The 72,089-nt window shown below is 32.3% G+C and overlaps 4 protein-coding genes across 8 annotated transcripts; 2 read left to right on the forward strand and 2 right to left on the reverse strand.

The window, feature by feature from the left end:
- Positions 1 to 30,834: 30,834 nt before the first annotated feature.
- Positions 30,835 to 33,613, forward strand: LOC131621501 (uncharacterized). 5 transcript variants are annotated; one of them, XR_009289609.1, is made up of 5 exons: positions 30,835 to 31,121; positions 32,801 to 32,879; positions 33,109 to 33,211; positions 33,297 to 33,382; positions 33,493 to 33,552. XR_009289609.1 is itself a non-coding variant. In XM_058892549.1 (3 exons), the coding sequence occupies exons 1-3, from the start codon at positions 32,766 to 32,768 to the stop codon at positions 33,380 to 33,382; spliced, it is 303 nt and encodes a 100-aa protein (XP_058748532.1). In that variant the 5' UTR covers positions 32,729 to 32,765; the 3' UTR covers positions 33,383 to 33,613. The 5 variants fall into 5 exon arrangements, 1 of the variants encoding a protein (XP_058748532.1); XR_009289610.1 differs by having other exon boundaries at positions 33,115 to 33,211; XR_009289608.1 differs by having other exon boundaries at positions 32,801 to 33,211.
- Positions 33,614 to 34,773: 1,160 nt separating this feature from the next.
- On the forward strand, positions 34,774 to 35,157 carry LOC131621500 (uncharacterized). The gene has a single exon (XM_058892548.1). It carries the CDS (start codon positions 34,774 to 34,776, stop codon positions 35,155 to 35,157), a length of 384 nt encoding a protein of 127 aa, XP_058748531.1.
- An 8,003-nt stretch (positions 35,158 to 43,160) lies between these two features.
- LOC131621506 (ethylene-responsive transcription factor RAP2-7-like) lies at positions 43,161 to 47,106 on the reverse strand. Its single transcript, XM_058892555.1, has 10 exons — positions 46,120 to 47,106; positions 45,922 to 45,947; positions 45,796 to 45,826; positions 45,630 to 45,717; positions 45,404 to 45,549; positions 45,124 to 45,168; positions 44,908 to 45,011; positions 44,696 to 44,805; positions 44,333 to 44,443; positions 43,161 to 43,704 (listed from the first exon to the last, which is right to left on the reverse strand). Exons 1-10 carry the CDS (start codon positions 46,632 to 46,634, stop codon positions 43,465 to 43,467), a joined length of 1,416 nt encoding a protein of 471 aa, XP_058748538.1. The 5' UTR covers positions 46,635 to 47,106; the 3' UTR covers positions 43,161 to 43,464.
- An 18,178-nt stretch (positions 47,107 to 65,284) lies between these two features.
- On the reverse strand, positions 65,285 to 66,933 carry LOC131621502 (peroxidase A2-like). Its single transcript, XM_058892550.1, has 4 exons — positions 66,714 to 66,933; positions 66,409 to 66,603; positions 66,117 to 66,282; positions 65,285 to 65,908 (listed from the first exon to the last, which is right to left on the reverse strand). Exons 1-4 carry the CDS (start codon positions 66,915 to 66,917, stop codon positions 65,490 to 65,492), a joined length of 984 nt encoding a protein of 327 aa, XP_058748533.1. The 5' UTR covers positions 66,918 to 66,933; the 3' UTR covers positions 65,285 to 65,489.
- Positions 66,934 to 72,089: the final 5,156 nt, after the last annotated feature.

Below are 72,089 nucleotides of genomic sequence, written 5' to 3' on the forward strand. Positions count from 1 at the left end.
GATTTATCAGTTTGCAAAAGTTACATGTGGATGCTATTATTCTGTATCAGGAGCAGATGCCATAACATTTGTCTAGACATCATGTTCTGATGTTGAAACATCAGTATTAACATGTTTAGACCATGTATCGGATAATTTCAATTAGAATCAAAACTATTATTGTTACTACAAAACATCCTTATTTCAATAAGGTTGTAATCAACCCTCCCAGACGACTGCCTCGCGTTTCTAACATAGTGGTCCCACATCTCTACATACTCCACATAAGTAGTAGGTTGTATCGCATTGTTATTCTTGTCAAAATCCCAAATAGTAGCCATTCTAAAAAAAGAGAGCATGAGGGAAATTGAGAGATTTAATACCCGTCTTAAGGACGATGATGATTATACATGACATAATTGAACTTGAAAAGGAATAACCAAAGGAGAAGGTTTTCTCAAATTTAAAAAAAATGTGAAAAGAATAGCGATCAAGGTTAAGTTATTTATAAATCCAAATTCCTAGGTCGTGTAGGCTGTCATTGCATCAAAATGGGTTCACGCATACTAGTAATGGATAGAGCATCTATGACCCAAGATCGACACATGTAGTATGATCAGGGGCTCACTACATTTGCGTTTTTCCAATACAGACTCATCAGGGAAGAGCATTTAATGTTTCACATATGTTTCGCTCTTGAGGAACTCCCCCTCCAAAACTCTCTTGAGAGACTCGCCATACTAGCCCCATTTGAGGGACTCTCCTACCGATCCCCGCTTGAGAGACTCGACATACAAGCCCTACTTAAGGTACTCACCATAAAAGCCCCGCTAGAGAGACTCACCGTAACACCCCGAATTTTATTCGAATTTTACTTAAATTGATGTGATTTTTGTGTGCTTTTATGATTTAATTTTTGGTAGGATTATTATTATTATTATTATTATTATTAATATTGTAACAATTAAAAAGAAAATATATAGGTTGAATTTAGCATTAAGGGGAATCTTATTATTATTTAAAATATGAAGTGATATAATTAATTAATTAAGAAATTTAATGGAATTATTAGAATTAAGTGGAAGAAAGGAAATTAGGAAGGATGGTTTAAAATAATGAAAATAAAAATAAAGTATGAATTTTAATATTTGAAGAATAAAATAAATAAAAGGGAAAATTAGAGAATAAAAAATGGGAGAAGAGAAGAAGTTGAAAACACGTATCATTTAGAAAAATGAGATTAAAGGCCAAGAAACCCTAGTAGAGGCCGTGCAAGGAGAAGGTTCTCCCATCATCAAGAACTCAAGAAATTTCTATATAATCGAGGTAAGGGGGAGATTGTTCTATAATAAGTGTTTTGACAATGGGATAGTGGGGTTTCCCTTAACCCTTGTTAGGTTTATGTTAATTATATTTGTGATAACTTTGTTTGATGCTTATGGGTTTATAGTTAGTACTGGGAATTAGGTTCTTAGTCGAGGATTTTAACATGTGAGGTTTAGGGTTGAGTGATCTATGAATATACAAAAATCGTATTTTTATGTTTGTCTATTGTTTATTATGCCTTTATGCCATAAAGTGGTTGTTTCAAATATGCATGTTGTGTAAATGTTGATATATGTATGTTTTGGTTTATCTTGGTTTGGAAAATTGGATGAATTTGGGGTTGTTGTAGAGAAAAAAAATGAAGAATTCGCGTTTCTGGTGCGTGACGGCCAACACCCCTTGTGACGGGTTAGTCATCATTGTCCAGAAGTCAAAAATAGGAAATTTTCCATGGTGACAGTCGTCATAACTAGCGACGGGAAGCCCTTCATGCCCCATGACACCCGTCACTCTCCCCTTTGCTTTAGAATTTTGGTCCAAACAAAAACCGACATAATTTGAGTTCCATAACTTTATTTGAGACGCGGTCAGATGCATTAGAAAGGTAATGCATAGACTTATCCCATGTTAAATGTTTTAAGATTCTTATGTTTATTAATAATGATGTGAATAACAAATAATTATGTAATGTTGTGTAATGTCTTGGGACACGGGTTCAATATTTTGATAATATGTTGTTGTGAACCAAGTTGTGTATGATGAGTGACTATGTGAATACCATCAGATCGTAACTCTAGTGTTGATAAACTACTTTTGAATCCCTAATATGACAATTATGTTAAAGGTTCGATAAGAATTGGTGTTGATGTTGTTTAGGTTCAGAAGAACTAGAGTTTTATACTAATTGGCGATGTTATTAGGTTTGAAAGAACTAGTGTTAGCCTTAACCGGCAGTGTCAAATTTTCGTGTTGGAGGTTCGAATGGAACATTTAATTGTTTGAAGCATCATGAATCATATATTTCAGAGTTAGGTTAGTACTTTGGTCAGGTGTTAGGACTTCGGTCTGGTATTTTAGGACTTTGGTCCGATGTTTTAAGATTTCAGTAAAACACCTCTGAACCTAGTGATGGTACCACATGAATGGGAGTAAAAGAGATGAGCATTGCATATTTATTCTTGTATATGTTTCGTGATATTGTACGATTATGATTAGTTGTGAATGATGTGTCATATGACTAAATTCTATCCTTGGTATTATTATACCACGTAGTTTTATAGAATGTATTCTTACCCCTTTTGTGTTCTATGTTCCTCTATGTGAATCCTTGTGCAGATTATTCCAAGGTTGAGATTGAGGGTTGATCGTTTATGTTGTTCATGGAAGATGGTGTAGATGGCCACTTCAACTACTTGCCTTACTTTTATGTTTCACCGGACCTTAAGTCCGCTATTAGTTTATTTTGGGATAATAGCTCTGATATTGTAACATCAGGGTTGGGATTGTTATGATATGTTATCTACTTTGGCTCAAACCGAATAATCATACCTTATTTTATGTTTTGAATTTCAATTTCAATTTGAAGTAAACATTTGAGTATATTGTTGGTGTGAAACCCTTGTCTTATATTCTTATATTCCGTAATGTTTTTATAATGAAAGAATTTTTTTTATCATGGGTTTAGGGTGTAACATAGTTGGTATCAGAACAGTTTGTTCAATCTGGCCTTAGGTGTTAAGAGTTTATAATACACTGGTGTGCGACATGTGTGTTAACATGGTCGATACTTTATTCCCTTAAGCACGATTTTTTGGAACAAGATTTGGTTTTGTACTTTATCTCTAAGTTTTGATGATAACAACACTTATATTTTATGTGTAAACAATTTTGTTTCTAATGTTTTCTTGAGTGTGCAGATCAGAAGCTCTGTATGATTTATGATTGTTGTCTAAAAGATCATCAGACATGCTTTCGTCAGAAAGACTATTCGCTTCACTTCTGAAGAAATATCAGTAGTTCTATGGAATGCTGAATGTTAATCAGAATGGGATCTCCTGTGTACTTCTCAACAAGATGCTGCTTCAGAAGTCTCAAGTATCTCTGGGAGAAACGGGTCTACAAGAAATTGTTGCTTCATATCAGAAAACAAAGTCTACATCAGATACAAATTTGTTGCTTCAAAGATCAGATGTCAAGATATGTTCTTAATAAGAGCTGTTGCTCGTTACTCTGAAGACACAGTCAAAGATCACCTGATAAAGATCAGAAATACGATCAATAGTTACGACTCTTGTTCATATATCAAGACGTGTTCCTCAAATATGTTGTTGCACTATTATCTGAAGATATTGTTCTATTCTGAAAGACTCGAATACTATTGATCGTATTATTTGTGTTTTCTCACTCTCAAATTAGTTATATTTTCAGATACATATTTGATCTAGGAAGCTCTGCGTCATACTTTATAAAGGCTGTTGCTATTGTTTCTGAAAGACAAATCTTTCTTTCCTATTGATTATGATGTTCTCATGCTATCATAACAAGTAGTTTCGAAACTACTCATCAGATACATCATCATAAGAACAAAGAAAAGAAAGTGATCTCTTCCAAGCTTACTACTTCAGATCAAAAGTACATCATTTGATGATAAGATCAAGAAAATTTCTCAAGAAGATTGAGTACAACGGTCTGCTCAACAACTCACAATTATCAAGATGTTTGTACTATTCAAAAGCTGTCTTCTACGCCATCATGTTAGAACAAGAAATGTTCTGATCAATATTCTTAGTTTTGATGATAACATTAAGTATGAATTTTGTATAAGACAATGTGGTACTCTAATCCTTTACGTTTTCCATTTCAGGAAATATATAAAGAGTATGCACAAATCAGCGTTCAGAAGCACTGACTCAAAAAGTTCTGGATGGCTTCATCAGAACATGCTCTGGCAAGACATCAGGAGATGGTCATGCAGAATCAGAACATGAACTGGAAAGCATCATAAGAATGGAAGTCAGAAGTACAAGCTCTGAAGTTCTGATGGTATCACGCTCAAAGCTCTTCAAAGTCAGAAGACAGAAGATGCTCTGCACCAAAGTTGATGGCTCTGATATTCAAACATTGTTATCTACAAATCTGAGTCCAGAAGAAAGTACAAGATGAAAGGCTGTAATGTCAAATCTCTGACTGACAAGAGGAACGTTAGAAGCTACAAAAGGCAAAGTCAGTAAAAGCAGCAAAAGCAAGGCTCGAGGTAGTTGACAAAAGTGTGAAACATTAAATGCAGCGTTGTACTATTCACGCAAAGCATTAAATGCATCCCAACGGTCATTTCCTCTCAAGCGCCTATATATAGAAGTTCTGTCCAGAAGCTGAATATAACAGTTGCGCAAAACATACAGAAACACTGTCAAATTCAAAAGCTAAAGAACTTCATCTTCAACCTCACACATTTTGTAATATCTTAGTGAGTGTTAAGAATAGAACTTAAGAGAAATATCACAGTTGTGATTACAACTTTATTAGAAGCATTCAAACTCTTGTAAACTTTATTTTACATTGATTGTAAAAGGATTCCTAGAGTGATCCAGTTGTGATCTGTAGACTCTAGAAGACTTAGAGGTTATCTAAGTGGAAAACCATTGTAATCAGTTGGATTAGTGGATTAAATCCTCAGTTGAGGTAAATCACCTTGTCAGGGGTGGACTGGAGTAGTTTGGTTAACAGCGAACCAGGATAAAAATAATTGTGTTCATTGTTTTTAACTTCTAAGTTTTTGAAGTTACACTTATTCAATCTCCCCCTTTCTAAGTGTTTTTCACTCCTTCACATCATGTCAAAGCTGCAAGCTACAGGCTAAGGAAGTAACGTGCTCTACTATCCAACATCTACACTTATATCCATTGGAAATTAACCGCTGGATTTTAAAAAAGGCTCTTCTATCCTCACAATGTCTCTTTCTCTGAAGACTATAAAAGAAAGATCAAGAACTCAGAAGAAAGAGCTTTCTAGCCATAACAGAAAAAGCCAAAGATGTTGCTGGTTACAAATGCCAAAGCCAAAGATGTTGTTTGTCCCAAATACTAAAGTTGCAATACTAATACTAAAATGCAAAGAAGCCGAAGCTCAAGAAGTCAAAGCAAAGCAAAAGTTGTTGCAACATTATGAAGCTAAAGCTAAAGAGGATAATAAAGAAGAGAAAGAAGATTACTACAATATGAAACTAAAAAATTATCATGTACATCTTTGTAGAATCCTATAAAAGCAAGGAGTTGTTGCTCATATCTTACTCAACACTTTTGTGTTGTATTTGTACTTAAAACTTTTGTGTAATCTGCTTTATAGAAGCAATCTTGTAAACACAAATGTAAATCAATTTCTATTGATTGTTCCTTGAGTGACTAGTATTAGTCTGTATACTCGAGAAGAAGGTGACAATTTGTCATCATGTGAAATCTTCTTTAAGGGACAACTTGGGTCAGAATTCTTAAAGGAGACATTGATCGTTATATCTCTTAAGGACCACTTGAGTCAGATTTGATCAATGTTTGGTTGTTAGTCACCGGTAGTTGGCCCGTGCAATTGTAATCATTCCTATGATTAGTGGATTAAGTCCTTTTCTAAGGAAAATCACCTTGGCGGGTGGATAGGACTAACCTTTTATAAGGGGAACCTGGATAACTGAATGTGTCATCTTTCTCTTTATTGCATGCGCTAATGTTTATTTTAAATGAATATTTTTCTAAAAGGGAAAAGTTTTGAAAACCTAATTCAAACCCCCCATTTCTTGTGTTTTTCTCTACCTTCACTATTTGCTTTACTATTTACAACCAGTTTATGTCTTGGTTGTGTAGGAAGAAATATCTGCTTAAAGAATTGGCATCATGATAACCGATGCCCTCGAGGAAATGGCTCGTGTTGTGGTTCAAGTTGCTCGATTTTTTATAGGTGCTCAATATTGGATTCAAGAGATTGAGTGAATTTTCAAGGTAATGGCATACACTGCCGCATCGAAGATGTTGTTTGGACCTCATATGTTATCTGATGGAGCTGAGTGCTGGAGGGAGAATACCCTCCAAAGATTGGAGGCCGCTAGTGCTGCTATTACTTGGGATAATTTTAAGAAAGAGGTTTTGGATAAGTATTTTCCAACAGATGTTCGTAATCGTAAAGAGATTTAATTTTTGGAGCTGCAGGGTAACATTTTTTTGGCTAACCATGCTGCCAAGTTTGAAGAGTTGTCCTTGTTGTGTCCTCACTATAATGGTGTGGATGCTGAAGGTTACAAATGTGTGGAATTTGAAAGTGGTATGCACCCTGAGATTAAGCAGTTTATTGGATATTGGGAGATATGCCATTTTTGGTGTTGGTCAGCAAGTGCACGTTTTATGATGAAGACAATAGAGCAAGATCTACTCACTATAAGAGTGTGAAGGAGAAGGAATTTAGTAATCAGAATCGTGGCAAGCCTTATGCAGCCCCAAGTTCCAAAGGAAATAAAAAAGTGTAAGTATAAGAGTGCGCCTAAGAGGGGGGGTGAATTAGGTTTTCAAAAATTTAATCGGTTTTATGAGAATACTTCTAATAATTTTTGGTTAAGTGTTTGAAGGTTTTTGTAAGGTTCTTTTCTTTTCTTTGGTAATGGTGATGAAAGCGATAAAGTGCGGAAAAGTAAAGAACGCAATGATATATACTGGTTCCCCTCACAATCCGAGAGTACTCCAGTCCCCTTTCAAACACGAAAGAGATTTCACTATAGTTAGAATTATTGTACAAGCCTATGCCTACTATCTAACCTATAGGGTGATCAAAGGTTCTTAACACCTTTAAGATCAATCAACACTAATGTGAATGAAGAACAATCCTCTTCAAACACACCACTTACTTCCAACAATCCTGGATAGTAAGGAGATAATTTTCTTTGAATTTTTACAAGAGATTTAGATGAAGTTTGTATAGCACTATCAATCTTGGATTGATCTTCTTCTTCAAATAAACAATTCTCAAAATGAATATAAGTGTTCACAATGTATGCATGAAACTTTGAATGGATTTCTCAATGAAAATGTGTATAGAAAGTTTCACTTGAAAATAAGATTTGATGAACACTTGGAAATATTGAAAGATGAAGAATATATGGTTTATGAATTGTTAATGAAGAAGGTGAATAATGATTCTGAAATATGTAGTATTTATAATGTGTCAAACACCTCTTTGAATGGTTATTTTTTCATGAAACAATGCAATGATTAAGTGGTAAGAAAATGGATTCGTTTGAATAAGATCATGCAATGAAAAAACACACTGGTTCAGTAGGAACCGGTTCCTACCTGGGACAACCCGGTTCCTGCTGAACGTTACAGCAGAAATTTCAAATTTTGAACTGAGGAACCGGTTCCCACCTAGGGACAACCCGGTTCCCCATAGTAAAATACAGAGAACTGAAAACTGAGAATGTTGGGAACCGGTTCCCCCATAGGGACAACCCGGTTCCTAAAACCTTTATTTTGAAATTTAACTTTGAAAAAGGTTTTAAATGTTCTTTTGAGGGATGACACTTTGTAGTATGTTTATGATATGCATGAAAATATATTTGTGAACAATTATATGTCAAAGTGAGTATTGTTTATACCTTTGACATTTTAGCTTGATTCTTGAATCTTCACAATTTCTTCAAGACTTTTAAATGATGTATTTTTGCTTGATACTTGAAATTCTTTTTGCACATCCTTTATAAAAGCTTGATGTCCATATTGTCTTCATCAAAACACACTATGCTTGAGAAGCTTGCATTTACATTCTCCCCCTTTTTGATGATGACAACCAAGTCTTGAAAATGTTTTGAAAAAGTTGTTTTGTGCTTTTGAAATTATGTTGAACAATGCAAGGCTCCCCCTATGTTAGAGACTCCCCCTAAATCCATGATTCCTTGATTTATGGTGATGAGTTTCATTTGATAATTTTAACAATGGCCTGCATTTTTCTTTGAAACAAAACAACAACAAAAACACATGCATATTCTTCTCCCCCTTTGTTATTATCAAAAAGGATGGGGAAAAAGAGAAAAGGTATATGAAATATAACACAATGTGAAATACCACAAAGATAACACAAAATGAAATACTACAAACATAACATGATTTAAACGATACGAAACGTAAATGTTTTTTACGATTACAACACAAACACAAATAGTCCTAAACATCACGAAACATAAATGGAACAATGTCTAGAAAACATAAATAAAAACTAATAATAGAAGGAAAACATAACATAGAAATGTAAAGCACATAATTTAGTCACTTTCATCCATTTGCTCTTCATCATCATCCTCTTGTTCATCTTCTTCTTCACTTCCTTCCTCTCCCTCATAATGAGCCAAGATACGCCTTTGAGTCCGTTGAATTTCCCGCATTTGTCTTCTCATAAGGTTATGCTCATAGTTATTCTCCCGCTTGTTGTTATCAATAGATGTTTGAGTAGAACAAAGCTTGGCAAACATCATATCCATTGTGTATCCACCTTCGGGAGGTTGAGGAACTTGTGGCACGGTTGGCTCAAAATCAACTTTGTAAACAAATCTACCTTCACGATCCGTAACTATTCCTGTATTTTTAAGAGCGGTAGGGGTGGTGATAGCACACTCTTGTTCATCCATATTTTTCTTTGGTTCCCTTTGGAGGAGAACACCAGCATTCCGAACAATATGAGAGATGGCCCTTGCATAAGGTAAGCCTCCTTTAAGGGAAGCCATGAGCTGCATGTGGCGCATAATTGAAAGAGCCCAATTGACTTCAATGCCACGTCTTAGAGCAAGCAAAACCATCAACTCGAACTCATTGACCCTGGAATGGTTAGAATTCTTTGGAAATAAAACATAAGCAATGATAAGATGGAGCATCCTATCACTCACCGATAAGCTTGAACCGAACATGTTAAACTTGATAGCAAGCTGTTGGCGAACTGTGTCGCGTTGAGTTGGTCGGCACATATCCACAAAAACATCAATCTTACTATACGGTTGCCAATCCTCCGGAATGTTACCTTGAAGAAGCACTAAACCTTGAGATGGAATTCCTAACACTCTTCCAAATTCCTCAACATCTAAGCATATATCTTTATTTGAAACTTTTGACAATAATGTGAAATCATCAAATTCATCGGTCACTATCCTAAGATTATGATAAAACTCTCTAACCAAATCCGGATAATAATCACCATGGTCAAGCACAAAATTAGCCACCCCTGCATTAGCTAGTCTAGCCGGAAAATTGAAGCTGTGATTAGGGAAATCGGGGAGTTTACCGTATTTTGCCGCAAGGAGTTTTCGACTCCGAATGTTGAATGTGAGTCTCCGACTTTTGACCGTTGGTTGGATCTCTTGAGGTTCTTCACTTGTCTCTCCAATCTTATTCTTTCCCTTTGCACTTCTTGAAACTTTGGGTGCCATTGTTGAAAGAAGTTGAGAGTTAGGGTTTAAGTTGGGATTTTCGGATTTGGTGAGTGGAGGAGAATTTGAGTGAGATATGTGTAAGAATGGAGGATTATATAGAGTTTTGAGGTAGTGGGTGTTTTAATTTTGAGAGTTATGGTGAGATAGTGGAGCTTTTAATTTGGTTGACAATGGAGTTTGAAGAAGATGAAGATGAATGTTGAATGAGAGTGAATGTGAGTAAATGAGAGTGAATGTGTGGTGTGAAGTGATATAATGTATATTGAAGTAAAATAAATAAAATAAAAACAATATCATCCACACATACCTTTACGTACAGCCAAACAGGATAAGTGAAAATCTGGAAAATGTACGTGGGAACCGGTTCGTCCCTACATGGGAACCGGTTCCTGAGACACAAAGAAAACAACGCTTCTGGAAATTACTATGGGGAACCAGTTCGTCCCACACGGGAACCGGTTCCTGGACTAAAAAATTTCCAAAAACTTTAATTTTATGAAATATAAAGCATACATATCATACATAATTACCAAGTCATAATGAATGAACATTTATAAAGCAATTTTAACTTAAAAAATTTAGAAACGTGTACCTTTGATGTATGAAAATGACGAATAAATTTTAAACATCACCTTCGTCTAAAATTCCAAGCTCTCGTCGAATTTTGTAAAACGATTCTTTTGGGAGAGGCTTGGTGAAGATATCCGCAAGTTGATTATGAGTATCTACAAAAGTGACTTCAACATCTCCTTTAAGCACATGATCGCGAAGAAAATGATGTCGAATGTCTATGTGTTTGGTTCTTGAATGCATGACCGGATTCTTTGTAATATTTATAGCACTTGTATTGTCGCATCAAAGAGGAATACATCCGAGATCAAGTCCGTAGTCACGAAGTTGTTGCTTAAGCCAAAGAATTTGTGCACAACAACTACCCGCTGCTATGTATTCTGCTTCGGCCGTACTAAGAGCAACACATGCTTGTTTTTTACAAGCCCATGATACTAATGCATTTCCAAGAATGTGACAAGTACCACTTGTGCTTTTACGATCAGTTTTACATCCTGCATAATCCGCGTCAGAATAACCAATTAAATTGCAAACACTACCTTTTGGATACCATAAGCCAACATTGGTCGTTCCTTTGAGATACTTCATGATCCTTTTAACCGCCATAAGATGTGATTCCTTTGGATTTGCTTGGAAGCGAGCACAAAGACAAACACTAAACATTATGTCAGGACGGCTTGCCGTCAAATATAATAAAGAACCAATCATACTTCGATACTTAGTAATATCAATTGGAGTACCGGATTCATCTTGATCAACATATGTACCGGAGCCCATTGGAGTATTCATTGCTTTACAATTATCCATATCAAACTTCTTTAATAATTCTTTACAATATTTGGATTGATTGATAAAGATTCCATCTTTGAGTTGCTTAATTTGTAGTCCAAGAAAGTAGTTCATCTTTCCCATCATAGACATCTCGAATTCTCCTTGCATCATCAATGAGAATTACTCACACATTTCTTTGTTAGTCGATCCAAAAATGATATCATCAACATAGACTTGAACCAATAAAGTGTTACTCTTGATTTTCTTAATGAACAAAGTTTTATCAACCTTACCCTTTTCGAAACCCTTTTCACACAAAAAATTGCTAAGTCTATCATACCATGCTCTTGGTGCTTGCTTTAAGCCATAAAGAGCCTTTCTCAACTTAAAGACATGTGTAGGATTCTTGAAATTTTCAAATCCCGGGGGTTGTTTGACATAGACTTCTTCATTGATGTAGCCATTCAAGAATGCGCTCTTGACGTCCATTTGATAAAGCTGAAAATTTAATGAACATGCATAAGCAAGTAAAAGACGAATAGCTTCTAACCTTGCAACCGGAGCAAATGTTTCTTCAAAGTCGATTCCTTTTTCTTGATTGTAACCTTGGGCCACCAATCTTGCTTTGTTTCGAACAATTATACCATTCTCATCAAGTTTGTTCTTAAACACCCATCGAGTACCTATGATGTGTTTATTACTTGGTCTAGGCACAAGTTCCCAAACTTGATTTCTCTCGAATTGATTCAATTCTTCTTGCATTGCATTTATCCATTGATCGTCTCCTAAGGCTTCATCAACTTTGGAAGGTTCAATTTGAGAAACAAAAGCCATGTGTAAGCAAGCATCTTTGAGATTTAATCTTGTTGCAACTCCTTGACTAATATCACCAATAACTTTGTCAATAGGATGATCTCTATGAGTTCTCCATTCTTTTGGTAGATCATTGGTGTTCGATTCTTGTTGTACACTTTCTTGTTGAACACTTTCTTGTTGTACTTCCGGTGCCTTCACAATTATATCATTTGAAAGTTCTTCCGGTGCCTTCACAATTGTATCATTTGAAAGTTCTTCCGGGGGTAAATCTAAAGGATCATCATCATCACAAGCAACTATTTCCTCTTTGGAAGTGTTAGTCTCATCAAAAGATACATGCATGGATTCTTCAATAGTTAAAGTTCTTTTATTATAAATTCTATATGCTTTACTAGAAAGAGAATAACCAAGAAATATACCTTCGTCGGATTTCTCATCAAACTTACCAAGATTGTCTTTGTCATTGTTTAGAACAAAGCACTTGCATCCAAAAATGTGAAAGTGAGCAATGTTTGGCTTTCTTCCTTTGAAGAGTTCATATGGAGTCTTCTTTAAGATAGGTCTAATGATTACTCGATTTCCAACATAACATGCCGTACTAACCGCATCCGCCCAAAAATATTTAGGAAGATTTGCATCACTAAGCATTGTTCTTGCAAGTTCCACTAGAAACCTATTTTTCCTTTCGACTACTCCATTTTGTTGTGGAGTTCTTGGTGCTAAAAAATTATGAGAGATACCATGTTCTTCACAAAATTCTTCAAACGATGCATTTTGAAATTCTCCACCATGATCACTTCTTATGGATACAATCTTTAATGATTTTTCATTTTGGATTTGTTTTGCATACTTCTTAAAGGCTCTAAAAGCATCACTTTTCTGCACAAGAAACAAAGTCCAAGAATATCTAGAATAATCATCAACAATAACTAAAGCGTATACATTACCTCCGAAGCTTCTTGTCCTTGATGGACCAAATAGATCCATATGCAACAATTGAAGTGGTCTTGTTGTAGTCACCACATTCTTTGGTTTGAAAGATGATTTGGTTTGCTTTCCCTTTTGACATGCATCACATAATTTATCTTTGACAAACTTTATCTTAGGTAGGCCAATAACAAAATCATGTTTGGTTAATTTATTTAAATGGTCCATATGAATATGGGCTGCTCTTTTATGCCATAACCATGATTCATTATTGTTTACTAAAAGACATTTTACTTTCAAAGATAAATCATTTAAAGAAATCATAAAAATGTTATTAATTCTTGTACCTTTGAGTTTTACCTCATTGGTGACTTCATCGATGATCAAGCATTCCTCCTTAGTGAATTTGATCTTGAAGCCTTTGTCACAAAGTTGGCTAATGCTTAGAAGATTATGCTTTAGTCCTTCAACATAAAGAACATCTTCAATGGATGTGAAAGGTGGTGCACCAACTTTGCCTTTGCCAAGAATTCTTCCCTTATTGTTGTCTCCATAAGTGACAAAACCCTTGGCCTTTAACCTTAGATCTGAAAATTGGTTTAAGTCACCCGTCATATGCTTTGAACAACCACTATCTAGATACCATAGGTTTGAAGTGGTCTTCAAGCATACCTACAAAACAAATTAAGTTTTGTTAGGTACTGTAACTCGGTGAACTGACTTTTTATTTTAAAAAGCAACCAATGTTGCGGTGAGCATGAGTCGCCACCGACTTTTATTTTGTCCAATGTTAGGAAAGGTAAAAAGTACAGAAAAAGACCTTTTGAAAAGAAAACGGGCTCGGGGGGTAAGTTATGAAAAGGGAAGGTGTAAGCACCCTTTTCATCCGTAGTTATCTACGGGCTCTTAACTTGCTTAGCTCATGTTTGTTTGTTTTGAGTTGAAAAGAAGTATAAGGACTTTAGCGTAAATGCGTAGCCTTAGTTTTTGAAATAGTAATGAAAAGATATATTTTTTTATTGAGCTAGGCAGGTTAAGAGCACTACCCTAACTAATTGGTCCTTTTCTATACTTTTTACGATTCCCATGATTATCCATACTATATAGAAGTAGGAAATCCTTGTTATATTGGACGTGCGGGTCATTGAAGGGTCATCGAGGTCGTTGAAGGCAACAGGTAGAGGTACCTTTAGCAATATTCGGAGGGACAATCAGCGCTTTGTAGGCAACCATTCGAGGGACTAGATCATATCATCATAGGCAACATCGTGGGTCATCGAGGGACTTATGATCTTTGCGATGATTTTTAGTCGAGGGACTTTTGCTAACAGGTACCTCTACATTCGAGGGACACGACCCTATATTCGAAGGCAACCAAAGAGGGGCGTACCCTAGAGGTGAGTGCGTGCAAGTGTGTTGTATTCAGTTATTTTTAATTATCTTTGATTTGAAAGTGTTATAACGGTTGTTTTTATCTTGCCATACAATCCTATAAACCATACATCTAAGCAGTTAATATTTGCGGAAATTAAAATGTGGAAAGTAAATATCATACACTATTACATGGCTTTGGGGAGGGGAGTACATAATCCAAAATGGGGGATGTGTGAAAAGTAAAAGTGAAAAAATAACTCTAACTATTACAAAGCTTTGTGGAACCTATACAGTAGTTCTAGGAATTTTAAATAGCAATGGAAAATAAGATCAAAAAAAAATTGTTAGTAACAATACATAAAATAACACGGATGAAGAAATGATAAAATTATGAACAAATATTAGTCAAACATTAATAAAAAGAAATTAAACTTAACCCATAAAATTAAAATAATTATTTTTAATATTATTTACGTAGAAAAAAAAACAAAATCTAACTAATTTAATGTTTTTGTTAATAAAATATTTTTATATTTTGATATTTTAAATAACATTAAATGGAAAAAAAAACTATATTAAAAAAAACAAACGTGGAGTTCTTTCTAACTCCAAATGATGGGGGCGCCCTCATTTTATCTACTTTTATTATATTTGTGTTTTTTTTTATAAAAAAAATACCTTAAAATCTAATGATTAAAATTCTAATAAAAACAAACAAATTAAACAAAACCGAGTCAAGTCACGTTCACCTCCCCAATTATCTCTCACTTCTTTTGTTTCTATTTTTATTTAAACAATTAAAAGTTATTCAAAACAAAAACTATACATGTCATGGTATTTAATTTAATGAAATAAAAAAAAAATAGATGAAAACACGTGAGAGTTTTCTCTCATCTTCAGCTTCTTTCCTCTGAACCTGTACTCTCTCTTTCACTTCGAATTGGATCTAATCCGACGCATTCAATCCCGGCGTGGTGGTGTCCGTTGCGTTTCGTGTGAAGAAGTGCTACTCCAGTGGTCGGTTTCGGATCTGGCCGGATGCGGTTGTGCAGGGGCGGCGCTGTGATTTGCAGCTGTTCTCGTCCAAATCTGTGGCGGCGCGGTACGGCGACTTCAATGTTGGCTTCAGATCTATAATATCTGGCTCCTTATGGTTGCTATACCTGAAAACACAAAGAGAAAAATTGCAGGTTGTTTTGATGTCTGTTGTGTTTTGTTATTGTAATTCGGTACAAGCTTCACATGATATTGAAGAGATGAGACTGTATTATTTTGTTTATAAAAAAGTGAAGGATCGATGATGACAGTGATTTAACGTTAATGTTGTTTGGTGTAGGTGGTTAGGTGGAAATTGTTGGTTGAAAAAGGTAAAGAGGCTGAAATTGTTAGCTGCAGAGGTTTTGTGCCGTAAAAAAAAGGTTAATTGTCAGTCCCCTTGAGGGTTAGAAAAGATGTCAATTTATAGAGTGGATGAGTGAACATTCATGGCAAGAAAACATGCTTTTGATGACCATGAAGATTGATGATTCTTTCCTTGTAATTTTAAAAAAAAAATTCCAAGTTTATGAAAACATGTTTCTTATGGTTATTAAAGCTTTGAAAAAAATGGATTTGGTTTCTAATGGGCGGCTAATTATTTTGTTTTGTTTTATTTTAAATTTTGAATGAAGAATTGCATGAATTAAAATAAATATATAAAAATGTAATAATAGAAAAAACAATTTTTGTGATTTTGAAAATAATTTTAAAAAAAATAGAAATAAAGTTATTTACAAATAGAAGGAAAAATGTTAGGAGTAGGATTTGAACTCAAGATCTTATACTTGCAAACCTTACCAATTGTGCTATATTACTTATTCGAAATAAAAAGCCAATTGAAAGTTTAAGAAGCATCAATCAATATTTTGCTATTTAAAATATAACAATTTAAGAGTAAACTATTATATTTTAAAATAGATTTTAAATCGAATATTTATAAAATTCAGGATATCAATGTAAATGAAACCTAGATTTTATAAAAACCCAATTTTTGAAATAGTTTTGAATTTTTGAAAAGCGTGGGCAAATTTTGGGGTATGACAGCTGCCCCTGTTCAATCTTCTTAAACCTGAGGATGTAGATTGGCTTGTGTGCCTATCAGAATCTGAAGGTGGAAGAGGATTGAACACTAGAATACCCAGAAATTTGCCCTTGTTGATGGAGGGACTTTTGTATGAGATGGGCTTAAAGATGCCATCTGGAGGTTGACAGAGAACTATCTGAGATGGGCTTAGAGATGCCACCTAACTGGAATGCTTGTCAGCAACCTGGGGGGTCATGCTTCCCATGGCGCGTATATAATAGATCTTCAGAATGTTTGGGGTTCAAGCTTCCAAACGTATATCTGGAATAGAGATTCATAGATGTTCGGGGTTCGAGCTTCCGAAACATCTACCATAGAATTCAGATCATCCGGGGTTCAAGCTTCCAGAGCGTTTCTGTCGTAGAATTCAGATCATTCGGGGTTCAGGCTTCCGAAACATATCTGTCGTAGATTTCAGAACATCCGGGGTTCATGCTTCCGGAACGTTTCTGTCGTAGATTTCAGATTATCCGGGGTTCAAGCTTCCGGAACATATCTGTTGTAGAATTCAGATCATTCGGGGTTCAAGCTTCCGAAACATATCTGCCGTAGATTTCAGAACATCCGGGGTTCATGCTTCCGGAACGTTTCTGTCGTAGATTTCAGATTATCCGGGGTTCAAGCTTCCGGAACATATCTGTCAGATCATTCGGGGTTCAAGCTTCCGAAACATATCTGCCGTAGATTTCAGAACATCCGGGGTTCATGCTTCCGGAACGTTTCTGTCGTAGATTTCAGATTATCCGGGGTTCAAGCTTCCGGAACATATCTGTCAGATCATTCGGGGTTCAAGCTTCCGAAACATATCTGCCGTAGATTTCAGAACATCCGGGGTTCATGCTTCCGGAACGTTTCTGTCGTAGATTTCAGATTATCCGGGGTTCAAGCTTCCGGAACATATCTGTCAGATCATTCGGGGTTCAAGCTTCCGAAACATATCTGCCGTAGATTTCAGAACATCCGGGGTTCATACTTCCGGAACGTTTCTGTCGTAGATTTCAGATTATCCGGGGTTCAAGCTTCCGGAACATATCTGTCAGATCATTCGGGGTTCAAGCTTCCGAAACATATCTGCCGTAGATTTCAGAACATCCGGGGTTCATGCTTCCGGAACGTTTCTGTCGTAGAATTCAGATTATCCGGGGTTCAAGCTTCCGGAACATATCTGTAAAGAATCTGGGGTTCAAGCTTCCAGACTGTATATTTGATAGAAATTGGTTTTGTAAATGATATTTTCATGACCGGTTGGTCGACTTGAAAGGAAAAGTTAGCTTTTGTGCAATGTCATGATGCATGTAATGTATTGTATGTTTTTTGAAATGAATGAGAGTGTTATGCATATGCCACGAGGTGTATGATGTATGAATGCAAAATATTGTTAATGACGACAACAGATTGTAGCAGTGTTTTGCGGGGAAAATAAATCCCTGACTGTTCAGCGCCTCTGAGAGATTATTTGAATCTCGACTTGACTGCCCCAGATGAATTGGACAATAACATGTCATGCCCTTGTACATATTGGCATTTTAACCAAATGAGTCATTCGTAGGAAATAATTCTGCTTTTGACGTGCTTTTGAAGCGACTCTGTTTGTAAGGAGAGCTTCCTGAGATTTGTGGTGTTATAAGCAACCTGCCCCAGTATCATGAGTTTGGGAACAATGCCTCTGATTGATCCGGGTTGGAGGTAGTTTCAACTATGCTTGGGTGAATGCTCATGGTCGTTCAACAGTTTTGAGACATCCCTTGAATCTTGACCTGATTGCCCTAGATTGACTGAACTATTACTCAATAGAGTATCCAACTACTTTTGTGCCCCTGAGGGTGATCAGTATTTGAGATGTTCTCGCTCGAACTCAACGGAGTTCTGAAGACAATTTGTCTCTTGAGAGGATTAGACCTCTCATCTGCAGCTCATGACGGAAGCTTTCCTGGTATCAAGTACTTGTTCATATGCAAGAATGTTTATTATGAGAAATATAATTGTAATGCAAAGTTCATGTTTGTCTTGAAGTTTGAAGAAGACTTTTTTTGAAAGGATGTCAAAACATCGATTTTTTTGTGAAAGATGGTGTGATACCAACTCAAACGTTTTAGCAAAACTCTCAGGAGTCGGTTTACCGTATTCTCGTTTAAAGTATGCTTTCGAATTAACCCTGCTTCAATTAGGACTTTTGAGGGTTGTAGCGTGGCCAGATTCATGGTTTTAGAAAAAAAGGATTTTTAGGCTCAAAATTTATTGGTGCCCACCCCCTTCGTGATGTTCTCCAACCTAAGTTCAGTTAACTTGACGCGAGCATTCATCCTTCAAGAGGAGCTTGAGACGTACGATTGAGGATTTGATGAGGTGTTTGGACATATCAGTCACTTTACCTTTCATATTTTGTGTCTGATCACACGACTTGTTCTTTGAATTTATAGTCACACGACTTTGCCCTTTTGTTAAGGATCTCTTTTTTGTTTCCCTAACTTTTGCCAGGACAAATTCTTTTGAATTATGATTTTGATGTCCAGCGGGATGTCCTAATTTTTGCCTAAGTCACTTGTTTTCAACTTTGTTGACTTAGCGGGCTTTCTTTTCTTTTCTTCTTTCTCTTTTTTTTTTTCATTCTTTTCTCTTTTTTTTTTTTTTTTTTTGCACAAATCGTGTGACCCTGAGACGTCTTCGATTGATTGGAAATATTGTGACTGCCTCATTTTTTGATTGACGAGGGATGACCATTGTGGTATTGACTTTTCCTCAATATTTTGAAAGATAGCCATTGTTGTATCCTTGGATGCGTGCTCCTTATGAATGTTGAATACTCAATCAGTTTAACCGAACACTACCCTGCCCCTAGGTTAAATGTGAGGGTTTTTTCGTATAGAAAAGAAACTCCTACTTCAAGGCTCAAAGGGGTTGACAAGGGATTAACTTCCTTATATCTCCAGTGTTTGGGAATTTGAAACAATGCCTGTACATCATTAACAGGGTTTTACTCGAAAGCACACCATTTGAGATTATTGGTATTATGCGTTCGTCATTCTCCCTTCAGAGTCATCATGCTTTATCACTGAGAGTTTGGTATCACAAGCAAATAAAAACATATTAGAGCGAGAACGAATGAATTTTTTCAAGACAAACATATCCAATGCATCGTTATTATAGTTCAAAAACACACAAGTATTGTATATAGACAGTATTGAACAAGAACAAGAAAGATTACGCATGAAAATGCATGAGAAATTACGAATTGCCAACATTGAGGAGATTTTCTCCGTATGGACTTATTGCTTCAGAAGGTCCATTGAGTCGAGGGAGAACTTCAAATCTGGCCTGCAGGTGTGAATATGATAACCTTTGCATCAATCAGGTCTTGTACCTTATCTCGGACTGGTTGGCAATTATCGATCGACTGACCAAGTGCCCCAGAGAGGAAACCAAACCAAGCGTTCGTATCTGAACTACAGATTACTTCTAAGAAGAAGATTCTGACGAAGCCACAAAGGAGTTGTAAGTATCAAGCTTTAGGGATTTGAGGTAGAAAATGAGAAGCTCGTTGTCTGAAAACCTGTTATGCAATGATATGTATGCAAATGTATATGCAATGATTTCAAGGATCTTTTTGGAACCCAATTTGCAACATTGACATGTAGTTGCAGCTTTGTTGAAGAACTTCGACTTCCGTCTTTGAACGTCCTTCTTTAAGAATCAGGCTCACCATATCCAGTGGGTCATAGCCTCTGATTCGGGGTATGTCACTTTCGAGTTTGAAGGCATATGGCTAAAGGAAAATAAAATCCTCTTGCCCCTTGATAGGAACTGTACCCTTGAGTTTGAAGGCATCTGGCTAGAGGAAAATAAATCCTCTTGCCCATTGACAGAAGTTTATTCTACTTTCGAGTTTGAAAAGCATCTGGCTGGAGGAAAATAAATCCTCTTGCCCCTTGATATGAATTAAGGCTCTTGATAGTCCTTCCATAACAGTACATGGGAATTATGCATCCTAAATACCAAAGATCCCTGAAAAGATTAGTCAGCACATTATGTAAAAGCATAGGGTAGTACGGACAAGTAAGTCCTACAAACAAAACCTGCAAGGAGATCAAGTGGTTAGATAACAAACATGTCACACAAGAGTCCTTAGGTTTACAGCTTGCATGGAGTATGACCAAGTGATTACCCTTCCCCAAAGGTACTTCTAAGGATAAGGATGATATCAGCAACGGGTTCTACCAGTGACCCAGAATTGTCAGCCCCTTCTAAAGCACCCTCGAACATGGTACATGCATACCACGCAATGATACTTTAGGAAGAAACCTATCTGAGCTGTAGTATCGGGTCGCGACCATAACTTGGCATGCACCAAGAATAGCCCTCCCACTACGTTCCTAAAAGTTAAGGTGGGTTAAAGGTGACTAAAGGTCCTTGAGCTCCGACGCACCCAAAGATACATGCGTAAACCTCTCTCATGCAAAAGAGGTACACAATAACCAATGGAGGCCTAACTCAAGAGCGAACTTCATTTTGACCAATCCCAAGCATGCACAAGGGAGGTCTCCATGACTATGCCGCTCCTATCTTAAAGTGCACTCGAATCTGGGTATAGGATTCATCTTCCACAAAACCCAAGCAACAATGAGAATTAAAGCAATCAAACAAACAAATTAGTGATCTAAGCCCTAAGGTAAACCCCTCTTTAAAAGTGTCCCCAGCAGAGTCGCCAGTTCTGTAACTCGGTGAACTGACTTTTATTTTTTAATATGCAACAAATGTTGCGGTGAGCATGAGTCGCCACCGACTTTTATTTTGTCCAATGTTAGGAAAGGTAAAAAGTACAGAAAAAGACCTTTTGAAAAGAAAACGGGCTCGGGGGGTAAGTTATGAAAAGGGAAGGTGTAAGCACCCTTTTCATCCGTAGTTATCTACGGGCTCTTAACTTGCTTAGCTCATGTTTGTTTGTTTTGAGTTGAAAAGAAGTATAAGGACTTTAGCGTAAATGCGTAGCCTTAGTTTTTGAAATAGTAATGAAAAGATATATTTTTTTATTGAGCTAGGCAGGTTAAGAGCACTACCCTAACTAATTGGTCCTTTTCTATACTTTTTACGATTCCCATGATTATCCATACTATATAGAAGTAGGAAATCCTTGTTATATTGGACGTGCGGGTCATTGAAGGGTCATCGAGGTCGTTGAAGGCAACAGGTAGAGGTACCTTTAGCAATATTCGGAGGGACAATCAGTGCTTTGTAGGCAACCATTCGAGGGACTAGATCATATCATCATAGGCAACATCGTGGGTCATCGAGGGACTTATGATCTTTGCGATGATTTTTAGTCGAGGGACTTTTGCTAACAGGTACCTCTACATTCGAGGGACACGACCCTATATTCGAAGGCAACCAAAGAGGGGCGTACCCTAGAGGTGAGTGCGAGCAAGTGTGTTGTATTCAGTTATTTTTAATTATCTTTGATTTGAAAGTGTTATAACGGTTGTTTTTATCTTGCCATACAATCCTATAAACCATACATCTAAGCAGTTAATATTTGCGGAAATTAAAATGTGGAAAGTAAATATCATACACTATTACATGGCTTTGGGGAGGGGAGTACATAATCCAAAATGGGGGATGTGTGAAAAGTAAAAGTGAAAAAATAACTCTAACTATTACAAAGCTTTGTGGAACCTATACAGTAGTTCTAGGAATTTTAAATAGCAATGGAAAATAAGATCAAAAAAAAATTGTTAGTAACAATACATAAAATAACACGGATGAAGAAATGATAAAATTATGAACAAATATTAGTCAAACATTAATAAAAAGAAATTAAACTTAACCCATAAAATTAAAATAATTATTTTTAATATTATTTACGTAGAAAAAAAAACAAAATCTAACTAATTTAATGTTTTTGTTAATAAAATATTTTTATATTTTGATATTTTAAATAACATTAAATGGAAAAAAAAACTATATTAAAAAAAACAAACGTGGAGTTCTTTCTAACTCCAAATGATGGGGGCGCCCTCATTTTATCTACTTTTATTATATTTGTGTTTTTTTTTATAAAAAAAATACCTTAAAATCTAATGATTAAAATTCTAATAAAAACAAACAAATTAAACAAAACCGAGTCAAGTCACGTTCACCTCCCCAATTATCTCTCACTTCTTTTGTTTCTATTTTTATTTAAACAATTAAAAGTTATTCAAAACAAAAACTATACATGTCATGGTATTTAATTTAATGAAATAAAAAAAAAATAGATGAAAACACGTGAGAGTTTTCTCTCATCTTCAGCTTCTTTCCTCTGAACCTGTACTCTCTCTTTCACTTCGAATTGGATCTAATCCGACGCATTCAATCCCGGCGTGGTGGTGTCCGTTGCGTTTCGTGTGAAGAAGTGCTACTCCAGTGGTCGGTTTCGGATCTGGCCGGATGCGGTTGTGCAGGGGCGGCGCTGTGATTTGCAGCTGTTCTCGTCCAAATCTGTGGCGGCGCGGTACGGCGACTTCAATGTTGGCTTCAGATCTATAATATCTGGCTCCTTATGGTTGCTATACCTGAAAACACAAAGAGAAAAATTGCAGGTTGTTTTGATGTCTGTTGTGTTTTGTTATTGTAATTCGGTACAAGCTTCACATGATATTGAAGAGATGAGACTGTATTATTTTGTTTATAAAAAAGTGAAGGATCGATGATGACAGTGATTTAACGTTAATGTTGTTTGGTGTAGGTGGTTAGGTGGAAATTGTTGGTTGAAAAAGGTAAAGAGGCTGAAATTGTTAGCTGCAGAGGTTTTGTGCCGTAAAAAAAAGGTTAATTGTCAGTCCCCTTGAGGGTTAGAAAAGATGTCAATTTATAGAGTGGATGAGTGAACATTCATGGCAAGAAAACATGCTTTTGATGACCATGAAGATTGATGATTCTTTCCTTGTAATTTTAAAAAAAAAATTCCAAGTTTATGAAAACATGTTTCTTATGGTTATTAAAGCTTTGAAAAAAATGGATTTGGTTTCTAATGGGCGGCTAATTATTTTGTTTTGTTTTATTTTAAATTTTGAATGAAGAATTGCATGAATTAAAATAAATATATAAAAATGTAATAATAGAAAAAACAATTTTTGTGATTTTGAAAATAATTTTAAAAAAAATAGAAATAAAGTTATTTACAAATAGAAGGAAAAATGTTAGGAGTAGGATTTGAACTCAAGATCTTATACTTGCAAACCTTACCAATTGTGCTATATTACTTATTCGAAATAAAAAGCCAATTGAAAGTTTAAGAAGCATCAATCAATATTTTGCTATTTAAAATATAACAATTTAAGAGTAAACTATTATATTTTAAAATAGATTTTAAATCGAATATTTATAAAATTCAGGATATCAATGTAAATGAAACCTAGATTTTATAAAAACCCAATTTTTGAAATAGTTTTGAATTTTTGAAAAGCGTGGGCAAATTTTGGGGTATGACAGGTACCCAAATGGCTTTGGGTCCATCATAGTTAGTTCCTTTTTTCACTCATACATAATGTCCACTAGGAACACTAAAGTTCCTTACATAACAAGCATTGGGTGTGTGACCAATAATACCACAATAAAAACAAGTAGGTTCAAAGTTACTTCTATATCTAGGAGGATAAGATTTCTTCTTAATAAAGTTCTTCCTTTTAGGATAATGTTGCATTACTTTAGGCTTGATCACTTTCTCTTGAATTGGTTGGTTACTAGCTTTGACAAAGATAGTCTTGTTGGATGTTGGTTTATCAAATTTAGAGAAACTAAGTCCGCTCTTATCATTGGAGTATCTTTGTGTGCTAAGAACATTTTCCAATCCAATTTGCCCTTTTTCATATCTTTCTAAAACACGTTTTAATTGGACAATTTGGAAGGAAAGTGATTCACAATTCTTGCATGCAACATTATCTTCTTGAACACTAATCATTTTTTCTTTGTCATCTTTATGTTCTTCTTCAATTATCTTAACCTTCTCTTCTAAAGATGATATTATCTTCTTTTGAGATGAGATAGTTTTATAGAGAATTTTACACTCATTTAACAATTCATTTATTGCATCTTGTGCACCATTATTAAAAAGAGAATCATCGTAACTAACCTCGCCTTCTTCATCATCGGAGTGGTGTGATGCCATCAATGCTAGATTTGCACTTTCGTCACTATCGGAGTCCGATGAAGAACTTACTTCATTATCTTCCCATGCTATGTAGGCCCTTTTCTTTTTGAATTCCTTCTTGCCTTTGAATCCATTCTTCTTAGAAAGTTTTGGACACTCCGGCTTTATGTGTCCTTGTTTCCCACATTCATAGCATGTTACTTCTTGTGATGAAGTGGATGCTTCTTTATCCTTATGCTTTGAGAATTTCTTCCTTTTGACAAAGTTAGCATTATCAATATTATTTTTATTACCAAAAAATTTGCCTAACCTTTTTACAAGAAGCAAGAAGTTTTCATCTTCATCCGATGCATCTTTCATTTTGCTTTCTTTTGAATCTACTTTTAATGCAATGCCTTTGGATTTCTTCTCTAAGTTCTCATGCTTTTCCAATCTTCCAAGTTCTGTCTCATATTCTTGAAGTTTTCCAAATAGTGTTGCGGAAGTAAGTTTTGATAAATTCTTCTTTTCGGATATCGCCGTCACTTTTGGTTGCCACTCCCTTGTCAAAGATTTGAGCACTTTAAGATTAAGTTCTTCGGTAGTAAGAGTCTTACCAAGTGCCTTCAAGTGATTTGTCAAATGTACGAATCGTTTTTGCAAATCGAGAATAGTTTCTCCAGGCTTCATTCTAAACAGTTCGTACTCTTGGCTTAAAGTATTCAATCTTGATCTTTTAACTTCAGCGGTACCTTCATGAGTTTCTACAAGAGTATCCCAAATTTCCTTTGATGTTGTACATGTTGATACTCGGAAGAATTCATCCATACTAAGAGCACCATGAAGAAGACTGATCGCCTTTTTGTCAGCAAGAACCCTTTTTCTATCATTATCATCCCATGACGCTTTAGGTTTCTCCGATCCAACACCATTAACGACCGTTGTAGGAACATGAGGACCTTGTAGGACAGCCTCCCAAACTTCTTCTCCTTGTGCTTCTAGATGAGCCTTCATTTGGATTTTCCAAAAGTCAAAATATTCACCACAAAACAATGGAGGCTTGTTGTTAGAACCACCATCTTTGAAAACCGGTCTTTGATTTGCGGAAGCCATTCTGGATCTTTAGGAACAAGTTACCTATAACTTGCTCTGATGCCAAATGTAAGTATAAGAGTGCGCCTAAGAGGGGGGTGAATTAGGTTTTCAAAAATTTAATCGGTTTTATGAGAATACTTCTAATAATTTTTGGTTAAGTGTTTGAAGGTTTTTGTAAGGTTCTTTTCTTTTCTTTGGTAATGGTGATGAAAGCGATAAAGTGCGGAAAAGTAAAGAACGCAATGATATATACTGGTTTCCCTCACAATCCGAGAGTACTCCAGTCCCCTTTCAAACACGAAAGAGATTTCACTATAGTTAGAATTATTGTACAAGCCTATGCCTACTATCTAACCTATAGGGTGATCAAAGGTTCTTAACACCTTTAAGATCAATCAACACTAATGTGAATGAAGAACAATCCTCTTCAAACACACCACTTACTTCCAACAATCCTGGATAGTAAGGAGATAATTTTCTTTGAATTTTTACAAGAGATTTAGATGAAGTTTGTATAGCACTATCAATCTTGGATTGATCTTCTTCTTCAAATAAACAATTCTCAAAATGAATATAAGTGTTCACAATGTATGCATGAAACTTTGAATGGATTTCTCAATGAAAATGTGTATAGAAAGTTTCACTTGAAAATAAGATTTGATGAACACTTGGAAATATTGAAAGATGAAGAATATATGGTTTATGAATTGTTAATGAAGAAGGTGAATAATGATTCTGAAATATGTAGTATTTATAATGTGTCAAACACCTCTTTGAATGGTTATTTTTTCATGAAACAATGCAATGATCAAGTGGTAAGAAAATGGATTCGTTTGAATAAGATCATGCAATGAAAAAACACACTGGTTCAGTAGGAACCGGTTCCTACCTGGGACAACCCGGTTCCTGCTGAACGTTACAGCAGAAATTTCAAATTTTGAACTGAGGAACCGGTTCCCACCTAGGGACAACCCGGTTCCCCATAGTAAAATACAGAGAACTGAAAACTGAGAATGTTGGGAACCGGTTCCCCCATAGGGACAACCCGGTTCCTAAAACCTTTATTTTGAAATTTAACTTTGAAAAAGGTTTTAAATGTTCTTTTGAGGGATGACACTTTGTAGTATGTTTATGATATGCATGAAAATATATTTGTGAACAATTATATGTCAAAGTGAGTATTGTTTATACCTTTGACATTTTAGCTTGATTCTTGAATCTTCACAATTTCTTCAAGACTTTGAAATGATGTATTTTTGCTTGATACTTGAAATTCTTTTTGCACATCCTTTATAAAAGCTTGATGTCCATATTGTCTTCATCAAAACACACTATGCTTGAGAAGCTTGCATTTACAAAAAGCTGTGACCGGGAATGGGAATAGTGGGGGAGGTTCTTCTACTCCTCCGAGGTGAGAAAAATGTGGAAAGCTAGGTCATTGTGTCTCAAACTACAAGGATATAGCTCCAATATGTTTCAATTGTATGGAGCAGGGTCACATCAACCCCAATTGTCAAAAACCAAAGAAAGGACAAGGTATCGGTCAACGGGATCAAGCCAAAGGGAAAGTTTTTGCTCTTAATGGTGTTGAAGCCTCAGGATTGAATAAACTGATTCAAAGTACGTGTTTCATTGTTCCCTTAATTTTTATCATTGATACAAGTGCAACAAAATCATTCATATCACATCATTGTGTTAACATGATAAATTTAGAAGTGTCCCCTATGAATTTAATATGGTCATTAAGACTCCAACCAATGGTTTTGTAACCACATAGTTAGTCTGTCTAAATTTCCCCCTGTCCATTTACGGTAAGGATTTTGGAGTTGACTAAATTTGTTTACCCCTAAGTCAATTAGACATTATTTTGGAAATGAACTAGATTTATATCCGCCGATCGAATAGAAATATCAGTGAAACAAGATGCTTAAGTGCTCATGATGCTAGCTTCTTAGAAGGTAGAGAGCGAAGCATTGATCACTAATTTTCCTGTTGTCTGTAATTTCCCTGATGATATTAATGATTTTCCACCGCAACGTGAATTCTAATTTGCAATAGATTTATTACCTAGTACTAGACCTATGTCCACAGCATTGTACCGAATGTTCACATCGGAATTGAACGAGCTTAAGAAGCAGCTGGAGGAGCTATTAGAAAATAAATTTGTTACATTCCCTCCCTTAAGTTTCATTTAAAGGAGAGACAGTTGTTCATCCAATTTAATCACTCGGTCCTTCTCATGCCTTAGGCTTGAGGAATTATAGGCTGAGATAATTTTTCCTGTGCTCTAAAGGGAAACAACTTATGATCTTATCAACCCAGAAGTGCCATGAAAGGGCCACAAGATAGAGCAAACATACATAATAGGGCGGTCTACGGGTGGCTCAACTGGAGTTTGGGTCACCCAATATAAAAATAGTTTATTTTACATATAATCCAATCACATTATTTCATTTACTTATTTATTAAAAAAATTTATAAATTAATTTTATAAAAACGATATTATAATGTAGTTGACTTTTTTCAAGATGTCAAATGACACTAAGATGTCAAACTTAATAACATGACACTTCTGATAACTCTTCACCCCATGTCCGTATACTAAAATTAATCGTTGGATTGAAATCTATTATTATATAGATCACGTCTATAAATTTAACATCAATCGGAAACCATCTGTCATGTCAACGATTTGCATAAAAACTAACATCTTATAAAACTTCATGAAAACCGTTAATTTTGATCATCCTCTTTAACATATTAAATGATTTTTTATTGATGTGAAATTTTACAGGCGTGGTCTATGTGATAATAGTTTTCAATTCAATGATAGATTTTATCATACGAACACGAGGGGAAGAGTTATCAAATGTGTCATATTACTAAGTTTGTACCTTGGTGTCACTTGATATATATATATATATATATATATATATATATATATATATATATATATATATATATATATATATATATATATATATATATATATATATATTATGTGTAAAAAAATTAAATAAATATAAATACATGTGATTATTGTCCATCAAATGCTACATTATAAGTGAATTTATTAAGGATTAATTTGTATGGAAAGTGTAAAATAAAACTATACATGTAACTATTCAAATTACTCATTAATATTATTTTTTTAAAACATCTTTATAAATATTTATTTAACCAATTTAATTGAATGTACGTGTAAAAGATATTTAGTACCTTAAAATTAATATTTTGGGAAAAAAGTAAATGCACCGACAGTGTAAAGTATTTTTACACTGTCAACCAATGAGAGACATGCATCAGAATAAATTTTATTTTTAATTTTTTAAAACTGAAATTACATAGAAAATTAAAATATTTTGATTGGTTGTATGTGTAAAAAAATATCACATAATTTATCCGATAAAGTTTGCGATATTAATTGATATTTAATTTTAAATCAAATAAATATCATATAGTTTATTTTGAAGATTGATTATAAGTGAAAGCTACCCCCTCTCATCTCTCATATGTCAAGGCACAAGTTGTCCCAAATTATTACTTAGATAGAGTGTGGACCGAGATGTACTAAGGACAGTAGTGACAATAACAGTTTGTAGGTTTTGGTTTTTAATACTCTCTACTACTACATTAAAATTAAGTTGAAATACTTTACTTTTAATAGGAATACATGTCTATGGCCGTAGGAGTGGGAAGATGAAATTAATAGATTGAAAACTAGAATATAAATGTTGACTTTATGCTCATGTAATTCCTAGTGTATTCTTTGTTGGTTTCATCTTTTAGAGTTGACCTTTTACCTTTAATGGAGAAAGCCCTGTTAATGTTTGATTAATATGTTTGTAGTGTGCTCTTTCTAAGTATTTGAATGAAAATATTTTACAGAAAGAAAAAAAATTATGTTCTAACAAGTTGTCTGATGAATTAGCTCAAATTTTTGGATATAAGAGATGCTCTTTATTTCATAAAAGAAGATAAATGAGAATTTATTACTAAAGTTTTAGTTTCAACCATATACAACACATATTTCAAAAACTTGTGACATTATTAGAATTATATACCCAAAATTATATTTCGCCTCTGATTTTATTTATACAAAATTTTTTATTATTTAAATTTATTAAAAAAACAATATATTTAACTCATATATTGTCTAAATAGATTAGTTATTCAATGTATTTAAAAAATAATTTTTTTCTTATAAATAGATTAGTCTATTAACAATATATAAAATTTAAAGTACCTGGAATTACCATGTTTACCCAAACTGATTTTAAGCTAAACTAATCTAATAATTGGGGACGGCTTAGTCATTTTGTTAAATACTTAAACATGATTGATTGTAATTCAAAAGTTGCTGACATGACGTCACTACAAAATTTCTGAATCATTAAATTTTCCCTTATTTTTTAAAATTTTTAAATCTCCTTATTTTATTAAACCAACTTTTTCCACATTTCATGCATTGATCATAACAAAAAGCTAATAATTACAGTTTTCAAATTTTAAATTTCACCTTGAGAAATGAAAAACCACTTCCCACTTTTCTAAAAAGTCACTTTCCAACTTTTCATTTGGGAAAATGAAAAGAATGCATCGTTTGAATGTGAAAATAGAAAACCCTAAACCATTCATCATTATATATATTATCTTTCTCCACAAACTACCATCTCACTAAATAAGCCAAAACTCTTTCTCTTCCACCCTTCCCAAGATTCATTCAATCTCTCTCTTCTATACGATTTCAACCTCCAACCATCTTCTTCTTAAATCTTCTCCATTTTTAGTTTCCCTCTGTTTCTTCATCATCAAATTTTTAGTTTCCCCTATTCCGATTTGTTTTTTTGGATCTTAAGGCACTGATTAGGGAGCGTTGTGGTTGTTGGTATGGGCATAGAGGGAAACATATTGCCACATTGAAACACAGATCTCTCTCATCTTATTTTCATTCCTCCTATCACTCACCACAAGATCTGAATCGGTTTTATCAGCCAAAGCTTCCTTCACTTCAATCTCAGTTCTTTGCCAATCGCCAAGATTGCATGTACGTTGTTGTTTCTTTCTTCTCTCTCGCTTACTAATTTTCATTCTCCTCTTGTTTTAATTTGGATAAATCTGATTTTTTTGCTTCCAACATCACCACTAATATTCAGAAATTCGGAAGAAGGTAGGTCTAAACCATAATCTGTTTTTTCTCTATTTTTTGGATTTGTTCTCACCGAAATTCGGTTTTGAAAAAACATCAAGACACTGTATCTGATTACATGCGTTCTAACCGTATTTTTTGTTTTTATTGTAGTGACCAAACCGCTTTATGATTTCATCTAAGATCCACCATTGATTTTTGGATTCAAGCTTACAGTGTGATAATAAAGACCGCAGACGGATTGAAGTTTTGATTGAAGCTGGATGTACCAATCTTTCTTTTAAGGTTGATTCTAGGCAATATTTGAAAAATGGTTGCATTTGCTTGCATATCAGAAACCAAAAAGAGGATTATTTTTTAAGGGAGATTATGTTCTGTCGGTGTCGGATTTGCTCCAACCTGCAATGCAACTGAGATCTGTGTTAACCAAATTCTAAAGGTATATATATATATATATATATATATATGGGGACGACTCAAGTGAGAACACTTTGTTAGAACAAGATTTGTTCTGATCAATTATCTTAGTTTTGATGATAACAATAATATGAATTTTGCTTAAGATAATATGGTACTCTAATCCAATGCAATTTCCTTTTCAGGAAATATATAAAGAGTACGCATAATTCAGCGCTCAGAAGCTTTGTCTCAAAGGGTTCAGCATGCAATATCAGAACATGGTCTGGCAAGACATCAGAAGATGGTCGAAGCAGAATCAGAACATGGGTCTATGGAAGCATCAGAAGAACAAGAGAACAGAAGCACTGAAGTTCTGATGGTATCACGCTCAGAAGCACTTCAAGGTCAGAAGATCAGAAGATGCTATGCACCAAGCTGTTTGACTCTGATGATATTCAAACGATGTATTCACAAACATCAGATCAGAAGGAAGTACAAGTGGCAAGCTACGCTGACTGACAAAAGGAACTTTAAAAGCTATTAAAGGCTACGTCAGTAGACACAGCGTGAACAAGGCTCGAGGTAGTTGACAAAAGCGTATAACATTAAATGCGATGCTGTACGGAACACGCAAAGCATTAAATGCACTCAACGGTCATCTTCTCCAACGCCTATAAATATGAAGTTCTGATGAGAAGCAAGGTTAACAATTCTGCACCAAAACAACTCAAATTAACTTGCTGAAACGCTGTTCAAATTCAAAGCTCAGAATCTTCATCTTCATCAAAGCTCACTACATTGCTGTTGTAATATATTAGTGAGATTAAGCTTAAACGTTAAGAGAAATATCACAGTTTGTGATTATAGCTTTTAAGAAGCAATTGTAATACTCTTAGAATTGATTACATTAAGTTGTAAGGAACTAGAGTGATCGTGTGGATCAGAATACTCTAGGAAGTCTTAGAGGTTATCTAAGCAGGTTGTAACTAGAGTGATCGTGTGGATCAGTATACTCTAGAAAAGTCTTAGAGGGTATCTAAGCAGTTGTTCCTGGAGTGATCAGTGTGTGATCAGAAGACTCTGGAAGACTTAGTTGCTGACTAAGTGGAGAACCATTGTAATCCGTGCGATTAGTGGATTAAATCCTCAGTTGAGGTAAATCATCTCTGCGGGGGTGGACTGGAGTAGTTTAGTTAACAACGAACCAGGATAAAAATAACTGTGCAATTTATTTTTATCTGTCAAGTTTTTAAAGCTACACTTATTCAAACCCCCCCCTTTCTAAGTGTTTTTCTATCCTTCACACTTGGTTATTATGAGAAATGAGAACAATGAATCACGACCATTAAATTTTGATTTTGTTAATTTTAATGGACTGGATTGGTTTCTCTTTCTATGATCCTTAATATTTATTTTAAATCAATATAGAAAGAGAAACCAATCCAGTCCATTAAAATCAACAAAATCAAAATTTAATGGTCGTGATTCATTGTTCTCATTTCTCATAATAACCAAGTGTTCTCACTTGAGTCGTCCCCTATATATATATATATATATATATATATATATATATATATATAATGTTCCAGTTTTATTATTACTATTATTGTAATTGCAGTTTAATTGTTGTTCAAATTTCTCCATGGATGTTTTTAGACTCATTTTTATGTAACAGCTAAACTTGATGTATGATTTATACGCGGTTGTTGTGCATAACAGATCCACAGCTAATTCAGGGAATTACTTTAGCTATGTGCGTTTTGATGAAAAAGCATGGCATTTGGTGGATGACTCTAAAGTAAAGTATCAATGAAAGTTTCTTCCTATAGTATAGCTTTCCTGTTATACATATTTATATAGGTCGTGTTTGAAAATAAAATGAGTCATTATATGATTCATTCATTGGCTCTTACATTTTTAATTAGAGAAAGTGATTTTTGAAAAGTTGTAAGTTGTATACATACTTTAAATTTGCAAATGTAATTTACTACTATAAATTCCATCTTTTATTTTTTTTCTTTCAAAAGTTTCAGGTGATGGCTGATAGGGAGAAGAAATTATTGATTCTATTTTTTTCTTTGGCTATTGTTTCAATCTTTAAAGATATTCCTGTCAGATTATTACTACTGGGTATTCTGATTCTTTTTCTTTATTTTATTCCTAAGCTCTTAAAAGCTTAAATTCTAATGGCAATAAGTTTTATATTTTATTTCAGGTTATGATAGCCAACAACCAATTCTTAGGCAATCTCTTTGGCAAATATATATCAGTTTGAGTTTACAGATTTATAGAGTAGACTAAGTAGGTGTTTGGAAAATCATTTACAGACATTTCTCAAAGTAGATAATTTCTATTTAGGTGTGGTGATTACAGCGCACTCTTTCATATTCTGATTTGGCTTACAATTACAGTCATTGAGGCATGGGGCAGCTGGCTGCAGTGTGCTGTTGTGGGAGTTCAGAGGAAGGATCGCGTTGGGTTGTAGTCGGAGGTGAGATGCAGCGTCGACAAAATCTTCTGTTGTTTTCTTATTTGCTCCAGTTTCTTCTCTTCTTTGTTTTTGTTTCAAATCTGTTTGTTTGAATTAAATAACAAAGTTTATGTTTTTCATAAACTTTGCAGTTAACTGTTATGTTGTTGTTCTCTTGCATTGGTAGAATGATTTGGGACAAATTTGTGATAGTTGCAATGGTATATGAGAGTGTTGTTAACAGGTTGTGAATGGTGTGGAGGCTGTTTCTTTCTGTTCCATTTTTCCAATTGCTTACACTTATACCTATAAGATATAATGTTAAGTGTTTATCATACTAGATGTTGACCCGCGCGATGCGCGGAAGACTCTTAAAAAGATAGTGAAAACTATTATCATATATTTTTAAAATATTGTTATCTTAAATATCTTGAAATTAAAATTTATTAAAATTATAATGTTTATAAATTTAAAAATCTTAAATGCATGCTCTTTTTTTATTTCTTTTGTCTTTTGCTCATGATATTTAAAATTTTCTCGAATTTAAAATATTACAATCTAAAATAAAGATGTTGTCATTAATATTATGCGGAAGAATTTCCTCTTTAATAGAAATATATATTTCATAATAGAACATTTTAATTGTGGATTAAAAATGCTGGATACAATACTTATTAATCAAATTTTTTATTGATGTGATTTTATATAGTTCACTAATGTATATATATGATCAATATTAGCTATGTGTTCAACATGTGTTATAGTAATAAAAAATATGATCATTAATTTTATTAAAATTGAAATGATAAAAAGAATTGCAAAGATAAGACATGTTTATAATGAATTCTAAAAATAGTTTTAGATTATTGTTGAAATTAAAACCATAAGAATGATTTTGAAATAAATCAATAATACAAAATAAAAAAATGTGACATTTAATTCAGATGTGCGATATTTAATTCAGATTTGCATTTAATAATAATTTGAATATAAAATTTAAAAAAGTCTAAAATGTGAGAATTCATGTGAATTTAAATTATAAATTTGATAAATATTTTATAGATAATTATTATATTTTTTTATCAATTTTAAAATATCCAATAAACTTTTAATTTCTTTATCATAAAATTTTTTTAACTACTATTTTTTTATTTCGTAACTATTTAATATTAAACTTTAATTAATAATTTGAATAATTTTTTTATCAAAGATGGTTCTGTAAATGAATACCAATATTGGACATTTAGCTACAAAGGAGAGGCTTTGTAGATTTGGCATTATTGGAGATTCTGTGTGTAGCATGTGTGGACAAGAGGAAGAAAATGCTGACCATGTGTTCTTTTCTTGTGTCAAAACTGCTGGTATTTGGTTTGGAATTATGAATTGGCTTGGTATTAGTCATAAGCCTCATACTTGGAGCAAAGACCTGCATTGGATCCTGGCTCGTATTAAGGGTAAAGGTTGGAGAGCTCGACTGTTTCAATTGGTTGTGACTGAAACTGTACATGAAGTGTGGTTATATAGGAATGCAATTGTTTTTAGTAAAGAAAATTATAGCAAAAATACCTTAGAGAGAATTATTGATAATATTGTGTATAGAGGTTGAAAAAATAGGAAAATTGGTATGCATATTACCAATTTAATGCTATAGGTTTGTTTAGGTTTTGGGCTGAATCCTTTGGATTGCCATGCTTGTAAAGTTTTTTTGAATTAATATATTCTTTGGTTAAAAAAAAAATGAATACCAATAAGATAAAAATATTTTAAAATATTTTCTTCGGTTAACATCATATTTATGTTAAATTATTTTTGAATCTACAAAACAAAATTATTTTCACTTATTTAAACTAAATACAAAAACTCAAATATTATAGGATAAATTAATTATTTGAATAAATTTTGTAACGGTCGAATTAAATAACCTAATTAAATTTAGTTTATTACTAATAAAACAATACATAAAAGTCATTAAGGTATTAATGACTTATTTAAATAAAAATTAAAAGTGAAAATTAGAGAAAAATGAAAGTATAAAATGTGAGAATTTAAAGGATAAGATTAAATTATAAAATAAAGTAAATAAATGGAGGTCCTAATTTTTATTTATTTTAAAATAAGAGCTATTAAGGTTAGAATTAAAGATTTCATAAAAAAAAAATTAGAATTAAAAGTTATAAAAGTTCATGAAAAACAAATTTTAAGATTTGATATTTTTTATAGGGATACTCTTTTTAGATAAGATTTTATATTATTATTTTATTCATTTTTATTATAAATATAAATTTATTATTTGAGAAAATTTATAAGTGTTAAGTTAAATTAAATAATTAATTATTATAATATTACTAATAAAAATACATAAAATAAATTAAAATTAATCATAATATACTCCTTAATAATATTGTATTTTGGAAGAAAAATATAAAAACTTACACATTGATCTTGCTATAAGAAAAATCGAACTATTATTCATTATGTCCGAAAAAAATTAAGGACTTAAAAAAGTTAAAATATAAAACATTTATTTTAAATGTGTATAAAATATTATTAATATGTATGTAAAATCTTTTTTTGTTTAGTAGCATGCTCTAAAAAAATTAGGGTAAGAGATTATCAAAATGTTTTTTAAATACCAAAGTAATTAGAGAATATAGAATACATTTTCTTTGAGTATATCATATTTGTAGTGAACTCCCCGTTATATAACTTTAGTACAAATAAATATAATAGTAACAATAGTAACATCATAGAAACGGGAAACCTTTAGAACTAAAAATAGATTTATTTATGTCAACAACAATTTCATAGACCTCCAAATCAATATTGATGTAACAATTTAAAATATAAAAGTCTCGTATATCTTGTTCTCCTGAATCACCTGAAAAAATAGTCATATTTATGTTAACCAATACAAAAATGAGAAAGAAAGGTAGAATAACAAACTAACAAAACAAATATATCAATAAAAAAAGAATTTTTAATCATGCAAATAATAAGGCTATAGACATGTACTTGTCTGAATAAATATTAGACATCTCAAGCAACAATAACGTAATACAATTTTATCATCATCTTCATCTAATTCACATGGAAAAAAGTCATATTCACACCCGTTAATACAAAATTATAAAAATAGTTAAAATAAGAGATTACAAAAAATTATATCAATATAAACGAAAATTTAAATATTTGAAATCAAATAACTCGAGTTTCTATCCTGCCTCAAAACAAATGGCAAGACACAGATATAAAGTTAAATTAAAACAATTATAAAAATGCGAAGAGCATACTACCAGAGCACCACAAATGATTTTTTTTGTAGAAAACAATGATGACTCAATATCACATATATATATATATATATATATATATATATATATATATATATATATATATATATATATATATATATATATATATATATATATATATATATATATATATATATATATATATATACACATGAATATGAATAGAACAATAATGAATAACAAAAATAATAACCAATCAAATTAGTAATTAAAAATTATAATAAATATAATAAATGAGTGAATTATTATAATTAAACAATAGGAGTTATAGAATTTAAAAAGAGTGAATTATTATAATTAAACAATAGGAGTTATAGAATTTAAAAAGAGTGAATTATTATAATTAAAAAATAGGAGTTATAGAATTTAAATGAGTGAATTATGATAATAAATTAATATCACATGTAATGTGATTATGCATAGAGCAATAACAAAAAATAACAAATAAAAAATAATTAAATTATTTATAAATAATTATATTAATATAATAAGTGAGTCATTATTAAACAATAAAAGTTACAAAATACTAAAACAATTCATTTTGATTATGTAATATGAGTTACAAACTAAAAAAATACGTAGTTCAAATATATATTTGAAATATTTATATATATATATATATATATATATATATATATATATATATATATATATATATATATATATATATATATATATATATATATATATATATATATATATATATATATATAGAGAAAAGGGTTGATGCACTGACAGTGTAAAATAGTTTACACTGTCAACCAATCACAACCATGTATCCAATTAAAACACTCTTTTATTTTTGAAAAAATTTAATGACATGGCAAATTGGTGGTTGTTTATTGGATGACAGTGTAAAACTATTTTACACTGTCAGTGCATATCCATTAAACCCATATATATATATATATATATATATATATATATATATATATATATATATATATATATATATATATATATATATATATATATATATATATATATATATATATATATATATATATATATATATATTTCATCAATTATCTTTCTAAATTATTATTTTTGTGATATTTAATATACTACTATTTTTTTGATTTTTCACTATTTTTACTATTTATTTTCCATGAATTTAAATTAATTTGGTAAATTCAATTAATTGTTATTTTATTCATTATTATTACTATAAAATCTAAAAAAATTTAAATTAAATGATTATAAATCAACATAACATATTTATATACATGTGATTATGCATAGAACAAAATTAAAAATTAAATTATTACTCAAAATATATATATATATATATATATATATATATATATATATATATATATATATATATATATATATATTCCATCAATGACATTTTCTTATTATTACTATTATTAATATTATTAATATTATTATTATTATTATTATTATTATTTATTATTATAGCAACGATGGTTATTTTGATATTACATTTACTATAATTCATTAACCTTTCATTATATTTATTATTCATTTTTTTCACATTATTATCGGGTTTCAAGTTATTTATTAATATTAGTTCATAGTTGTTCTATTCATTATTGCTATTATAAAACATAAAAAAATATATTTTTATTAATTTAGTCCTGTATGAAATTATATTAAAAAAATATTTATGTAATTTAGAAGGATTTCTTTTATAGGAATATTATTTTAGCTAAAATTTTATTATTATTATTATTATTATTATTATTATTATTATTATTACTTTAATTCTTTAACCTTATTATATTTATTATTTAATTTTTTATATTTTTCATGGAGTTTCAAGTTATTCATTAGTTTAAATTCATTACTATATAATAATATACAATAGGAGTTACAAAATAAATTTAAATATTTATTCTATTAATTATTATTATATAGAGGAGTTACAAAATAGAGAAAAATATAGTTTATTTAAAATAAAAAAAAAAAGATAAAATAAATTTAGGGTTGGTCAAGAATTGCTCTCAACATGACACGTCAGCATATAGCTAGGGTTGTCATCATGACAACCTTACATTTATAGTAAAGTAGATAAGCTATAAACTTAATTACTTAAATAAATATTCATCATGTGCTGATTTCAAAATTCTTAAATCATGTAATAGGCAATCAAAACATATTTTAATTACGGCAATTTGACCCTCTTTTACTCTTTTGTTATGCCCTATAGATTTATACCTATGTGTGTTGATAGAATGTTGTCCATTTCAGATTATATCAACAGCGGGCTCTATAGATTATAAGTTTTATTTAAAAAAAAATGTTAAAATCTAAAAACTTTCTTAGTACTTTTGATTACAATGATACAAGACATGTCCGATAATAATAATTTTGATTACAATAATATTTTCTTAAACTTTTCCATTCTTCTTAATGACTCCGCTTTTGGAAAGATTTTGTGTAAAAATTATAGTGATTTGGAATTGATGATGAAGATACGATGGTTTTGTGTTGTTTTTGGAAAGATTGATTTGTTCACTAACCAAAGATGAGAACGTGTATCTGATTTTTAATTTTTTTAATAATAATAATAATAATAATAATAATAATAATAATAATAAATATACAAAAAAATCTATCTAAAATAGAAAAAAGCTAATTTCTAATATAATGATAGTAATAAAAACAAGATAAACTCTAATTTACATTTCTTTGATTTTTCTCTTAATAATAATTTTTTTTTTTAAATAATAAGATTTTTCTTACTTTTTTCATAATTTTTAATAATAATTTTTTTCATAATTTATAATAATAAATTTTTCCGAAATAAATTAGTAATAAACAATTTTTTTCTTAATTAGTATAATAATATATTATTTCCTTAATCATTTACGGGTTCTAATTTTTAGATAACAAAAAATAAACATTATTTTTATAACTATTTTGAATTTTTAAAATAATATATTAATTATATTGTTTACTGTTATTAAATTAAATTCAATTCAATATTATATAAAAACGTTAGTTTATTTTTGAATTATAAACCAATATTAAATATAAACTAAATTAAACTAAACTAAATTAAATTATAACATTAATTTTAATTTGGTTTATTTTTAATTACGTAGAAAAGTTAATATTAACTGAACTAAATAAAAATGTTTGTTTGTTTTATATAATAATTAATAATGTAACAATTTAACGTCAAATATTCTGATGAAGGGGTATCATGAGGGACTAAAACAATTAAAAAATAAAAGCCACATTAAATATCCTGAAGACTGGGTATCATGAGGGACTAAAACAATATAGAATCTTCAAATGTTAGGTGGCGAATCCAAACTCTATTTTTAAAGAGAACTTTTCAAACCTCGCCCATTTGGCAGAGGGAAAAATAACTATTATCCCTATATTTGTTTACTTAATTATTTCTTTGATTTTCAAAAAAATCTCTAAGAAATTATTATAAATAATTAATTTAATTTTTAATTATTATCTTTATAAATTATTATCAAGCATAAATTTTCTTAGATAAATTTTAAAATATTATTATTAGTTACATTTTTTAAAAAATTTATTATATTTTATTTAAAATTATTCAATAAAATATCAAATCTTTTAAAATTTACAAAATTTTAGAAATTTTGTAGAGTTAAACTTCTATTATGAAATTCTCCTTGACAAAAAAGATAGAAAAATATTCTTTGAATTGAAATTTTAAAATACCATGAGTGTAGATATTAATTTAAAACTGAAATTTGACGGAAAGCTATAATATATTATAGGTTTGTAAAAATTTTAAATATGATATAATAAGAAGAATTTAAAACTGATATTTGATGGGTAGCTGTTACAAATTTTAGGTTAGAAAAAATTGACTAATATTTAAAAGTAATGTTATTTGAATTGGAAAAATGATTTTATTCAAATTTATAGTATTAAAATTAACTCATCTGGATTCAACTGACTTTTGTTAACTCATCTAAATTTACGGGTAGATGTAAATATGAGATACCAGTTGAATACTTCTCATTTTAATGTCCATCTTTTAAATATTTCTTTGGCTGCTGTTTTATATAATTGAAGTTAGATAATAAGATGTACGATTTATTGTAAGCACGAATTAATGTTTAAAATTTGGTGCATATTATTAACATATATTTGTAACTTTTGAGAAAATCTTTGATTTTATGCCGGATTTTTCCAAATACCGGTGTAAAATAGTAAATTTTGGAAAATCGTGGATTTTATATCAACTTTTTAATAACCGGCATAAAATGTAAGAACATCAAATTTTTTGAAAAAATTGATACACTATTTTTTAAATAACTATTTGAAATAACAAAATTAATACAATTAGAATAAGTTACAAATAAGTTACAAAATATTTTATATTTTTTAAACGTAGAAAAGTTTACTGTTAACTTATTTTATAAACGTAAATAAATTATAAAATGGAAAATACTATTGTTGATACACTTATATTAATAAAGGGAAATAATAAATTAGAAACAAAATATTGTTGATACAATTATATTTATAAGCTGGAATAAGTTTTAAGTATTTTTATAACCGGGAAAAAGCTATTGTTGATACAATTGATTTTATAAAAGGAAATAAATTACAAATATTTTTATAAACGGAAAAAAGTAAAAGTCTAATGTCGATACAGTTGATTTTATAAACCGGAATAAATTACAAATATTTGTATAAACGGGAATAATCAACTATTGATACAATTGATTTAATAAACGGGAATAAGTCTATTGTTGATACAAATATTTTTATAAACGGGAATAAGCTACAAATATTTTTATAAACATAAATAGTCTATTGTTGATACAATTTTTTTTATAAACGAAAAAAGACTATTGTTGATACAACTATTTTTATAAACGAAAATAAATTACAAATAACTTTATAAACGGGAAAAGTCTACTATTAATACAATTATATTTATAAACGTGAATAAGTTAAAAATATTTTTATAAATGCGAAAAAATATATTGGTGATACCATTATTTTTATAAACGGAAACAAGTTACAAATATTTTAATAAACAAGAAAAATGTACTAATTATTTTTATAAAATTATTTTACCCAGCGTTGGTTCAAATAAGTGTTTTTATAAACGGCTTCTAAGTATTTTTATAAATATAAAAAATAAGTATAAGTATAATGTTGTTATATTACTTTAATCCATGCATAAAGGTTGCTACATATTTTTTTGTTTATATTTGGGATTATGTCAATGTTTATGATCCGTAAAACAAATTTAAAAACTGACAAATGACATATTGCGACGTGTAATTATTGTTTTAGTTAAAGAGCTAAAATCTGGATGTATTATTAGCTCTTACATCGTTAACTATTATTTAACATACTACATGTTTAATTTTTATTCCGATAGTCATCCAATTACTATGTGTATTGTTTAAATATATACGGAATAACTTCATAAGATAAATCTTATCCACGTAATATTAAATCCAAACAGTCCCGTGCGATAGCACGGATATCCCGCTAGTTTTAAAAATAGAGACATCCTACGGTTTCTATCTATTTGCCGGTGAGGCTTAACAATTTCATCATCTCTCCTCAAGCACATTTAACACATGTATCAGTGGGTCCCACTGAAACAAACTCTTTCTGTATGATTGATCATTTGTACTGATGGTACATCAAAATACAAGTGGCATGTATGAACACATTAACATCCAATTTCACATGTACGGCTTGTTTCCTTTGTAGAATTGTGATCAAGTACCAACTTTGACTGAGGTTGTTCGACTACCAGTTACCATGACAAGTAGTGCAATGTGCAATATGAATTCTGCCACCCATTGGCCATTGGCATTGCCATTCGTCAAGGCCAACTCTCAACTTTATCAAACTATAGGGTGGCCCGTTAATCATCACCGAGTTCAGTTTTTACCCCCTTAATTTTAACCCTGATCTAATGAGTCATGGATTGATAAGTATTAGCGTCCCCAGTAACAGAATTAATTGCCAAAACAGTATGAAGGCGAAGATAATAAAGTAAAAAACTAAATTTCTTACTTAAAATATTAGTAGTATACTGTTTCTTAACAATATTCTCTTTTAACTATATATCTCAGCCAAATCTGTTCTATTGCATCTATTTAGATACTAGAGCCCATTCACCTCTAGTCCAGAGGAGAATGAGCTTCAATCTCAAATTTATATTTATATCATGGAATATATTGAGCCTTGCTCTATACTTTGCATTCCTTATTAATAATAATGAATGCAAAGGTTTGGTTTTTGGATGGAAAATTTAAAACTCTTTCATTCCTCCCAATCCCACGCACAATCAGGGTCTGTAATCTCAAGATTGGTGGCCAAATAATAATATCATCAATGTTCAAACAGGGGAAATTAACTGGTAAATCTCATGAATGTAAACAGCAAAAACATCCTAATTTTAAGAAATCGGCACTATTGTAATACTAATGCATTAGAAAAATAGCATAACGGTTTAAGCAAGAGGCGATATTCAGTGGTCAAGTTTCACTATACATCAATCGGCCACTGAATCATACAAAGAATTTTAAACGCAAACACATTTTATGGTTTGCTTTCCATCTGTGGTACATGATAGGGTAGGGTGGTGCTTGCATGGACATAACATGATAATATTATTGAGATGTGTTGCTGTTAGGTGCATTGGGCGATGTAAAATAGAGACTCAGGGGAATTGAGTTCATAGATCTTGGTGGAAATAATGGAGTAGATGGAAAGGGAGCTGAAATTGAGAATCCTGATGATGCTGCTGCAGAGACCCGTGCCACTGGGGTAGTAGTGACCTGGCCATTAGTTTGCCACGCCCAAATGGGGAGTCCTTTTAAAGGATCTTTGTTGATACCATCTGCTCTTTCCTGCAAAATATTTGAGCAATCTTTTTCAATCACAGCTCAATGCTTGATATTGCATTGCCCAAAACCGACAGACTAAAAAAGAAAATGGTGTAGCAGATAATACAACTGCAATATAATCAGAATGTCGAGATGAAATATTTTCAAACTCTAACCATAGTCCAAAAGTCCATATTCATCTTATTTTATTAATAAGACAGTTCAACTAAACCAGTCTATTAATTTCCAGCATGATCACTCAACATATTTTAGGCACATTTTGAATCAATTCATTTTTGTTTAAAAGATTAATTGACATGAAACAAATATTAAATACAATTCAATATATTAAAATGATATGAAGATATAAATTAGTCTATAGAAATGATATGAACACAATATGGACAACTTCACTTGACTGCTCAACAACAGATTGTAGCAACTACCAAAAGCTCATAGAATTCATTAGTTAATACCTAAACATTTAAAATAATCTATTACCGTCAAGTATATCATTTAAAAGTGAATCAGTCGTTAGTGTATTAATGAGCTCTAGCTAACATGGTTGATTGAGAAAGATTAATGAAATACTACTAGGAGGTTCAAGCAATGGACTCCAGTTGTAAAACTAAAAACTAGATAGTGAAATCACCTCATTGGGAAAGAAACCGGGATACATGTCATTCCGAAAAGAACGATGCTCTTCAGTTACTAATAGCCTTTTTAAAGATGAATTACTGATTCCTGAAACATTCGTTTCCATCTGCAAATGAAGAGAACCCAGTCAATTATGACAACTTAGAGAAAAACCAAGAATTAATAACGACAACACCAACTGTGAAAGATTATACAAATATGAAGGAATCAAAAGAAAACAGGTGGTAACTAGCTACAAGTAAACTTATGAAGACAACAAGAGCTCTTCTTCCCGAATATAAAGAGTATTATCAATTTTTGATCAGCACAAATTAGAAGAAACCTAAAGTAAATGAATATGTAAAGCTCAAATATATACCCTTGAACTTGTGTAAGAGACAGAGGGGAAGTGAAGTTTCCCCCAATTTTCTTTGGGACCCGGTGCTGGTTTGGCTATGCCCAAATTGAGATCAAGATTTGGACTGCTGCCTGTGTTGAAAACGAACAAGATTTCACAAAGAAAACATTTTAAAAATATTCCAAAATATCACGCCTTAATTAAAATAAGATCTTTGCTATAGCGTTTTTTACCATCATTTATGGCTGCAGATTTCATCTCTCCTTCGTATGTGCTGGGCTCAAAATTAGTCACTGCTTCCATTCCATTGCTTTGGATAGCTGCTTTGTCATAAGCCCTGATTTTCAGAAAATCAAAAGGGAGATACATGTTGGATGCAATCCTAATGAGCTATATAATTCAGGGTAATAAATTCAGTGCAAATAATATAATTCATCAGTGACAACAACCTTGCAGCTTCTACTTCGCTGTCGAATAACCCAAGATATATATACCTGCAGGAAAGCATTGCAACCTCTATAACCAAAACACCTTTGCCAATTGTTTCTCAGAAACATGCATGATACTACTATCTTTGACATGTTTCTCTTAACATGAAAAAAGAGCCTAAAGACACATTAAGAGCTAAAAGCTGAAACTGATTTGCTTTGGAGGCCAATACATACTAGAATTCCTAATATCTCATAATCATATTATACTACTTGAGTTGAATTAAAAATAGGTCCTTACTTTTTGCCAAGGTATTGTCCCATTCGAGCTTCCCAACGGCCACACTTGTGAAGTGTTACTCCTCTGTATTTTGAACTTCCTCTTGAGAAACCAGTACTTTGACGACGAAGTATATGCACAAACTCCTCTTTCGATAAATTCTTCGTCTAAGTAAGAAAATATTGAAAAATTACATCAAACAATCTATCAAGTTTTAAATTCATCAACTACTTGAGAATTCTCTAACCTGTTTAAGATCATCATCATAATCATTCAGATTGAAATTTATGTCAGCACCAACTCCTCTGAACTTAATAGCAGCTCGATCATAGGCTCTGAAATTGAAAATTCCAAGTCAATCAACAGTTAAAAAAATGAAATAGCAAAAAAATGAAATAGGTTCAACGATTTACCTAGCAGCAGCGTGAGCTGTGTCAAATCCACCTACAAAAATCAAACACCAATTTCATCAAAAATTAAACAATTCCTAAAATAGCAATTCATAGAATATATTAAATTCATAAATTAATAACCCATACCTAAATAAACTTGTTTCCCGCAATCCCTACACAGAAGAATAATTAGAAAAATACAATCATAAAAACGTGTCAGATGCAATTCAATTCACTCATAAACTACCAAAATCAAACTCCATATATATGAATTATAAATTATAGAGGTGAATTCAACTAAAATAAAACCAAAACTAATTTCATATTACAACGAAATTCACGAACCAGATATGCGATTCCCATCTTCCAGTCCTTCTGTAAAACGTGACTCCTCTGTATTGCGAGCTTCGAGACCTTGGTCCCCTCCTACTCTTTTTAGCTTGTTGTGGAGGTTGAACAAACTTCATCTCTTCTTTCTGATCAAACGATAGATCAATCGAACCATTCCTAATCGGAAACGACGACGTAGTTTGCAACTTCCAATTATTAGACAAACCTTCACCTCCTCCAGTCACAGGGAAAAACTCTTTCGTTACGACGTCGTTTGAACCTTCCATTTTAAGAATATCGAAACTGATGGTGAACACGTCATTCACGCGCGTGGAGCACGAGTCCTCCTCACCTGCGTTGTTGCTTGAACCGTCCGCGTCCGCTTCCGCATTGACGATGGAGGAATTCGATGTTCCTGATTCCATCATTTGATTCCATGAAGTTTGATGAAACTTCTCCGAAATCATCGGCGAGTCGGCGTTCTGAGGGGAATCGGCCGAGTTCGCATCATATAGATTAAGATCTAACATAATGCTTTATCTTCAATTCAACTGAACTCTTTAATTTTCTTCCTATTCTTATTTTATTAATATTTATTATTGAAGTTAGTTAAATTTGAGTTGAAACAAGATGAACTAACTTTCAACGTCGCCGGTGATGATGAATCTGACGGTGATAACGGATCAACAATCCGATCGGAAAAAGGTAATGTAAGCGAAACAGTTAAAAAATCGTTAGATAGAGAGAACCAGAAAGAAAAACGAAGATAAAACAGAATCACGAGGCGGTTCAGTAAACGTGATAACGCCGATTAAATTCTCCGGCCGCCGGAAAAAAAAGTTGCGGAGGAAGAAACTCACAGAACGAAGTTGATAAGGAAGAAACATAACTCATTTGTTCGGCGATGAGTTTATCGTCGCCGGAGAGAGTGAAAGCATCACCAAGTGATGGATTCCATGAGAGAGAGAGAGAGAGACTTTTGCTTTGTGAGGCTTTTTAAGAGGGAAAGGAATATATAAACATTTTTCTCTCTCATATGGTGTAAGACCTGCTGATTCGGTTACCGGTCAACGATATTGCAAAAGTAGTTAGATATTTTTGTTGCGCTCTTTCTTTCTCGCGGTTGTGTTCGCTCTCAAATAGTAGGATAGTACCATTGCAAGAAACTTGTGTAAACTAACCCAAAACCGTATCTGAAAATGTGAAATTTAATAATAATTGATTAGGAGTGTATCTAAAAATGTGAAATTAATAACAATAAATTATGAGACCTTGATTGAATAAGCATATGCCTCTAAAATAAAATAAAAAATTGTAAATGCTCCCACAATTTAAAAGTTATTTATATGAAAACACTATTTTTTTATAGCATGTTTGTACCTTTGAATCTTCACCCATTCAAGGGAGAGGTTCTGGTTGATGTTTGCCATAACATAGTTCTTGAATTGGAAGAGTTGGAGGAAATTATGGAGTGTCCGACGATGAATCTTGGTCATGTTGGAGAGAGAGAGACAGAGAGAGAAAGATGTGAAGTGTTTGTTGTTGAAACTTGATGAGATTGAGTGTTTGTTGTTATGCATTTTGGGTGTAGTGGTATAAGTGTGAGTTGTTGGTGTATGTTGATGTTTGTGAAATTTTTTGGTTGTAATATTGTTGAGTTTGGATTGGTTGGAAGTATGTATTTGAATATGAATTTTTAGAGGAAGTGGGTTGGGATGTAAATTATGTTGGGTAGCCTTGTGTCTCTTCTTGAGGGATGAATGAGACATATTGTTAGGCGTAAGTAGAGTCACAGTGACAGGAGTCATTTAGAAATTAAGTGTCAGCAACATAGGTAAATGGAATTGAATTGAATCAAACCATATATTATAGGCTTGACTTAACCTTACACCACCTAATAACGTGTCTTTCAAGAGCAAATGACATCTTCTCTTCCACTCACATTGCTCCTCTTTGTTCATCTCGACATGATTTTGTTTCTATGACTTGATTATGCTAATCTCATGTTATTCTCTAAGACATCTTGGTGGAGATGACATTTGTTGTTGGAAGCCAAATTGGAGTTTGACCTTATTCCTCTTATGCATTTTCAATAATATAGAAACATGTCAAAGATGATGTTGCACTCCAAATCAAGTTATCTTCATAGTCACTTGACACATAATGAAGATATGGTCTCTATATAAACTGATACATGATATATATTTGTTGTTAGTGTAAAAATATTCAATTTAAAATATAGAAAAATATTAAGGGGGGAAATATTATACTTTTTTGACACCCACGAAGATGGTGACGAGGATTATTCGTACAATTCATCCTCTTTTAACATCATCTAGCATTAAAATAAAATGAAATGTATACAATTTATATTTTAAAAGTCAAAATGCATGTGAAATAGTTCATTAAAAAAATTTAAACTACCTTAATGCTTATGAATGTGTTGGTAATTCCTGATTGATACGGGAAATTAATGGCATAAGTGTAAATCCTCAAACTTGAAGCAAGAATATACGTCTTTTCATATTCTATACTCCAACTTCAACCTCTTTGCACATGGCCCTTGTATCTAAACAAATTGAACCCCAACTATACTAGTTTGACTTATCAAAATCTTTAATGAATGGTAGTCAAGAAGATTGCACCAAAATATTAGTCTTGTCCGACATTAATAATCTACTGATGAGGAGTAGAATGTAAAGGAAAAAGTAAATTATCTCCCACTAATATTCTGATTTTCTCGTGTGGTTCTTTCAATTTCTGGATCAAGGGGTATCAACTATGATCCTGAACTACGCATACACAAACAAAATGCCTTAGTAGTAGTGCAGAAAACAAATTGCAATAAAAACAATTAAAAAAATTAAAAACTAAACAAACACGTTGCACAAGCATTTCCCATGGCAACTCCGCCAAAAACTTGATGACTTCTTGGCAAGTGTATCGAAAATGTCGAAATAATAAATAAGATCGTATTCACAGGGACTGCTATTTAACCAGACAATATTGTGCAATGGTAAGAAAGTAAGAAATGGGGGGGGGGGGTTCGAGTTTAATTTGCAAGAAAATAAAAGTGTTCCGACAATTATGAGAAAGTAGTCAGGTTTTTCCTAGAATCCCTTATTTCTCCTGTGTTGATGTCAAAGTATTACATGAATGAAACTTATCTATATTTCCACGGCGAATTAACAAAACCACTATACTCAATCCATTGGATTATAGCTCACTAATTTTTACTAGAGGTCTCATATTCATATTCAACCCGCGTAAGTGAAATCTGGCAATGATACAATACATTAATTCTAATGCAACTACTATAGGTCTCCTATCCTTATTTAATTGGTGTAAGTACAATAATTTCCCTAGTTCAAACGCATAAGCTAAGGGCCAGTATTCCCTATATGTCCATGAATAGAGTATCTCAAATAATGCGCGTTAAATAAAAGAGGCAATTAAATAGAAATAAAACTAAGATTAGTCATGCAATATCAAATTACACATCTGTCCGAACAAGTTTGAAATAAGTTCATAAGACAAAACCTAACCTAAGTATTTAACTACTCATACAGATTAAATTACAACACCAAGGTTGCAAAAGAAAATCCTTGAAGATCCGGCCTCCAATGGTTTCGAATGCGTTCCAAATCTCACTTCTGGTGTTGAAATTAGTCACTTGCAGTCTAAAATAAAAAAGCCCTTGAAAAGATGTCAAAATTCCCTTTTTTAAAGCCTTCAAATCATCCCAGAATGTGTCAAATTTTGCCCACAAAAAGGCCCATCGCACGCGTTTTTGAAGGCATCGCGAGCGATGCAACTTTTACAACCTCATCACGCTCGTGATGGTGCGCGATGGCCTACAAGATTTTTCCAGAAAGTTACTCACTTTTTTATCCTATTTTAGCCAAGTTTCTCTAAGTCCCTATTTCTTCATACGTGGTCATTTTTGCATCAATCTTTGGCCATTACTCTTTAAATTTGATCATCTTTAACTTGTTTTTCTCCATTTTTTCGACAAAATACATGCAATTACATAGTGTCATCAATGTGAAAATGAAAGCTAAATTAAAAGTATTTGTAGGAAAAAATTAGAGAGGTAGTAATAAATGAAGTTGGTGTGGTACATTTTCATTGTAGATTTTTACTATTTCAATTGTTTACACAACGATAAAATTTCATTAACCGGTCTAATAAATCCTACATATAGTTGACATACACAAAATCTTTACTCGACACCTGGTAGAAGCTCATCCATAATAGGTAATAGATCCTGTAATACAACATCATCATGAAATTTAGATAAAAACAATATTATCATGAAATTAACATAAATACAAGATCATACATTAAAGTTCCCTTTTGTCGATCAAATATGAAAATGTAGGTATGGAAAGATCATCAATTAAAAGTTCCAAAGACCATATTCAATTATCCTTTATTTCCTCTTCAACAATAGAAAAAGTGTTTGGAAGCTTGTGATCATTAATATCTATTCATATGGTTGTCATTATTTGTCCTCCACAAAGATCCTTTAGAAAACACCCATTAAGTCCAACAACAAGTCTGTAAAATTTGAACCTCTCCTTAAATGTTTAATAACATAAGTACAATCTTTATTAGTTGTCAAGAATTTGTGTTTAGAAACTAGGCACAAGAGGCTTCCCATTCACATTTCTCTTTACATATAACCATAACCCTTTGTTTGTTATTTTTAATGAACTTAAAACTTCTACCATATTGGACAACATAGGCTATTATTTCTTATTTACAATTATATTTGGTAGTAAATAAGTTTTTAAATCTCATTCATAATTTGCCATGTCTTCCTACAATTTAAAAATTGAATGCTTTTTCCTAGTTGTTTCACTATTCTCATCAATTTCACACTCATTTTCCAACTCCTCAGTATCATTTTCACTCTCATTAATTTCCCCTTTATGCCTTTGTTTTTGTCTAATACCATGTGGACCATAATCATGGTCTGAGAGATTATCCATTTCCTATTAAATAAATGATAACACGATTTTATATCGTATATTTAGCCTAAAATCCATAGATATTTATAGCATTTTCCGTTTATTATGTTAATTTATTATGATATTACGCGTGTATTTGCTTTGTTTCAGGTTTTACACTTCAATTACGACTATTTGCGAAAAGGAAAGAAAATCGAGCTTAAATGACCAATATTTATGCTTAAAAGACGAAAAGAGGTGCTGTAATGAAAGAAGGGTGCAATTAGGACCCAAAGGCCCAAAAGAGCAATCCAGCCCACGAAGGAAAGCAGCCCAGGCCACACTAGTAAGCAGAGACGCACGTCTCTGCCACCTCAGCAAAAGGGAGACGCACGTCTCCACTTCCCTGAAGATTCTCCACTTGAGACGCACGTCTCAAGTCACGCACCCAGTCTCCCTGAAGAATCGGAGACGCACGTCTCCAAGTCCTGGTCTGCAAAAAGTTCCGTTTTTCACGCAAAGCAACTGCAAAGCCTCACCTATAAATAGAGGCAGTCACTTCAGTCCAAAGTGTCCGATTTCCTGCCAACGAAGTGCTGCCGAAATTGTACCGCGAACTGCTTTTCATTATTCTGTTTTCATTTAACCGTCTATTTTCTCACAACGATTTCTACACTGGAAATTGTTGTGAACTTTTCATAGATCTAGCCTTACGTTAGATTTATCGCTTTATTTTCCTTGTTTTTATTTTCTGGCCATTTAAATTCCGAAAGAACGATCCAGCCAACCTGTGGTGGAAGTTCGAGTACTTCAAGATTCAATTCAATCCAGATTTATTTTAATTCAGGTTTTTTATTTACCGCCTTATTTATATTATTTATCTGCATGATATATTATATGCCATTTAATATGCTTATTATTATGAACCGAACCAATATATGTATGTTTAATCGTATTAATATGTCTGGCTAAAATACTAAAGGGTGTCGGTATGTAAAGTAAGTTAACCGTAGGGATCCGAAATAAATTGGCTTAAATTATGTTTTATTAATTATCACTTATTTTTGGTTTATATGTCTAGTTTTAATTAGTAAGTCTTAAAACCAATAGAGCGAAAGTTTTGAGGGGTTAGGACGGTCAAAGGTTAAAATCAATAGAGCGAAAGTTTGAGATCTTTAACTGGATAGTAGACATAGGGACATTAGTTTTAAGGACGGCGAAAGCGTATTAAAACTAATTGGAACTTATTTATTTTCAAAAATTGTTTTTACACTCGAGCGGGATGGCGAAAGCGTACGTTAGGGATATTAGCATGTTCCGAGTCAACAGAGCGAAAGTTTGAGATTAGGAGATTTAAATAGATAACAACCTCGTAAAATAGGCATTTTATTAATTACATTGTTTCCAAAAAGCTCTTCTAAAATCTAATGGGATGGCGAAAGCGTACATTAGGATTAAGATAGTAGTCTGACTCAACAGAGCGAAAGTTTGAGACGAGGATTTTTAATCAATTGAATTAGTAAAGATTCTTTAATTTAATTATGCAAAAGCCAATGGACCTTCGGATTACCTGTAGTTTAAACGAAATACATACTGATACCTATCTTTTATTACTATTCTTTATTTTCTCACAATCACTTTCCCTTAGGAACAATCGAAATTTTAGTACTCCTAGCTTTACATAGTAACCTTAGATAACGGTAGATCGATTCATAGTCCCTGTGGATTCGATATCTTTTAAAACTACACGACACGACTGTGCACTTGCAGTTATCAGATTTATAGACACGTAAAGTCGCGATCAATATATATATATATATATATATATATATATATATATATATATATAATATATATATATATATATATATATATATATATAGGGGACGACTCAAGTGAGAACACTTGGTTATTATGAGAAATGAGAATAATGAATCACGCCCATTAAATTTTGATTTTGTTGATTTTAATGGACTGGATTGATTTCTCTTTCTATGTTGATTTAAAATAAATATTAAGGATTCTAGAAAGAGAAACCAATCAAGTCCATTAAAATCAATAAAATCAAAATTTAATGGTCGTGATTCATGTGTTCTCATTTCTCATAATAACCAAGGGTTCTCACTTGAGTCGTCCCCATATATATATATATATATATGGTTTTATGAATTGTTTTGATGATATACATTAATAATTAATAATAATAATAACCAATAAATATTATTTAATTTTATAATAATGGTGATTGATTTTTGTATTCAATTTAAAATGTGTAATTTTTTGTATTAAATACATAAAATATATTCCTATTTATTTGAACATTGAAATGGCTATATTTCAATATTTTTTTCAACCTAAAATTGGAACATGTAGTTATCATTACCCGTATTCAATATAGTTATGCCATTAGTAATTAAAAACTCACTTTTAATTATTTCATTCCTATAATTATAACAATACTAAAAAAATTAAAAAAATCTGATAATTATGTTTTCCACATAAAAGTGGCATTATCAATGACGACTCAACTAACCAAAATATTTAGAAAAAATTTAGAGAGTGATATTTTTTTTGACAAATAGAGAGTGACATTTAATCTAAATAAAAAGTTACATTTTATTCTATTTCAAAATTGACTACTCCACTTTATCTGAAGGATAGAAAAACACTTAGAAATGGGGGGGTTTGAATAAGTGTAGTCTAAAAACTTGAACGATAAAAACAATTTGCACAGTTATTTTTATCCTGGTTCGTTGTTAACTAAACTACTCCAGTCCACCCCCTTGGAGTGATTTACCTCACCTGAGGATTTAATCCACTAATCTCAACAGATTACAATGGTTTTCCACTTAGCCCACGACTAAGTCTTCTAGAGTATCCTGATCACAACATGATCACTCCAGGAACAATTGCTTAGACACAAGCTAAAACTTTCTAGAGTATCCTGACCACCACGTGATCACTCTAATTACAACTGCTTAGACACAAGCTAAGACTTTCTAGAGTATCCTGATCACACTTGATCACTCTAGTTACTTACAAATTAATGTAATCAAATTCTAAGAGTATTATAATGCTTCTGAAAAGCTATAATCACAACAGTGATATTTCTCTTAAAGTTTAAGCCTTAATCTCACTAATAAATTACAACAGCAATGTAGTGAGCTTTGATGAAGATGAAGTTTGTGAGCTTTGATTTGAACAGCGTTTCAGCAAGTTAGTATTCACAAAATTCGTCAGAATCGGTAACCTTGCTTCTCATCAGAACTTCATATTTAATAGGCACTTGAGAAGATGATCGTTGGGAGCATTTAATGCTTTGCGTATTCCGTACAGCATTGCATTTAATGTTTCACTCTTTTTGTCAACTACCTCGAGCCTTGTTTACGCTGTGTCTACTGACGTTGCCTTTAATAGCTTCTAACGTTCCTTTTGTCAGTCAGCGTAGCTTGCCATCTTGTACTTGCTTCTGATCTGATGTTTGTGTATACAACATTTGAAATATCATCAGAGTCAAACAGCTTGGTGCAGAGCATCTTCTTGTCTTCTGACCTTGAAGTGCTTCTGAGCGTGATACCATGAGAACTTCAGTGCTTCTGCTTCTGAACTCAAGTTTCTTCTGATGCTTCCATAGACCCATGTTCTGATTCTGCTTTGACCATCTTCTGATGTCTTGCCAGACCATGTTCTGATGTTGCATGCTGAACCTTCTAAGTCAAAGCTTCTGAGCGCTGATTTGTGCATACTCTTTATATATTTCCTGAAAGGGAAATTGCAGTGTATTAGAGTACCACATTATCTCATACAAAATTTCATATCCTTATTATCATCAAAACTAAGAATATTGATCAGAACCTAACATTATCACCATAAGTAATTTTTAAATTACTAATTAATTAATATAGATATTAAACTTTTGTAATACAATGTATCAAACACTTTCTATAATAAACTATATATTTCTTGTAGACCAAAACTATATAATTAATTAGAAGTTGTAAAACTAAGTTGTTATACTGTTATAACATAATTTCAAAAGTTAAAAAAAACATAAAATTAAACACTACTATCAAAGTATATACTATTATAACAGTATTACAACTTGGTGAAATCATGAAATCAAACACTGCTATCAAAGTTGTAAAATCATGAAATACTGTTTGATAGCAATATTGCATGTGAAAGTCATGAAATCAAACACTACTATCAAAGTCTATAACAGTAAATTCAAAGTTGTAATACTATTATAACTTCTATCAAACACTGCTATCATGGAATCAACCACAGAAAACAATTCATTCAATCTCAATTTGATATCCAAGCCAAGAAAAACACATCAAACCATCCTTTGAAATCAACCACAACCCAATAAATCTGCGCCTCACTCCTCGGTCCAGCATCTTTCCTCATCTCTACACCACTAAACAAAAGCAAAGCAACCAATAACTCAGCTTTAAGAGTAGGGAAACGTCTCAGTTCTTGTTCATAGGAAAAAATTTGTTTTATTGAGTATTCTAGTACATTTCAAACAGGGTTGCTACAAAATGAAATCTTAAATATACCTGCAACACAACCAAAATTAAGTCCATATTCTAAAATCATCTTATGTTGATACTTGATTTAATACATCAATAATCACACACATAAAAGGAACAAAATAACCATAATCCTTATACTTTTGATTCAAGTAAAATAGTATTGTTTGTTGGAGGAACTTGTCACAGTACACATATGATTACGACGAACAACAATCTTCCTCAAATTCTTTGAGTCGTTGATGTCACTCACCGCTTCAATTAGGCACGTCGTTGATGTTTCTAAAGACCTGTTACAAAAACTACGTTAAAATCGACGCAGAGGAAATGGCTTCACAAATGGATGATACTATGATTCAAAACAACGAAAATGGCAACATATTCAAAAGAAACAGAAAATAGAACCGATATATCTATGATGCTTATACTACCTGAGTATTGGCAACTTACAATCTGGAGGAAGAATAGTTTAGGTCTTAAGAGATACACAATAGGCTTATTTATGGTAAATTTAGAAAATACCGTGTGGCATTTGTGAGCTGAAGGTTCAAAACAAATCAAACGTGTGGCATTTGTGAGTTACATCTAATGTGCAATATAACATTTATTTGGTATGGTTTAAAATATTCAGCAAAACAATTGGTATGATTTAACTGCAAATATGGATTCACCTCCAAATATTAAAGGACATTTCACTGGCTCTTTCACACAATACTTGTGCAATTCTTGAACAACTTCAAGCAACTGTTTATGTTCTTTCTTTTGGAGAAAAACTCCTCCATATGTTTGCAACACCTAATTAAAAGTTAAATTTCAATTTTCAGTATGAAAATAAAGATTATAAAGTAGAATAAAATGTACCGAAATAGAAGAAATTAAGGAATATTTCAATTCAAACAATCTTAAAGTTTAAGTGCTGAAAATGAAAATAATAATTATAGTTTAAAAGCATTATATAAAGCTATTATATTAAACAAACATGTAATAACCACAGGGCATTCAATTATACACAATAAATTTAAGAAACATAAATTAAACCTCAAATTTGTTGTCGTGCATCTGATGCAATATGAATAAATATAAGAAATTTAAATTGAATGTGGATCAAATAAAAGAAACTTATAACATTGCCAAAACCAACGATACTGAGAAAAGTGGAAGTGCGTCTGGATTCTTCGACGTCTTTCGCCAAGGAGAGCGGCAGCTTGGGACATGGAATCGAAAAGTTGAACCAATTCCAGAATTATTTTAGGAACAATCTTTGCATATACCTGGTCAAATGAAACAACAATAATAACAAATTAGCCAAACCCTTTAAAGCAAATAAAGATTTACTGAACTGTAGAGAAGAAGTTTCGGCAACAAATATGAAAACCAATAAAAATCAAATCATCACAACATAATCCTCAAAGAGGTGGTCAAATTGTACATTTCTATATCTGCATAAAATGTGAATGTAAAATTAATCTTCAAAAGAAGATTTAGAAGTATTTATGTCCAACCCCTCTATTGTAAATTGACTATGATAAACTTATTTTTATCTTTGACATCTCTCAATTTCAGAAGGATTCTCTGATATTCATGTTCTTCTTGTTTTATTTTTGGAAACACCGACTGCTTTGCTAGAACATGTGCAGCATCACCCTTCTTGTCTTTCTCGGAGTATACACCAGCCCCACCACTTTCTTCATCCATATTCTTCTCTGTTGTTCTCTTCCCCTCAGCATAGAATGATAACAGATCCAATAAAACTATAATATCAAACAAAATATAAAAACACACATTTAAAACATATCCATTACAACTACAAATCTATTAGCAAAGATGAAAAAACATAAAAGGTGGTGTGCATAATAATTGATACTACTATCAAAGTAATAATTATTTTAGCATGGCCAACAACACTGCAAGTTACTAAAATGATGCTCTTAAACATTTTATCAAATAGGTGGTGTGCATACAAGTTAAGCCACTATTATATACAGAGATCATGGAAGCAAAAAAATCAAAAACTAAGAAATGTAGTCAATTTTCTAAAAGTGTAGATCTCTTAAATGTTCGGAATAATAACCAGGATGAAAAATCACCTTTTCAAAGGACCAACGGCGGAGCCAACGCTCACCTTAAAATCACCATCCGCCGCAACACAAACACTAACATCAATCCCTTCATCTCAACCACGTCGCTTTCACCGGACTATTTCCTCATTTTTCTTAATAAAAAAAATCAAACTGTATAAAATCAAAATTCTTTACTAATACAATCGAAAATGAAATCCAATTAACTCAATAGGATCAAAATTTTGAAAAATTGACGGAGGAGTTAATCTTGATGTGGGGGAAGAAATTAAAATGTGCTGAAGTTCACATTGGTTGTGCGAAGAAGAGAGGGAGGGAGACTGTGATAGGAAAAAGACAAATAATAAAAAAGGAGATGAAAGAGGAAAAGAAAGAAGAAATTTGAAGATATGGTAATTATTTTCATTTTCCCGTGTGTCTTTACAATTATTGAGAAAATAGACAAAGTAAAGTCTGAATTGGGAAATGGAAAGGCAGTTTTTCGGTAGTGGTGTTTTTGGTTTTCCAAGCAAGCTATTGTTATTTTTAAGTTGGTTAGGTATTAATACCAAATTATTATTTCAATACAAAATATGACATTTATCTATTATAATATACAAATAATATAACTATTATAATAAGAAAACCAAAAAAATAAAAATGAAGTATACCAATTAAAATATGACACATCATACAGCATTAATTGTCAAATGAATATTGTTGAGTTATTCAACAAAATGACCAATTTAACCATGGAATATGAACGGTTTTAGTTGTTTAGTCAGAGGGCTTGAATTATAATTATCAGGTACTTTACTTTTTATATATTATAATAAATATAATAGATATTGCTCTAAACAAAAAAAGAAAATGATTGCAAAGCACTGTCTGTAAAAGGGGTCCGTAATCCATATCAGGTATTACCACTATATTGGGTTTAGCACGTTTTGTGCTCCTTTAATAGATTTTTTTTTTAAATAACTAGGTTTAATAAAAAAATACAAAAAAAAACCATGTTTTCGGGGTATTTACCAAACTGTCTAGGTTTGGGACCCCAGACGAGTGGATGCGCCAAATGAAATGGCGCATTCATGTGTTGCAAGCCAAACCATTTGGCGCAAACACACAAAATTTAGGGCAAAATATTTCTAGCCAATTGGTTTGGCGCATGAGTTCATGGACCAACACATAGGCGCCATTTCATATGGCTCCTATGTGTTGGGTTTTTTTTTATAAAAAAAACCCTTTGTGTATTTTCGCGCACCGTTTTTGATTCCGGTCTTTTATTTTCGTAAAAACGTCTGATAAATCGAGTTCGTAAAATTATTACTAACCCTAAATAATGTTTGCGTTGTCGATTTCGGTTTTTCACTAAAGCACAATTTATTGATGAAAGGCTGAGGAAAGGTTACAAGAGGTGGTAAGCGAAACTGTTACATTGTCGTAAAAAAAAAATACAGAGTAAATTAAACTTGTCATGAGGTTGAGCCACGACTAGGGCATCTTTTTCTATTATGCCCCACCTGATGGCAAATGCTGCATTTTCGTTCCATTTTGTCGTGGACGTCCATTTCGGTTCTAATCCGTGTACTATTGGGACGACCCTTTTTCTTTCGCCGCATTGCGTCGTTATGCCAAACTACCTCTCCATCATACTCAGGCCAGTAATCCTCCTTGTCTACCACTAGAAACGCAGCACTGTAAACTCGGAGCAATGTCCGGGTCTTGTAAATTGAAGACAGTAGTGATTTTGCGTCGCGGTGCGCATACGCACATGCAGCTATGACGTGCGAGCAAGGCATACGAAAAGCTTGAAACCTTCCACAGTCGCACCAATCCTCGTCCAGAAGAACCCTATATTGTTGTCTTGGCAAACCCTCATTGTGGTCAATTGTTTCGCGCACACTGAACGTGCGGTTGAATCGGTCAAAAGAAGTAACTTGATGAGTGTTTGCTTTTGCCGATTGCTGTTGCATAAATTTCATGCAACTATCACTTAACAGTTGACCAGATTGCCTAACATCACCCCATTTCCTGCCTCTCGTTGAGAAGAGCGAAGCCATCCTAAAGTAGGTAGCCTCCACTAGTGCTGTGATAGGAAGATTACGAATGCCTTTGAAAACGCCATTCATGGATTCCACGAGATTTGTCGTCATATGGCCCCATCGCACGCCTTTGTCGTAAGCCCTTGTCCATCTCTCCCTAGAAAGGTTATCTATCCAACTACCTGCCTCTGGATTTGTCATTACAATCTCACTCCGATAATGCTGGAACGTGGGTTGGGTCAATGCATAACCAGCATTGACTAAGGCCTTCCTTAGATGTCTGTCCTTGATCTCCCGCATGAAGTTCTGGGCGATGTGGCGAATACAATAGACGTGTTTAGATGGAGGGTCATGCCATCCGTTTGCTAGATTATTATAGGCACTCTCAATGGAAGCGTGCCTATCGGAGATTAAACATATGTCAGGCTGAGGAGCAACATGTTCTCGGAGGTTCCTTAGAAAGAAACTCCAAGCAGCCGCAGTTTCACCTTCGACAATTGCGAACGCCACTGGAAATATGTTGCTGTTCCCGTCTTGTGCAACCGCCATGAGCATGGTTCCTTTGTATTTACCGTATAACCATGTTCCATCAATTTGAAGTATGGGTTTACAATGTGCAAATCCTCGTACGCAAGGTTTAAATGCCCAAAAAAGCCGATGGAATATTCCGTTTCCTTGGACAGGATTTCCATCTGGGGCATGCGCGGGCAGTGTCTCTAGAATAGTAACAGTGCCAGGTGCGTAACTATGTAGCGCATTGAGGTATCGGGGAATAATTTTGTATGACTCCTCCCAGTTGCCGTAGACTGTCTCAATTGCCTTTGTTTTTGCAACCCACGCCTTTCTGTAAGATGGCGTGTAGTTGAAGGTTGTAACTATATGCGAGATAATATTTTTGACCTTCAGAGACGGATCTGAGCTTATTAGAGGCAAGATCTCCTGACAGATGAGATCGGCACTGAGTTTCGTATGATCCTGGGAAGTGTTAGGGTTGATACATGTGTGTTGTTGCGTAATCGACCCTATTTTCCACGCATTACTTCTCTTCCTATAAGAAGCCAACAGTCTGAAGCCACACTCTGGATTCTTACAAGTGATTACATACCGTTCCAGGTTTGAACGATCTACTTCAAAATCAACGTTGTGTGCCATGTGCCATTTTTATTGTTCTAAGACATGCCTCCTTAGAGGGAAACTTGTCTCCTTCCTTTAACTCATCGTCATTTTGGATGTACGGTGTGAAGAAGATGTCGGATGATGGTTCGTCACCTTGAAGGTTCAAGTTACTCATATGCGCTGGAGGTGCGTACACATGGGCTGGAGGCACCGGAATGTGTTGCTCGTCGTCGGATTCCTCGTTGACCATTTCGTCAAATTCAGATTCCAGATCTTCTTCTTCCTCGTCAATGACATCAACCTCTTCTTGCTCGTTGACTGGTGGGTCTATAACTTGTGACTGGATAACATGAGTTTCTTGTGTCCCAACCTGAAGAGTAACGTACAGCTCGATGGAATCCAAGCCAGAGTATTCGTGGGTAGTAAACATATCTTGCAGGTCTTCGTCATTTGCAATCTCCATCTCATAAAACTTGATGGTGTTGTTGTCGTTGAAAGAGGGACATTGGTAAAAAAACGTTTGCAATAGGACCCATTGCAATCTTAGCGTATAGTCGCTGAATGAAGTATATAAAGGTTGCTCTTTTGCTTAACAACAATGGAACAACCTGAGTGTTTCTCATCACAAAACCGGCTATTTCATGTGAGTAAGTCTCACCGTTTAGATGGGCATGCACAAGGTACTGGGTAGATGAAGTCATTTCTACGGGGAAGTGTTTGGGTGTTGTAAGATCAAGTCAGATTAGCCAAAATTGCTTGTGTGAGTTGTAATGTTTAGAAAATATTGGTTGTCTTATATATGGTGCCTTACAACTTTGCATTGTCTCAAGACACACACGCGTTGATCTATGTCTGTCCGAAGATTCCGAATTGAACACAAAAGACAGACGCACGCTGATCTAGGTCTGTCACAAGATGCCACCATGACGAGACTAGACAGACGCACGCTGATCTATGTCTGTCCCGAGATTCCGAATTGAACAGAAAAGACAGACGCACGTTGATCTAGGTCTGTCACAAGATGCCACCATGACGAGACTAGACAAACGCACGCTGATCTATGTTTGTCCGGAGATTCCGAATTGAACAGAAAAGACAGACGCACGCTGATCTATGTCTGTCCCAAGATTCCGAATTGAACATAAAAGACAGACGCACGCTGATCTATGTCTTTAATCATTTGTAATCGATGTTTCGTTTCTTTAATCAATTGTAACCGATGTTTCGTTTTCGATTATTAAATGCCAATTTACGTTTTGTGCACTACATTTTCAAAACTAACAAAATAATTTGACAAATGGAAATTTATCGATATATATATATATAACTTAACTAATAAAAAAAATTTATCGAAAAATAATTTGTCGATATATATATATAACTTAACTAATAAAAAAAATTGGAAATTTGAAAATATATATATATATATATATATATTTATATATATATATAACTTAACTAATAAAAAAAATGAAAAAAAAAAGCAACCCTAATGCGCCAAATGGTTTGGCTATTAGGGCAAAAAAATTAGCCTAATGCGCCATTCCATTTGGCGCAAACACACCCTATTTTAGTGTTAGCCAAATGGTTTGGCGCATTCACCAAATTTTAACACTTACTAGGTTATGACCCGCGCGATGCGCGGGATTATTATTATTTTTTATAGTTCATATTTCTTTTATATTTCAAAAATATTAAATTGCAATTATAAAAATATGAAAAATATCATTGTTATTGAAAATATAAGTAAAATTGAATTTCAATTATCTGGCTCTCTATTTGTTGATTTTATTCAATCACATAATAAACTTGTAAATAAATTAAAATAAAATATTTTTATAGAGCACAAAGGTTACAATGGTCTTGATTAAAATTTCAGAGGTTGTAAACGTTGTTTTAAAGAACAAATATTATCGGTTATAAAGTCTAAAATGAATGATAAGAGATATAATTTTAAATGAATGATAAGAATTAGAAGACTATCTACCTTAAAAAATAACAAAATTAATATAAAAAATAAATTAATTGAATGTAATCCGTCTAACCCTTGATTGAATTAAGGAATTCATTTTGCTTATGTGCAATCAGACAAATCAGAATGTCTGCAAATTTTAAGAAAAAAAAAAGTATTTTAGTTCTCAAAATTGATAGCATAAATGCAATTATAAGTTAAAGACTAAAATACAAAAATAAAATAAGTATTATGAAATTAAATATCATAAAGATAATATCAGTAGTAACAATAATAATATCAATCTCTTCAGCACACCTACATAGACACCTGACAAAATATCAATAATAACAATATAAAAAATAAATAAATTAAATATAATTTGCAATGAATCAATTGAACAAACAAATTCATTTGCATTTTATGCAATCAAACACATGAAGACTTGTAAAAATGTAAAAAATAATAGTTTAATTTCCAAAATTGAAATTAAAAAATGTAATTAGAAGTTTGCAGACGAAAAATGTAAAATATAAAATGAATTAAATCTGACATTATCTATCATGAAAAAAATAACACTGAATACTTATATGTGGAAGCCAAAAAATCTATGTGGTCCATTGGTAAAAAATTAACCAACAAACAGAACACTTTGTTGTTAGAAAGTTAGAATGTTTACTTAATATATGAAATGAAGAAAGAGTGTAATTTTTTATGCAAATGAGACTCTATATAGAATAATGTAAATGGTAAAAAATAAATATTAGTACAAACAATAACGGAATGATTAATTGAGTTCTAATTATCATAATTAATATTTATCATTTTTCTTTAATAGAAATAATTGGTTAGGATGCAAAACTGTAAATATTGAAGAAATCATAAGTGAATAATTTATTAAGTAACTATTATCATAATCCATTGATATTCATTTAACGAAAATAATATGTGTGGGCATCCAAAAGTGAAAAGTATTAGATACTGATAGTAGTATAGAAGAAGAAAAAAAGGGAGTGAAGCATTTGAGTGACACCTAAAATTTTTATATGATGTAGAAATATTATTTTACAATATTATTAAATAAACGTATTATTTTACATTATTATTAAAACAAATGTATTTACCAAATGAATTTATAATATAATAATTTTTTCAATGTATGAACTATTTCTTTTTTCTTAATAAGAATTGAATTAAGTTTTTTTTTGGGATATATATATATATATATATATATATATATATATATATATATATATATATATATATATATATATTATTTTAATTATTATTAATATTATTTTTTTTATGATTACTATTATTTTAATTATTAATTATTATTATTGTTGTTGTTATAATTATAATTATTTTAATTACTAATATTGTGTCAATTTAATAACTAATAGATTTAAGATTGTCGCAATACATATATATTATTTATTATTTATATTATTATTATTATATTTATTCTTAATGTAGGGTTAAATTAGTAAAATTAAAATTAGGGTGTGAGGTCAAATTAGTAAAATCAAAATTAGGGTTTGTGCTTGGAGTTGTTATCAGGTTGACATGTGGCTAGGGTTGCCATCATGACAACCTTGCATTTATATATATTAAGATAAAGATGCGCCAAACGAAATGGTGCATTCACTTTCAGCCGGTCCCAAACCTAAACAGTTTGGTAAATACCCCGAAAACTTAGTTTTTTTGTATTTTTTTTATTAAACATGGTTATTTAAATTTTTTTTCCCTTTAATACAAATTACATATAAAAAAGTTGTTATTACTATATAGCATAAAAATAAAGTTTAATAAATATGGAATGACACTGTAAAATAGTTTTACACTATCTGTCATTCAATAGTGAATCAATAATTTGCCATATCAATATATCATTAAAAAGTTTTACAAAGACCATATGCAAAAATTTGAGAAGAAACTGGAAAATTAAAATAAGATAATTTGAAAAACAATCTTTCTTTAAGTAAAAGAAGAAGACCAAGAACAAAAGCTGGAAGAAATAGTGTAACAGGGAAAAAAGAAGAACAAAAGCAGGGAAGAAATAGCGAAAGAGGGAAAGAGAAGAGGGTGAAACTAAAACTGTGTTTATATTTCAATTTTTTTATTAAACAAAATACTGATTCTTACATCTGAACCATTGAATTATTTTTTTTACCGTGTCATGCATCTAAGAACTGAACTGGATTAAATGGAGGAGTGATAAATAGAGCAGATCCAAATTCGGTTAAATGAATCACAATAGTTCATCAAACTTAAATAAAAAATATAGTTCGAAATCAAATTAATTAATAAATTTACTATTCAATCAGCTAGTTTAGCCTCTATTTATTGTCTATATATAAAGTGATTATAATTATCTAAAATATACATACATAATTGTAAAGTTTTGAATTCAAATATGATATTCAACTTAATAACGAGTTTTAATTAAAAAAATTACAAATATAAAAATGTCACATATAAAGGAAAAATACCATCAATTGTTTGATAAATGTAAAAAAAAAAACAATCAAGTCATAAAACAATTGATTACAATAACAAATACAAGAATAAAACGACATACAAGCTAATACAAACCAAATATGTATGGTACAAGAAACATATTTGTAAACAATTTTGACGTATATTATTAAACAATGAAACTCTTATAGAGTTTCTAAATAGTAAAAACTAAGAACATCTTATCCATATACATGGCAATCCTCCCTTCATCAACTCCCGTTAACTTTCTTACAATCAGATCTAATTTCTCCTCGGTTTCCGACCAATACTCCAACATTACCCATCTTAATTATGGACTGAACAAATGCTTCAAAAAAAGCTGTTTGGTTATTGGCAAATACGTTTACAATGGAGATTGTGGCAGCACCATTAGTGGAAAACAACTCTTGGTCTGTTTGAAGAAGGCCTCGATTGTTGAGAAGATTCTTGAAGTAGTTATTGTCGAAATTATTCGGCGACGAAGGGTCGAGATTGTTTATTGTGTTGCCGTTTCCATTTTGTGGACAGTTTTGTTGTAGAGTAGCTAGATATGTTGAGTTTAGGGTTGCATCTGGTTTACCAGTGTTGCTGAAGTTGAATAGTCTTTGGTTGAAAAATCTACACTGTGCACGACCAAATGTATGTGCACCTAATTCAAGTTGATTCATTTGAATCAACCAATAATTAACAAGCATGCTTATGATAATCTTATGCATAATTAAATAAAAAAGTTTCTATAAATTTATTTGTCTCAAATCTCTTCATGATCCTCTCGTGAAGTCAAATTTCAACCATCGAATACAATGGTTAAAATTTAACTACACTGATTGGACAACAGTAAACATTAACTAAATTACCTGATAATGCAACTAGATCACTAGTGTTTAAGCCAACAGCGGTAAATTTGGCAGTGAGATTAGCAAAAGTTTCGGTTGGAGCAGGGATGGAAGTGTTCGCGCCAGATTGGTTTGCAATTAGGCCATCCCTTCGGCCGAGTAGCACGTTCCACGAAGGACCTCCTGCCTGTGAATACATTATCGTATTTATCATGCCATACGCTTTTTTAAAATTGTTGTTTTAAAATTACTTATTCGTATAAAAAATCAATAGAATTTGATATTTTTTGTGTTTTTTATGATTTTTTTATACCAAAAACACAGAGGCTTCCGCAGCGAGAGCAAGAATATCAGCACAAGACACGATCGAAGGACATGAGTTTTCAACTGAGGTTTTAATGTTGTCAACAACGTTAAAGCCACGAGCTGAATTATTGTTAGGAACAGCATTTTTCTCACTCAGTGTTATGTTGCCACCTTGATCTAACAAAACAGATGCATCACAACCCTGATAAATACACACACACAAATTAACAAGATTAATCATTAATTCATAAACCACCTAAACTCTATCTTATTAATCAAAGATTCAAAATGTGTTTGGAACTAAGGAATTACATTAACAAAGCAATCATGAAAGTGAAGACGGATTAGGCTCGCGCCGATACGAGAATCATTTTGCAGAGCTTGTTGAACAACATTTCTCACTATGGAAGAAACATTGGGGCATGTGTTGGAGTAGAAGGTTGAAACTAATTGAGCATTTGATGGATTAAGAAGGATTAGCACTGCTAAAATGGAATAAAGAGTAGAGCAAATCATGGTTAACTGGTTTAATTGGGGTTTAGGATTTTGATTTTTTGATGATTTCTAGGTAACATATATATAATGAAGAATGCACATGTCTAATTCAATTACTTTATAATTTGCTTGATGATAAAGCTTTCATTGGGTAATTACTTAGAACTTTAAGCAAACTTTATTTGTTGAGGAAATTAAGTAAACTAGTTTATATGGTAAAAAAACACAAGACAAGATTTTAATACTCAACACATTAGGTAGACAAGTGGACGTGGAAAGGAAAATTCAAACCATAATGATTGCTACATGACGTTCTCGTACTACTTAGGCATCATTATAAAATAATGAGGAACGTTACTAAATTTTGTTCCCTCAATTCTAAGATAAGCAATTTTGGTCTTGTTATGGCAGCTTTGGTAGTTATGTAAGGTCATCGAAGGTAGGAGCGTAAGTTTGAACTCGTGATATTTCATTTGTTCATTGTCATTAGATTACTCATTAAAAAAAAGATAAGTGATTATTATTCTCATTCTCTTTCTTCTCTCCTCACTAAAAATATGTCACGCACTAACGATTTTGTATCAGAGAACTCAAATCACTTTACAAATATAGTAATGTCTAAATGAAGAACCACAACGTATGCAATTGAATTAATTGGATAAGTTGTGAGGTGTGGGTTAAACAGTTAAAGTAGGGTGTTTCTTAGATATTAATCACCACTAAAGCTTTTGTTAGGTCTCCAATTCTAACAAAATCTAAGCTTATCAAGAAAATCGGTATGGCAAAATTTAAACCTAAGCTTGCATGTTCGACGAAATTTAAATTCAAGAATAAGGGATATAGAGATGACACTAAGATTTATAGTGGTTCGACTATGTTGTCCCTCGCGTGAGTCTACGTCCACTATAATAATTTTTCCTTTTATTTTGACAAATATCTTGAGAGTATATACAATCACCAATCCACAATAATGCTGAAGAAAAATAACAAACATAATTTTCAATTTGGATCTTGACTTGTATATGGCCAAATGTCAAACTCTTCTTCGCAATCTTTCCTCGATCAACGCTTCGAATCATTCAATATCACCAACTCTGCTCCAAGTCTTCGTGTGTAGCAATCAACCCTTGATCCTATCAATTACATGAGCGATGAATTGTCTGAAGATGTAAAAAGAGCTCCGCCTTATGTGTAGCCTTCCACACAGTCACTACTAAGGCAATTCTAGAGAGAATACATTTTTCTTTTTACTAGAATTTATCAGCACGAATGTCAACAATCCCAATCTTGCAAGAGCCTGGAAATATTTTACCAATCTTCAAGAACGATTAGTTTTAAGACACCGTCTCCCTCAATCAATCATCAATCACTCATGATTAAGAAATGAAATTGAAACTGAGGTTGAAGATGAAAGAAATTCTCATGCAAGGGTTTTAAAAGAGGTAGTTGATTTTTCACAAAAATTTACAAAGTGTTTATGAAAATATTTTTTTAAAAAGTGTTAACCAAGAGATTTTATATGTGCTTAAGATTAAACACAAAAAGACTGAAAAACGATGGTTAGATTCGAATCAAAGAAAGTTCAGTTTTGAGTCAAGTGGGCAAGTGAAGTAGAATAAATGAAAATAAATTTTTTGACCCATTCTCAGTTGATTTGAATCAAGCACAAAGTGTGATTCGGATCATGGACCTCGTGATTCAAATCATGTTTAAAATTTGATTCAAATCAAATCAAACAAAGAATCCAGGAAAATACATAAAAGTGTTTGATTTGAATCTTGTTCAAAGTTTGATTCGAATCATGTTCAAAGTTTGATTCGAATCAAACTGAGCATAATGTCACAAGAAGAGTGTGATTCGAATCAGGTTCAAAGTTTGATTCAAATCAAGTAGTTAAAAATGTTTTTGGAAAGTTTCTGTCCAATATGATTCGAATCAGAAAGCATGTTTAATTCTTATGATTCGAATCAAAACATGTAAAATCCCATTTTTTTTCAAGTTTTCAAAAGGCTTTGACATTTTACATTATACTTCCTTCGAATAAAAAACACCTAATGTAACCAATAATTTACGCATGCTAAAAAGATTTACGAATCAATTTTAATCTTAATTTAATGTGTGCAATTTATGAGGGAGACTAAATAAAAACAATGAATGATACATCAAATATCTATAACGCATACTAAAATTCCTCTTTTTTCACTATATTTATTAAAATAATATAAATTAGATTTATAATGTTGAAAAATGTTCAATGCAACCTCTCCTTCCAATATTTGCTCTATAGAATTTCAAATGTCTTTAAATTTAATTAGTCCATGAAGATAAGGTCATGACAACTCAATTCCTATTTTATCTATGCTCAATCATAGAAATATGGATAATATATACATGTGCTCGAGGTGCTTTCCTCAGGAAGAGACCATTATTCATTGTGCGAGGGACTTTTCAACTGCTCAAAAGATTTGGCAAGGGCTAAATTTCAAAAATATTAATTTCGTCTCTAATATGAATATTATGAGGTGGATGTAAAATCTGATTGACCGTGATTGGACGTCTACGTTGGGTCAAAAGCAATCATACAAGTGAGAAAGACATCATATGTTCATCCAAAATTCTAAGGTATTGGGTTCATGAGTCATCCCATTTATAAAGTGCTCAACATCCACTTTTCTAAGCGATGTGGAACTTTTAACTCTTACTTATATCACAATAATATCCCCTTTAAGTGTGAGTTTATCCACTTATATGTCCCTTTCAAGCGGAAGTTATTTCATCCATACACACTTGTATCATTGTTGAAACCCTTACCTTGTTGCATGCACTTTAATAAGACACAATTCCTGATCACCGCCCTGTCAGGAAGATTTTCAACACAAGGAGTTGGTCCCTTAGTTGAACCGTTGAATCTAATACCATTGGTTGAGCACGAGGAAGCATCCACATTTGTCTAAGAGCAACCATATAAGTGATAGACATAACACATATTTACTTAAAACCTCAAGGTATTAAGTTTATGGGTCCTCTCATATTAGTTCCATGGTTTTATGATTGGCATAATTTTGCTAAAACATGGTTCTTAACTGATGTTGAGCAAGATGTTAAAACATCTTGTCATGACAGGTTCTGTTGTCATGAGTTTTAATAGATGTTCTGTTAGATGTTGTGATATGCTATACCAGAACATCCTAGCAGTTTAGACTGGATTTTAATCCTAAAATATTTAATTGAAAAATATGAGATTATGGAATATTCAAACACTCATACAGGCGTAACCAATCAAGGAGTTGTTAGGACAAATACATATTTGATTTAGTTTCAGTAAAAGGATCTTTGAGACTTTTTTAGGAAACTAAGATTTTATTTTATTTTAGGCTTTTAACTAATATTATTATAGTGGATTTCCTTCCTGGCTTAGTAGCCCCCGAATTAGGTGAGTTACATTGAACTGAGTTAACAATTACTTGTGTTATTTATCATTCTGCAGTCTATTTCTGTTTTGATATATTTGTGTTGTCATTCAGCAGATGTCATAACATTTGTCTTGATATTGTATGGTGTTAGGACATTGGTCTTAACATTTATAATGTAAGTGCCAGAATTTCAATTGGCATCAGAGCAGACACCCTATTTTGTTTATTGGGTGAGCTCTAGGAGAATACTTTCTGGTGCTATGGAAAAACAAGGAGGATACAACAATAGACCACCTCTATTAGATGGTTCAAATTAAGATGGGTGGAAAGTTAGAATGGTGACTTTTCTGAAATCTATGGACAACAAAGCTTGGAAAGCTGTTTTAAAAGGATGGGATCACCCTGTTGCGAAGGACAAAGATGGAAATGTGTCCTTGAAGCAAGAGGAAGATTGGTCTGATGAGGATGATATACTAGCTCTTGGAAACTCCAAAGTTTTGAATGCTCTATTCAATGGAGTATACAAGAATGTCTTCAGGTTGATTAATACATGTAATGTAGCTAAAAATGTAAGGGAAATCCTCAGAACAACTCATGAAGAAATATCTAAAGTTAAGATGTCTAGACTTCAACTTCTTACCACCAAATTTGAGAACCTAAATATAAATAATGATGAAAGCAATAGGGACTTTCACATGAATATTATTGAAATTGCAAATGCATCTAGTGCCTTGAGAGAAAAAATATCAGATGCAAAACTTGTCAAAAAAAATTAATTCTCAGGTCATTACCTAAAAAGTTTGACATGAAGGTAAGTACCATTGAAGAAGATTAAGACATCAACAACATGAGAGTTGATGAACTCATTGGGTGACTTCAGACATTTGAAATGCTAATAAGTGAAAGATCTAAGAAGAAAGAAAAAAAGTATTAAAAACACAAATGGTCACTATGACATAGACTCTGATGAAGATTTGTCAAAACTATTGTATTTTTTTGAAAAGGAGCTCAATCAGTTATTGGATCAGGTGAAGACAAAACCAAATATCCAGGACACCCCTTCAGACATTAGAAAGGACAGAGAAGTTACAAAGAAGATCACAGCCCTAACAGGGAGATATGAATTTGATAAAGGCTCTTACAATGAAACTATTCCCTTTAATTTTTTTCCGAAACCACTTCAGGATGTCTTCTAGCGTATCCGTTTCTGCACCCGTAGGAATACCAATCTAACTATGAAACTCCTTCCATACTTGAAATGCTATAAGACATCTCAAAACCAAGTGCATTGTCATTTCTTCAAGACCAAGAGACATAGGATAAACTACATTGTGCCTTCCATTTATGACCCTCTTTTAGCTTATTCGAATCTAGTTGGCAGTCTATTCTACATTAGTCTCCAACTAAACAATTGAATATTTCTCGAGACATTAGAGTTCCACAACAATTCCAACTCTCTAAGTATTCTCCCCTCCAAATGCGATCCTACATTTCATATTTCATCCAATCTTGTATAACTAGCTAGCTTTAACAGAGAAGCCATGAGTGTTCCTTCATGAAACAAAAACCATCTTCATAATCTTGACTATGTTGGGCTTCCTGTTGAATGTTCTATAACACCTCAAGTTCTAACCCTTACACTTCTGACAACTGAATGTCATTCAATCCAAAATCCCTCACCCAAGTGTCAACAAGCCACTGATGAATATTGAAGTCGGTGGTGATATCGTTACAACTCTCTGATGATGACAATTTACTTGAATATATATCAAGTCACATC

The sequence above is a fragment of the Vicia villosa genome, unplaced genomic scaffold, assembly GCF_029867415.1.
Source record: "Vicia villosa cultivar HV-30 ecotype Madison, WI unplaced genomic scaffold, Vvil1.0 ctg.000009F_1_1_2_unsc, whole genome shotgun sequence".
Lineage (NCBI taxonomy): Eukaryota > Viridiplantae > Streptophyta > Magnoliopsida > Fabales > Fabaceae > Vicia > Vicia villosa.

Excerpts from the sequence above, each read along its gene's own strand:
- LOC131621502 (XM_058892550.1), bottom strand. The coding sequence starts at position 66,917 with ATGATTTGCTCTACTCTTTATTCCATTTTAGCAGTGCTAATCCTTCTT. Across the intron at positions 66,604-66,713 it reads TTCATGATTGCTTTGTTAAT|GGTTGTGATGCATCTGTTTT; the intron begins GTAATTCCTTAG and ends TGTATTTATCAG. Across the intron at positions 65,909-66,116 it reads TGATCTAGTTGCATTATCAG|GTGCACATACATTTGGTCGT; the intron begins GTAATTTAGTTA and ends AACTTGAATTAG.
- LOC131621501 (XM_058892549.1), top strand. The coding sequence starts at position 32,766 with ATGTATGATTTATACGCGGTTGTTGTGCATAACAGATCCACAGCTAAT. Across the intron at positions 32,880-33,108 it reads ATTTGGTGGATGACTCTAAA|TTTCAGGTGATGGCTGATAG; the intron begins GTAAAGTATCAA and ends TTCTTTCAAAAG. Across the intron at positions 33,212-33,296 it reads TGTCAGATTATTACTACTGG|GTTATGATAGCCAACAACCA; the intron begins GTATTCTGATTC and ends ATTTTATTTCAG.
- LOC131621500 (XM_058892548.1), top strand. The coding sequence starts at position 34,774 with ATGAATACCAATATTGGACATTTAGCTACAAAGGAGAGGCTTTGTAGA.
- LOC131621506 (XM_058892555.1), bottom strand. The coding sequence starts at position 46,634 with ATGTTAGATCTTAATCTATATGATGCGAACTCGGCCGATTCCCCTCAG. Across the intron at positions 45,012-45,123 it reads AGCGAAGTAGAAGCTGCAAG|GGCTTATGACAAAGCAGCTA; the intron begins GTTGTTGTCACT and ends TCTGAAAATCAG. Across the intron at positions 44,444-44,695 it reads TCTCTTACACAAGTTCAAGG|ATGGAAACGAATGTTTCAGG; the intron begins GTATATATTTGA and ends CTTCATTTGCAG.